The sequence below is a fragment of the Cyprinus carpio genome, chromosome A17, assembly GCF_018340385.1.
Source record: "Cyprinus carpio isolate SPL01 chromosome A17, ASM1834038v1, whole genome shotgun sequence".
NCBI lineage: Eukaryota > Metazoa > Chordata > Actinopteri > Cypriniformes > Cyprinidae > Cyprinus > Cyprinus carpio.
This window is the reverse complement of record NC_056588.1, coordinates 15033483-15098697: the sequence shown is the minus strand read 5'-3', so window position 1 is coordinate 15098697 and position 65215 is coordinate 15033483. Positions and strand designations below refer to the sequence as shown.

Below are 65215 nucleotides of genomic sequence, written 5' to 3'. Positions count from 1 at the left end.
GCAACTCACTTGTTGACTTTTTAAATGGTAGAGAAATGGGCATCACAATACTAGACTTTCAAGTCGTTCCGAACTCAACAAACTCACACAGAAACCCGCGCCTCATTGCTAGTAGATATATTGACAGATGAAAATAATATGTGTTATAAAATCAGCTAAAAATATCAAACATATTCAATATCCTGTGACTGGATGGATTTTTAGTCTGTCTATAGTCTGTGGCTAACATACACTATGCAGTTTTCTGTGAATTCTGTCAACTCGTGTAGACTGTAAATCTGGGCCAAAATTTTATGTACCATATTCCAGCCTTAAAGGGATAATTTACCCTAAAATGAAAATTTGCTAAATATTAACTCACATCACTTGCTCACTGATTGATTCTCTGCAGTGAATAGGTTTCATCAGAATGAGTTCAAACAACTGATGAAAGCGTCACAAAAATTTGTCCATTTTCATTTTTTTAGTGAACTATTGCTTTAACTGCAGCGTGAGCAGTTTGAACATAACTTTACAAAGAGGTTGAAGTTCAAGCCAGCAGGTGCTTTTTATTCCTGCCGTTTGAATATTTGGTTTTCATAACGATGCAAATGACTCAGGGAGCCACGTTTTAGCTGTAGGGACCACAGACCGGATGTGATTAATAGCAGAGAAACCATTTGCTCTATTAATAATCTTTTGAAGCACATTCATAATGGATAATGGCTTTGTAATAGGTGGATATGAACGGCTGACTGGCAGGAAGATAGTTCTGTTGTTCTGATGGATTAGGCTTCTGGTGATGATAAATGATTCTCTGGCATTGGAGGACACTATCATACATGCTTGAATGCTGAAACAACTTTTGTTTTCTTTATATTGTTAATGAATAGCCAAAATATTGTGTGATGTTTGCAGTGCAAATGTTTTGTTAGGCTGTATACAGAAGGATAGAAAACAATGCTATGCAAATGATAAAATGCAACTAACAACATAATTATGCAGGCAAATCAGGCAGATTAGTTGAGGAGAAGTTGCTTAACATGACCTCGTCCTCAAAAACCTTGAGCAAAACTATGGAAAACAACAAGTCCCAGACTATATGAAATACTGGTACATTTCCAATGAGATTAAACTTGGGTTTGTCGCACTATGCATTTTATTGCAGCAAATTATTGGCTACTGAGAGTATGAAACCATGGAAAAGACTTGTAGAAAACAATTATATTAAACTATTACTATTATTATTATTATTATTATTATTATTATTACTATTATTATTATTATTTTCAACAAGGATTGATTGAATTGATCAAAAGTGAGAGTAAAGACATTAATAGAGGAACAAAATATTTCTAATTCAAATAAATGCTCTTCTTTTTTAAATTTCTTTTCAGTAGTTTATTTATGTTGCTCAGAATCTGGTCATATTTGAGTTATTTTGCTCTCTAGAAATGACAGGTGGCATATTCTATTCTGTACCTGTACTAATCAGAATTTTCGATCATATAAACCCTTTATTCAGAATACCCACCATAACTTCCATTAAGTCTATGCATGAATGCAAACATACAGTATGATGTACATGTAAACATTGTCACTGTTTCAGAGCATCGTTTTTTTTTTTTTTTTTTTATGGATATTTCTAGATCTGATGAAATGTCTGAAATTATTTTTGAGGACTCTGAAGTTTGAGAGCTCAGTTTATTTCTGCCTAGAATAGTCATAAATTGATGTTGTTATGACACTTGGTGGTTGAAATGACCTTTAGGTTTATCCCAAGCAACCTCTTAAATGTCCTCTCTCATCGTTCCACTCTCCCTCCCTCCACTGCTTTACCCTTTCCTTCTTTGAATGCTAATAAGTAAACAGCATGCTTTCTTCGCATAAGGGGGAAAATACTCCACTTTCCTCTTTACCCATGCCTTCTCTCTTTCAGACGGTAAGAACACAGGCTCCAATAAGTCTATTTGAAAGCAGCTGCTGTGTAACTGAATTTGCTATTAGTTGAACTGTCAGTAAATTAAAAATTGATCTTGGGGAACAGATCTACAAAAAAAAAAAAAAAAAAAAGGGGGAAATACCACCCACCCTAAAGCTCATGCTTACTTGAGGAGCACTAGAAATAGTTAATGCTTAAAGGAATGTTCTGAGTCCAGTAAAAGTTAAGCTTGATGTTGATTTACCATAAAATCATTTTGATTCATCCTTCATTTTCTTAAAAAAAAAAGGCACTTAAAAATTAAGCCAATCTGTAAACACTAAAAAAACTAAAAACCACCTTCACACAATTTTTTTTTTTTTTACATTAGTGTGAATAAAATGTTTACTAACCCTAATCTGCTATGTAAAGTCATATCAAAATAATATTTTATATCTATTACTTTTAATAATTGTGTTATTTATTATCAGATATTTTCATAAGAATACATTTATAATGCAGTGATAATCGACATAGCCTCTATCACAGGACAGAATACTATAAAATTATATATTTTCTGCCTCATTCTATGATAAAAAGTCACATCGGATCACAAAATGAAGTTATTTCAAACACTCAACAAACTGAGTTTGAAGTAAAAAGGTGTCATTAAATGTTCTCTTTTGTTGGACAGTCTTAGTGTAACTGCACTGTAAAAAGATGATTCAAACAACTCACATTTCTGCTTTTACGCCCCTTTTTTCCTGTTAATGGTAATCATTATTATTCCACAAGTGCTGTCCACCAAACTTAACTTGAACTAGGAATATTCCTTTAAATGCCAAATCTTTGAAGCAGTCTGTCAGCATGAACATCTGGAGATATCCACACAAACACATGCACAAATACACAGATATTCACTGCTACTGGTGCCAGGAGGGTCACTTTTCTTTTAAATGTCAGTCACTGTGTCTCCAACCTGTGTCAGTAAATTTATTACACCACATGTGCACAGATTACCTGCTAATTAGCATCTTGCTTACCACCTGCCAGCAAACCGTTAAAGCACATTAAACTGCTTGTGGCCACTTAGCCATGAGGATGAGCCACATAATCTATACCAGCCTCTAGTCATGGTTTTTATAGAGCTCTTGCTCTGCCTTAAAATTTTATAACCTGTAAACTCTTTAGAGAAAATGACACTATGAGGGTTGACAGCACCGATGCCTTGTCATCTAATTAACCGCACCATGTTGTTCACCCAATAGACGGACATTAACATAATCTGCATAGCGTAATTAGGAATCACAAGAGCCTGCCGCCGCTAAAAACAGGCTGTAGTGCCTCCTGGAAGGGAATGTACTGACTGAGGCTGAAGTGATTTATGAGAGGGCTAAAATTCAAAAACAGCTCTCTCCTATTCCCAAAACAGTGCAGATCAGCTGAGCGAAAATGGCTTTCCTGGGTCCTTCTGTGGCCTGATGGGTAGAAAGGGTCTTGCATTCCTTCTCCCAAGGGTGCATGTCTTAGAACTATTTATAAGTTGCCTCACTACAAAAAGAAGCTTGGGAAGTTCAATGGGAAGATTTTCACGCTGGCATGCTCTACTCAAGTATAAAGTCTTTAATTCATGCAATTGAGTCCAGCAGGGTGGCTTAAAGCTCTTCATTTAAAATATATTTTTTTCTTTTTCATGGCAAGTTAGGCACTACAAGGTTTTAGGGGTGACAACAAGTTTATTCAAGTGTGCTCTTCCAAGTTTATCCAACTACAGTATGACCTCTTCTGAAAACCCCACAAATGTGAAAGGGTTCATTGGTCCCTGTTATGCTGATATGTTTTTCCTGTAAGCCTCCTGTGAGATTTCTGCTACTAAAAGGTCCTGGGTCAAAAGAAAATTGGTGTCACGCATCATGTTCCCTGTGTCATGTCTAGACTTGTTGAAGTGATGTTGAAGTGTTTCCTGTGCTATGTTTGTAGTCATTTTTTAGTTTTCCCCCTTGATTATGTCTCCCCATGTGTGTTTTTTTATCTTAATTCATGTTTTTAATATTCCCCTTTTTAAATCACAATTCTCTACTGCACATCCCTATTGTAGAGATCCATGACCATCATGAAGCTATAGCCTCTGAAGTCCTCCCCGCTGCTGAGGAACATCTGGAGCAGGACGTCCTCCAAACTCAGTATGTGAACACTCCAGTTGGTTCCACTAAAGATGACGACACAGAAGACAAGGTTACTGTTTAGCATTAAATCATTCTGGAATGTTTGCTGAAACTGTTGGATGTGGTATGGCCATAATTCTTTTTTTTTTTATTCACCAGCCACCACTGATTTTCAGTATTAAAATAAAATAAACAATTTACTTGTGTTTTTTTCATAAACTAAAAAGTGGGATAGAAGTATATAGCTAGTAAACTAGCAGTATGCCTATAACTTCACTTGCAATAAAGTTGTATAGCTGTACACTTAGTAAAACTTTACTAATGTTACACTTAAAGTACACATTAAATGTGTTTTATAAACTAAAACATGTGATTAAAATTTAGTCAAAAGAATTACTGAAATGGACACTTGTATGTATATACATATCGATACACTAATATGTATATTACTGCATTGATTTTAGCATATACTTACTACATAAAGTGTACTTGGGGTATACTTCACCCAAAAAAGAAAATTTTGTCATTAATCACTTACCTCCAGGTTTTCATCCAAAATATCTTAAATTGTGTTCCGAAGATGAACGGAGCTTTTACGGGTTTGGAACAACATGGGGGTAAGTGATTAATGACAAAATTTTCATTTTGAACATTACTTAATAAAACATTATTTAATGTTTACTTATTAAAACAACATTGAAGTATTCTTCTTTTGTGTAGGAGTAATCTTCAAAGTTATATTATTAGGTATCTTTCCAAATTGCTGACTTGCCTGTTGACCACAACAATCTCCTATTTAATGTAAATGTCAGTGTAATGGATGTTAAGGTCAACATACTGAATACAAATGTTACCTTTTAACTTGCATGGGAGAGTCTGGACTGCAAATGACAAAAAAATGTGTCAAGTTTGTTATTTAGTATCCTTTGGAAATTCTAGCATTGGTGTCAGTTCTAATATTGTGCATTCTCCATATTGGCAGATGTCCTGCAGTCATTACTTGAAGGACAATGGTGATGTTGACGAGGAAATTCCACCTAATTTGTAAGGTGCATTCATCCCATTCACTGCTCTGTTTCATGGTATGTTAAGCTTAGCTGGAATTAATCACTGTATAGGCAGTGGAGAATTAGTTCAGGTTTTTTTTTTCTATTCCAGTCCGGGATAAACTCCCCACATCCTAGTCTTATTCATTAGAGTAAAAACTGTGTATCATATCAGATCAGGGCACCTGCTGCCAACACCTTAAGATATAGAATCCTCAATGAAGTATTCTAGTCTTTACCTCTGGGTGGGTTTCTTTTAGACTAATGAGAGTGAAAAGATTAAGGTGAAATGATTTCTCAACACCTTTATTTTGTTGGGTTGAGTGATAAGGAGTGAGAACACACACACACACACACGCACACACACAAACACAAAAGATTGCATGTATTAAATGTGTGATTCTTTAGTTAGGGGAACTTTTCGGCTGCCTGGTATGCATTTTAAAGAAAAATGCTTTAAAGATCATTGTAGTTTTAAATTGTTTTGATTGTTGTGTCTTTAATTTAGCTTTCTTTATGTTTCTATTTATTATTTTTATGATTAATGTCCTAATCAGATTTTTTATTATGGTTAACCTTAAATGTATATTGATTTGTGTTTAATTTGTATATGTGTGTGTAAATATATACATATATGCATATTTAAAAAAATCAAGTAGCTACTCTATTATGTTTAATATAGTTGATTTTTTAGACTTTGTAGAACTTTGTTGATTAACTTTGTAGAAGTTAATTTACTGATTGTGTTAGCAAGTCCAAAGGTTATTAAACTTTTTCTCCAAAAACTGAAAAAAAGTCAGTACCATAACACATCACTACCATCACACTCTATATCAACAACACTATTTAACAAAATCATTTTGAAAGATGATCCCTGTCATGAACAAATCTTCAGAATGCTTGTGGCCACATCATGAGAATGTTTTCACATAGATGAGAAATCTTTTTTCAAGATTTAAAGTAGTGTCCTTATTTGTAAAAACATCATCCAATTTGTGTTCATGTATGTGTGCAGTATGTGTGTGTCTCCAGGTAAGGAGGTCTCTTGGTCTCATCAGGACCGAGGGAGAGCAGCTGGGTCATGCTGTAATAGATCAGGTAGAGTGGACCTATAGTACATGCCCGGCTCATACTTTATTTACCTTCCCCTATATGACCCACTCAACCAGGAGGCCAGGCAGATGGGGCTTCCCACAACCTGTGCTTACTGCCCTGAGAGATTCATTTGAAAAGAGACAGAGAGAAAAGGATTCAAATAGCTGTGGAGATGAAAAGAGAAGAAAGAGAAGAGAACATTTTACAGTAATAGAGAAAAACTTGTTTTCATAGTTTTGTATGTAAGGAGCAGTGTGCATGTCTATGAATTACCCAAGGCCTTGGCCTTTGGTTATGAATTCAGATGCTTTGAAACATTATTATAAGTGTACAGATTCTTTGGATTTGTATAGTGTAGAGTATTTGTACTTTAAAAATCCATTTGCCACACCAAGGTGGTTAAAAATAGGGTCCCACTTTATATTTAGTGTCCCTATTACCTTTGTACTTACATAGTAACTAGATGTGTACATAGTTTGTAACCACAGTGTACAGTAAGTACACATTGGTATATAGTATCTACAACTATAATGTTTGTGTAAATACACATATGTAACCACCCACTGAATGTTATTTGTAAGTACAAATGTGTAACATGACATTGGTAACAACAGGACTAACAGCACTTTTTGGTAAAGAAAGTGTCACACTTTATATAAGATTTATCATGTAATTACTCTGATGTTAAACAGCAGCGGCCAGTAAGTTAGGCTTTACATATAAATTGTGGTAAGTGTCCCGAATGTTACACTTTATATTAAGTGGACAATTCCTGAGGAGTTACCATGTAAGTACAGTGGTATTACAGTGGTGCACCAACTCGAGATCCAACTCCTCCCACTTTACATATCCCTAAACCTACCCATCTCCACCCCCTAGATCTCATTTCCACCCCTACCCATCTCCACCCCCTGGATCCCATTTTCCACCACTAAACATACCCATCTCCACCCCCTGGATCCCATTTCCACCCCTTAACCTACCCATCTCCACCCCCTGGATCCCATTTCCACCCCTTAACCTACCCATCTGATCCCCCTGGATCCCATTTCCACCCCTTAACCTACCCATCTCCACCCCCTGGATCCCATTTTCACCCCTTAACCTACCCATCTCCACCCACTGGATCCCATTCCCCACTGTTGTTACCAATGTCCTGTTACACATTTGTACTTACACAAACCATTGTGAAGAAATATTACAGTTGTAGATACTATGTATCAATGTGTACTTACACTGTGGTTACATACTATGTACATATTTAGTTATCATGTAAGTACACTGGTATTACAGTGGTGCACCAACTCCAACTCGAGATCCAACTCCTCCCACTTTACATATCCCTAAACCTACCCATCTCTACCCTCTGGAACCCATTTCAACAACAAACAATAACCACCCAAAGCATCCCAATCTCACCCCTAAAAATAAAAAAATCCACCAACTTTGATGGTTTAATAGGCCTTATAGGCAGACATACACAGAAGTTTGATGGTTTAATAGGCCTTATAGGCAGACATACACATTTATGAATCAGGGTGGAAGAGCACTTCAGTTTCTAGAATGCCATTACATGTATATGTTTCCCCCACACTTCTTGTCAGTCTGATAAAAGTGCAATTCAATTTCCTATGAGATGTGGTCACTTCATTTCAAATTCCTTCTAATGAATTGAAAGGGAGCCAGTTCTTAAATTCTGAATTTCTGAACTCCAGTGAACACATCATGTGGCATCTTCTTATGTACAAGGGTGATGTGTGTCATTTCACCTCTATTGGCATCTCCAAATGGAATAGCGGAAAAAAAATGCTGAAACCTTTAAACTCTCAAAGTGTTTTCAGTATGAGCTGAGCTCAGGTTGTAAAAGAGTTTCTGATGACAGCAGAACAGCAGTAACATCAGTAAATGAGCCATTCAGTGCAGCACCAGATGAGAGTAGTGTGAGCAGCAACTGGTTAGACCATCGTATCCAGTTCCTTGCAAATACTCAGACTCGCTGATATCAGAATTGGGTTTTCCTCAGCCTCTTTCCTCAGTCTATATTGCTTTCTCACAATCTCATCTTTCCCTGCCCTCTCCATCACTCTCTCCACTCACAGTCAGAAACCATTTTATTTTTCTTCATCTATAACAGAGATCCTCAAATCTGGCCCACGAGATCCACTTTGCTGAGTTTAGTTCTAACCCTAATCAAACACACCTGAGCATGCTAATCAATGTCTTTAGGATCATAAGAAAATAACAGGTAGATGAGTTTGATCAGGGTTGGAGCTGAACTCAGCAGCGCATTGGCCCTCCAGGGCAAGATTTGAGGAACCCTGATCTATAACATTCAATCTTTAGAGCATCCAAAAAAAATAAAAAAATATCGCTGCAGAAACCTAAAAGCCTCATTGAGAGAACAGAGAGCTATGATGTTTTCCTCATGTTCCTGCATTGACCTCCCTCTGGGGACTGCAGGCTGTTTGTGTTAAATGATGTTCGCAGGCCTGCTTGCCCTCTTTTAAAGCTCATACTTCTCTCTCTCTTTCTGCAAATGCATATCAGTGCAGTTGTAACCTGTCATGTCAGTAATAGTCCAAGGACTCGCTAGACACTTTTTACTAGGGCGAGAGCCCCAGTGAAATACCTCTGTGCCCTAGTAATATCTTACTGATAAACTGTTGTCTGAAAACAGGGATTACCATATACTGATCTGAGAATCATTTTGCCTGATAATATTTCATTTTGCGAAGTCCACCTGCTGTTTAGAATCAGCTAATAATGCCAGATTCATAAATAAATTACTCTTTTGATCGAATCTGATGAACCAGGTGGCAAAAAGGTCTGAATTTGTTCATGATTCAATTTGATTCATTTCGACAGTTAACTCATGCACTTCATCGCACAAATGTGGTACGCACAATTCATTCATCTGAAAAACATTTGTAATTCAAGATGAACTCAGCTCTGTTGACAGCTAACTTCAAAAGCCCACTTTGTGCCAATAATGATTTTTCAATTCACTCAAGACGATTAGTACTTCGTTGAATCAATGAGTGAGCAGCTCGGTTTTGAAAAAGCTCTCATGTTGGAATGTCAGTCAAGAATAAAACTACCTTTCTCTATTTTACTGGACAAGTAAGGATTACTCTTCACAAAGTCATTGTACATGTAGCGTATTCATTCGATATCCACATTCAGGTGGTGGTAATACAGTCCATATTGCTCGAAATAGAGACATGAACTCGTACTGCCACTTTTTAAACTTTCCCTTTTTGGAGTCGTTTAATGAAATGAATGGCATGAATTGTTCAGTGCTGTGATATAAATATGTGTTGTTTGATGAGTGCTGTGCTGGTCTGCACTGATAGTTCCACTCTACTGCTTTCAGCTCTTGCAGGCCAAAGTTGCAGCGCTGCTGTTGTGCTGAGATCCACTACAGAAGAGCTCAGGCAACATAATGCAGTTATCACAGACACTCTGAAAGCCCAGGAAAAACAAATCAGTCTCCAGGAACGAATCTGTCTTTCTCACTGTCATTGCATATCTGTTTTCATGATTTTTTTGTGATGTCTCTGAAGTACTTGTAAAGCATCAACAAATGCATTTGTTGTTTCTTTATTTATTTTACAGGATTAGGTTGTAATCTTCATAAATCCTTAATCTGTATGGCAACTGTTGTGTGTATGTGAGGCAAATGTCAGGCATTTAAAATATACAGAATGAATTTAGAGAATGTTTCATACAAATTAAGAGACTTATTTGAATAGCGCAATTTCCAGAAAATGTGCTTATAAAGTAGTCAAACGTCATTGGAATATATATATATATATATATTTTTTTTTTTTTTTTTTTTTTTTTTTTTGGTGTATTGGAATGAAGTGTGACATTAAAAACTCTGGAATCTGCAATTCAGAATTGAGGCAAACACTTTTAACACCAGCAAGTCAACACACTATAATATCAGAGTTGTGGCCTAATGGTTAGAGCGTTTGACTCCTAACCCTAAGGTTGTGGGTTTGAGACTTGGGCCGGCAATACCACGACTGAGGTTCCCTTGAGCAAGGCACTGAACCCCCAACTGCTCCCCGGGCGCTGCAGCATAAATGGCTGCCCACTGCTCTGGGTGTGTGTTCACTGCTGTGTGTGTGCAATTTGGATGGGTTAAAGCAGAGCACGAATTCAAAATATGGGTCACCATACTTGGCTGCACTTTCACTTTTTTTCATAATTGAATCAGGTAAGCATAAAAGGTTCATGGGTGTAGGCTACATAAATCTATAAACATTTGACATATTAAATAAATATCATTTAGTGTATATTTCAATGTGCAGCAGCTTTTTCCACATAGTCTAAGGTTATTTTCACGTAATTAATGTTCTCTAATCCAACCTGTTACAATTTCTTAATTAGGTTAATGAAATAAACATTTGACTTTTACTCAGCCAACGGCAAGAAGGCAGAGGCTCACAAAATTGTGGGAGCACCTGCACCAGCACCACTGACAGATGAAGGGGGGATAGCCACAGTTGAATATACAGGTGAATACAGGACCTCCTACTGATATATAACTCGATATCAGCTTGATTTTCAGAAGGTGCAATGATGGGAATATGCATGTTATCAGTACATCCAACCACATTGGAAATCCCAAAGGAAATTCTAATTATTGGGATACTTCCAGGCAGGAGCAGTGTAACAGGGGGAAGGAAAGGATGATTCCAAGGGCCCACGGTTTTTACAGAGAGGGAACCAAGTGAACATCATTTATCAGAATTAGCCTCACTTAAACCAATTTCTACCTGACAAACTCTTCTTTGTGCCCAGGTAACAATACAAACATTCTCATAAAGAGTGTGAGAGTGAGACACACTTTGCTTACCGCTCTGCATACAGCAGCCTTATTAATGTGTTCTGCATCTCCGATGTTATATAGAAAACTACCATTTAAAAATGGTACAGTTCAAATAAATATGTATGTGGATATGGCAAAAAAAGTACAAATAATAATAATAATAATAATTTATGCAGCCTCCTCATCTAAGGGTCCTATATACTGTACATGCCTTTTTTCAATTTAATGGTGTCTGCATAATGAAAATATGCAAAGGAATGAATGTTATCTGCACTGAAAAAAAAAAGTTTTCCGTTTACATGAAGATTATTTTTCTCACCCCATTGGCAGATCTTTTTACTTGTTTTAGGCAAAATGTAGTATTTTTTTCCTTAGGAAACAAGACTATCTTATGTAATTTTTCTTAAAGAAATACTGAAGTAAGAAAATCATTTTTGCACGGTGAATGAGCGAATGAGGCGCATGCCACTGTGGCTATGTTTCTCTGAACATGTCTTTTTGAATGCATTATTTAGCAAAGGTCTCAGCTGCTGACTGGCCTGGCAGATTGTCCTCTGTAGTGTTTTATTAGATGTCAGAATAGAGACTGTACTGGGGCTGGATATATTTAATTAGGGACTGGCACTCTGGCTAATGGTGCAGTGTTTCCTGCTTCCTCACTGCAAGAGATGCCAAACAATGAGTTTACAGAGACTTACTCATCTAGGGACACAGCTGCAGGAACAGACATCAAAGTAACCTGCACACAGGCGCTATTCACTGTAGATTACATCTGCTAGAAACACATAAATCTGTCCTGATTTTTTGTCTTGATGCCGTTTATGCATCTGACCTGAAGCAATTAGAGTCAGCAGGCCCAGGGAATAGAACGGTTTGTTTTGCCTTCTGAAATATCCATCTTAGGTCAACATGAACTTCAGTGCTGCTCCAGACTGGTGTATGCTGGACTGGTGCTGGTCTAGTTGGCGGTCCAGCATTAAGGGTGGGAATTTATCAATTCCGGTTCCTTAACGGTTTCAACAATGTAGTCATTTACTAAATAATAATAATAGTAAAAAAATCTTACAAACAGTGTGTTTTGACTGACTTTTAATGATGTTGAAATTTTTTAGAAGTGGCAAAAAAATAACTAGAATTTAATAAAAACAACAAAACCAAAAAAACAAAACAAAGAACTTCATAATATATTTTTTAAAAAAAATTATTTTTTTTAAATGATACTGACAAAATTCATAATGTGCATCTTTACACATCAGACAGTCATTTTGGGCAATTATTTTTATATTCTCATAGTCATACAATGTAAACAAACTACACTGGTTGCAGTGTCTGTTTCTGATTCACTAAAAGAGTCATTCATTCAGGAGACCGGCACTGTTCATATATATATATATACTTGTTAGAGACATATATTTCTGAATGATTTTTCTACTTTTGACATGTAGCAGATTCATGAGATTTCTCTAAGTAAATTTCTCTTGTAAGTCCTTAAACCCAATGTCCCATATGACATTCACACATTGGGGATGTAATTTTTACTGTGCAGATGATCAGCTCTATGGAGAGCTGAGACATAATGAAATTAAGTTGGCCTTTATAAGGAGAGTGATTACTAAGCTTTAGAAAATCCACATTCAATATGTTTTGAAAGCAGAACCATAGCTAGAGCCTTACAGGGGTTTACACCCTTAGGGATGCAGCCATCAATCTTTTGTGTTAACATTGAATTTTCCCATCTAATGGGAACAGGCTTTAGGTTATTTGTTCTTGTGGTTTCATGGCTCTAGGCCAGAGCTCTGGGAGTAAACCTGTTCATTTTGATCCCCACTGGCTATCCTTCATATACTGAAATCTGGCCCCTAATGTCCACTTATCGACCGCAAGAAGTGGCCAGGCCTCCGTTCACTCTAGTGAGTGATGGTAAAGAAAATGGACGGCTCCTTCCAACTTTCAGGTGGACATTTCTCAGCGTCTGTGCTTCAGAGCAAGATCTCCTGCTGAATGTAAAATATGAGTAAATGATGAATCAGTTTAATTATTTTGTTAATTTGCCACAAATTCTCACTTCTATGAGTTATTTCAAGCATACACAATAAAAAAAAACATAAAGTTAACATTTCACATGGCAGCTGTTTGTTTTTGTTTTTTGTTTTGTTTTGTTTTTTATTTTATTTTTCTTTAAAAAGTTTTTTTTTTATCTCCTTTCTAAAAAAAAATCATAATAAGAGTACTTCTATGGGTGTCCATGTTCACAATATGGAGGCATTTATCAACAAAGGAAAAATTAAGAAATGTCTTCTGATTTATTAACTGATTGATTTATTGATTGATTGATTGACTGATTGATTTGTTTGTTTGCATTTTTTGAAAAAATAACATTATAAACATTATAAATCTTTACTGTAACTTTTTATCAATTAAATGCAAAAAAAAAAAAAAAAAAAAAATATATATATATATATATATATATATATATATATATATATATATATATATATATAGCATTGCATTAAATTTGATACATTTAATGCAGTGCTAAATAAAATTAAATTCTTTAAAAGATCTTTCTGAACGGTATTATATTATATTATATTATATTAAATTATATTATATTATATTATATTATATTATATTATATTATATTATTCTCAATATGCATCTAGTTTAGTTTAGTTCTCCCTGTTAGGACAGCATCTTAATATTGACAGTACTATTTTGTATCTAACATTTTTAAACCACTGCCTATACTAACCAGATTGTTAATGCTTCTTATGATGGAGAACCTAGTTAACACCTGGTTAGTGCAGTCTCCATCTGAGACTCAGGTGGATGGATGAATTATAATATCAATCCACCTGAGTCCAAAATAATGATTTCTGGGTTAGTGTGTGCTGAGAGGGGGCTGATACCGTGGCTCTGCTCTGGAGGTCTTTTTGGATGAGTTTTGCAGCTGCTGGCTAGCAGAACTGGAAACCTCCATTTCAGTGAGCAGAGAGAGGACAATATCCAAGGAGCTGTGCTTTTTTCCCACCTGCAGATCTGTGCCATGCATTATTCATGCTTTATCCAGGCTTAGACATGCGCCCTGGGCCTTTAGACCGGTATGATCCCTTCAAGAAGTACAGCTAGAAAGTTTAGGTCGTTTCTTCTGTAAGTATTTGTGAGACCAATTCTAAAGCTCTAAATCAAACTGAAGTGTCCTGACCCCTGCCTTCTATTGCTTGTTGGGCATGACGGCGTGAAATTGTACAGGCTTTAATGTCTACAGAGACTTTCAGAGGCTATTACGGCTTTGAAAGCAAAAACCAAGCTGTTAGTGGCTTACTGTAAATAAAGACAGTTAGGGTCAGATGGGAGAACGGATGGCAGTATAAACACCAGTATTATGTTCCTCGCATTCTCACATGACCTTAACCTGTCATTTTTTTTCTCATTCTCTTCCATTGTGGTACAAGATAATAAAAGCACTGTGGTATTATAGTCTGAGACCAATATTATCACATTCTCCTCCTGACACAACAGGGCAAGTCTCATATGTGAGAACTGAGTTATTAGAAAGGCTCTGTTTAACTGCTCCTCTGATTCAACATTTCAGCCCATTAGTCGCTAGTGGCCTATTATGTCTCAGACACCCACATCCTCTCAGTGATTAACTGCCCTTACAAGAGATACAAAACTCTTGCACTCTCTTGTACTCTTTTTGGAGATATGCAAAGAGTGTTATTACAAAGAGAGATTTTAATTCATTTGTTTGCTTCGCTTTTCAATCAAAATTTGATATGCAAGTAAATTCGCCTACTTGGAAGAAAAAAAAATATTGCTTTAAAATATTGCTCTTAAAATTTTGTCAGCAGTCATGGGCGGGGCTTGAGCAATATGACATCATGCTGAGCATAAAATCAAAACGTCTCAGTTCACTAAGATCTCAGTGTTTCCTCTTTCCTGAGGACAACAGTTCTGCTACCCTTTCAAATCTTTAGGCAAATCATTGAAAGTTGCACTTTCCTGAGTAAACTGTATTTTACAGCTGCTAAGCTGCTCAATAATCACCCCAGTAATGTCACTGATGGCAGTTCCTCATATCTGCACAGCCAGTATTTCATTGTAAAACAGGAGAAAACAGGTTTCTCGCATTTAGACTAATCACAAAAAGCCGCATTCATATAGTGAAGGGATAATGCCTTCTTTCAGCTCTGATGGTGTATATACAGTAGATATATGGACAGGCCCACATGACACTGATGCAGAGTAAGCATTTTACAAGTGACTCTTGAACACAGTAAACTTAGGCTGTAATTTCCATTAAAGCTCATCAACCTTCTGTTGTCACAGAAGCTCTACAGGCCTTGTTAAGTCCACTGCTGAGTCTGAGTGTCCTCATAAACATTTGAAGGGTTGGGGGCACGAGCCCCAGCTGCTTACTTTTAAAGCCTGCTGAGCTCAAGTCCTCTATCATATATTAATGAGCTCTTAGGAAACCTTAAATTTTTAAAGCAGTGCGGGAAGGAGATAAAAATTTAGCTCAAACCGGTTGTCGACATGCCCATCCGGTTTTTGCTGACTCTCTCTCTCTCTCTTCTCTTGCAGTTGTAATTACTCCTAATGCAAAAGCTTAATTTATTAACGGAAGGTGCTTTGAGCCATTCGCTGTATAAATGCTCAACCTGTTCCTGTTGTGTGAGAGACTGTGTTTACTGTGCATTTCATTTATGCTGTTCCGTCTCGCTCTCTTTTTTATGCTGTTTTCTGTTTGCCCAATGTAGGGAAAATCACTGTGAGGCTGATCTTGGCTACACCTCATATAAGTGATTTCCCTCAGTATTCCAGACAGTCTGGGTTTCAACAGCCATGTCGACATGTTGTGAGGATGCTCCATTCTTTACAACTGCCCTTATCTTAGAGGGTTTCAAAATATGGCATATGGAATATTGTTAAAATGTATTTAATTAGTATTTTACATTAACTTTTGACAACACACATTATTATTATTATTTTTAATAAATAAGGTTTTTCCTCAAATTTGTTTGAAACTCTGTGGTTTATATTATATTGAGATGTTATTCTGGTCTACAGTTATTCGACAGTCTACAGTTATTATTCTGAGGTCACAAGAGCAAAGATGGACAATCTTTTACAGCTAAATCTTTCTTTTTAAAGGCCAGTGGTGAAATGTGGATTTTGTCGGACATGGGAGTCGCTCAAAGCATGAGCAACTATTGGGAAGATTACAGTCACTCCATATGCTATATAAGATTTATCCTCAGCACAAACCTCTCTGAAATGAGACCCAGTTATCTGCTCACTGGTAAAATAGTTTTCTAATTCACCATCACAATCTTCTACAGCCTTAGTGTTGTAATTTTGGCAGGAAAGCATAAGAATACTTCCATCAAAATGTGTCTGCATGCCTCAATTAAAGGAATAGATCACCCAAAAATGAAAATTTGCGGAAACTTTGGTCTCACTCATCCAAGATGCAAATGAGTTTGTTTCTTCATCAGAACAGATTTGGAGAAATGTAGAATTACATCACTTGCTCACAAATGAATCCTCTGCAGTGAATGGGTGCCGTCAGAATGAGAGTGCAAACAGATGATGAAAACAAAGAAATCCATCCAAAGTAATCCACACGACTCCAGTCCATTAATTAAAGTCTGTAAAGTGAAAACCTAAGTTGGTAATAAACAAAAGTTTCATTATAACATTTTTAAATTCAAAATGTTGCCTTTGGATAAAATTAATTTCCTTTATCCATAATATTGCTTACTCCTGTAAAGAAGTTGTCTCGTCTTAATCGAGAGGGAAATATGCACAGTTTAAGCACTGTTTACAAGTGCGAACAGTCCAACACAGTTCTAAACAAACATTTTGATGTGAGAGGACAACAGGGGACAGATTTTTTACTAGAGGAAGTCATTATGGATTAAAGTTAAAATGTCTTGATAGGTTTGTTTACTAAAAACACACAGCTTTTCACTTCACAAAACATTAATTAATGGACTGGAGTTGTGTGGATAACATGTTGATTATTGTGATGTTTTTATCAGCTGTTTGGACTCTCATTCTGATGGCACCCATTCACTGCAGAGAATCCATTGGTGATGAGCAAGTGATTTAATGCTTAATTTCTCAAGATCTTAACATCTTAAATGGCCTTTGGGTGAGTAGATTTTCAGAAAATGTTACTTTTTGGTTGATCTGTTGCTTTAAAGAAATATTAGTTAAATTAGTTATCTGTTCTTGTTGTAAATTGTTGCTGTTGCAAATCCTTTTTTGGGTTTCCCTGTACCAATGTGTTTTTCTTCTTAAACAAGACTTGTTTTTGAATTAGTTTGAAAAGATTGCAAGGAAGGACACAAAACTGCAATCAGTTTTCTTTGTCATTTTGGTCACGACTTCCACGTGCTTATCATCTTAAGTAGCAACTGTTATCAATATTAAAATAAGGCTGTCTGATCAGAGAATAAGTGCATGTAAAGTCTGGAGAGATTTGTTTGTGGTCATATCCCTACGATGGGTCAGCAGATTTATATTCCCATGTTTACATTAGTTACGTTTGCAGAAAGAGTTCAGAGGAATATTTCATCCCAAGACTCAAAATGACTGACAATATCTTGGCAGCAGGTGTTCTACTGGAGGCCGTCCAATCACAGAGCACGTCTGTAGAGTGTGCACCAAAGCTGAAGCCAATCAATTTTAGAGAGAAGAAGTGTTGCAACCAACTCATCCTCCAGCTGAGTCCGGTTCAAAGCACTATTCAATCATCTTCATGAACTGAGTATTATCACCGCAATCCACTTTGTAAGAACCCCAAAGCAACCCACACTCCTTTGGTCTGACACTTAAGAATGTTCACGGGAACAGGACAGTCGAGTCATAATATTTTGCATCAGTTTCTTTATTTTAAATGCACTGTGGGTAGAAATTGTATAAAATGTAATATTGCACAATATAAATCAATTGCACTTTTTTCAAGGTATAATGATGCATTTGTGTTATGCTACAAGAATATGCAGGTACTGTGCTCCAATTAAACAACAAGATACTGTGACCAGGGATTTTTTTGTTTGAACATATTATTACTTTTAAATATATAACCAATAGTTATCAAAAATGTCCTCCAAGTATGAAGGTTCTCGGGCTACCAGCTAAATACAGTGTTTGGCACTGTAGTGAATTTCTAACACAAAGACTGTTTAAAGCTAATAAAATGCGAAGCACAGTTTCTATATACATAGCCCTCTATATGTTACCTGCATTTTTACACTCCCCAATTTGTGTTGTGATTGTTTCATTACTTTGCTTTAGGTTGGTAAACAAGCACAATATTTCAGTGATTGACTGCCATCATTCAAATTGAATTGAGCAAATGACACGGCAGCTTGAACAGAGTGGTGTGTTTTATAGGATAGAGCCTATTTCTATTGTTTTGCATTCTGTATTTGTGCACTTTCCACCCTATAACACAAAACAATGACCATCTAAACAGATTTCAGGTGTTCTCATATTTTTTCACCATGGAACATATTGTCTGTAATCTCCAGCCAATTCTCAAGCATCTTTATGAGTCTGAAAAATATATTTACTGAAAAATGTACCTAGGTTTACATTATATTATATTATAAATACAGCGTCATATTCCCAAGAAAATACTTTCAGACCTGAACATCTGCAAATCGAAATTTTACTGTAAATGTTTTTCTTATTTCAGAAATATTGATTGCCCATTATTTGATGCAGAAATCCAAATTATTAGTATTATTTTACTTTTTTGAGAACACCAGTGTGTAAACCCTTTTTCGTTCATACATTTACAGCCTAACCATTTCTGACATACTAATTGTGCAACTTTTTTCAGAAAAAAAATATCTCTACAAAGTCATTTATTATTAGTGCATGCAGTCAGCTGATTCTGCATTTACACACTAATTTAATTTCATTAATTTAATTTATTCTGTTATAGAATGGTAATCAATTTTCATTTAAAATTGAAGAGGTGAGAGACTTTGAGAAAGAAAGAAAAAACGAAAGAAAGACTGGGAAAGAGACAGAGGCATATCTCAGCTATCAAATCTACTTTATAATTCCCAAAAGTGTGTGCTTTGCTGATTAGATGTCTTTGATGTACGGCTCCAAAGTAGCTTTGTGGCAAACTAGCATTTAGCTTTGAAGTTTCTTGTCGCCTCTGCAGGATCCCTAAATTAAAATGGGACAAATGTAGAAAGAAGAAAGAGAGATCTCAGAATTAGACACTGGAAAATATAAACACACACACACACAAAAAAACACACACAAAAAAAAAAAAAAAACAACGCATCTACAAACATCCCTGCTCTCTTACCTTGCTAACTTGACTAAACCTAAGGATCATTGCGTAATCCCATTGAAAAATGTGAGATCAGGTGAATTCAGCAGTTCCCAAACTCAGAGGGTTTATCAGAGGTTCATGATCAGAAAACAACTGTTATTCCTCATTAGAATCCAGCCACTCAGTGGATCCCATGTTCCAAAACGGTGGCTAGCAGTGAGCATTTCTCCATGTTTATCCGATTAGTCAAGCAAAATTCCACTAGAATTCACTCGTTGTGATGGTTTCAGGGATCCTGAATCCATATTAGAGGAACCAGAGTTTCCAACGCGCATGCTTCTTGGACTCAGTCTTGGACTTGCGTTTGGGGGTGGAGGTGAACACCTCGTGTGTGTAAGGCAGAGAAGGGTAGGACGGCTCTTCCAATGGACACAGTCTCTTCATTAATGGCTGCAGTTTGTCCTCTTGAAGTTTAAAATCTAGTTCCACACTAAAAAAGAAAAAGGGAACATTATAGGTGAGGATAACGTAGAGTAGAGATCATATCAAAGCAGATATGCACTTGTGTCTCGATAAGGATCTAAATGAGTCAAATTAAAGCCAGCAATAAATCAAATTTGACTCCATTTAGTTTTTCTTAAATTAATTTTCCATATCTTATTGTGTCTATTTTATCAGTAACATCCCAAAACTCTATTCCAAAGTGCATCAATATATTTTCTACATAATTTTTCATCAAGCAACCCTCTGAAACATCTTTCCTTTTCAGTCCTTTAGTCTGTTTTGATTTTATTTACAAATGTAATATATTTTTAAAATGGTAATTGTTTTATTATTGTTTTTATGAAAGAAATTAATACTTTATTTGGCAAGGATTGATTAAATAAATAAAGTGGCATTAAATGTTTACATTGTTAAAAAAAAAAAAATATATATATATATATATATATATATATATATATATATATATATATATATATATATATATATATATATATATATATATATATATATATATAAATTAACAAGTCTGACCCTGAACAATCAATTCCCAATGGATATAATCAATTTGTCTACTTCCTGTTGAAATCCTCTTTCACTCAGTAATAATTTGACAGTAAAATGAGTTGCAAATGCCATCTCATGTTCAAGTTTTGTCTGCCTTTGAAAATGTTATGAGCGTGTACCACCTCATTCCTGACCTCTAACATCATGACTAAGCTGTTTAGCTCCGTCTCAGCGTTTGTGTGTATGTGTGTGTTTGACTGTCCTCGCACAGCCACAGTCTGACCTAGTCTTCCCTCTAAAGTCATAATCCCATGACAATCAGATGATTCCTGATGACTGCAGTGGCTAAACTCCCAGATTAACCATCAGAGACAGCTTTAATCTGATCTAAATGAAATCATTCACAAAGCAGCGTCCGACTCGTCAGTGTAAAGAACAGAGAGACAGAACAATCAAAAACATATCAGTACCACTCACTTTCAACTGCCCCATTCCTCACACGCCCCCTTCTTTTTCACTTTCCTGCACTACAAATGAGCGTATTGGAAATCAATGTTGTTTGACTCATAAATTCCTCCATTCATAAAAGATTTGTGCAAAAAGAGAGCTCTCGAACCAAATTGCAGCATGGGAGTCAATTATGTTTATCTACGTCTTTACACTGAAGGTTTGTTTGGTTTGCGGTAAGGAATGCTTTATATACGACAATCGAGCCCTTTGGCTTTCATTCAAAGTTTTGTGTTGGATAACACACACATTTCGTTTGATTACAAGCTGCTATAGTGAAACGCAGACATTAATCGTTTATATAATTATGGAATTTTGCGCTGAATTTCAAATCCTTTAAAAATACAATAGTGGTTTATCACAATTCCACACATGCACACCCTAAACCAAGGACTTTTTCCCATCACATATGTATCAAGACAACAGAACGAACCAAAAACAGACTAACACCCATGGAGACAAAGTAATCTGCATCTCATTTTCAAGTCTGTCCTGGATTTTCACAAATGATCAGAAAAACTTCTCTGGCATGGTATATTTAGAAGCTGCAGTGTTTGGTTTGTCTATTCACAGAACTTGTGAAAGCTCAGCGATTCTCGGCAGACACTCTGGGGGTGAAAGAGAATGGAACAGCCGCGTATTCCTGCTCCGGGTTGGACTAAACTACACAATTAATCTCAGGAAAAATCCGAACAGTTACCTTGTGTACACTGCCAGCGGGGGGGGTGTAAAACATATGGGTTGCTGGTGAACAATGCACAGCAAACAATGGCAGGATCTGCAAACCTGCCTCAGAATGCAGACGATCTCCTAAGGATATCAAGTATCCTAAGAAATGTTCTTTATTTTCTGTTCTCTTATATGGAGTTTTGTAACAACAAATTCTGATTATCTGTTACAGCTGAATTCAATTTATACATCATTTTGTATTGTTAAAAGGAAAAAATCCTACTCTACAATGATATGAGTTATATATGACAGTACATGATTATACTTCCTGGACAGCTTCAAAATGGAAAATACTTTTAAGCATTTCTATGAATTATAAATGAGAAATTCTAATAATAATTATTAATTATTATTATTATTATTAATGCTTCTACTTTCTGTTAATCAAAGAATCCTGAAAAAATGTATCATGGTTTTCACAAAAATATTAGGCGGCACAACTGTTTTCAACACTGATAATAAGAAATCAAATCAGCATATTAGAATGATTTCTGAAGGAACATGTGACACTGAGGACTGTGGTATTGTCTGCTGAAAATTCAGCTTTGCCATTATGAGAATATATTACATTGTAAAATACATTATATTATATATAAAACAGTTATTTTGAATTGTAGTAATAATTCGTAATATTACTGTTTTTACTGTATTTTTGTTACAAAAAACAAAACAAAACAATTTAGCAATACTGAGCATAGGTAAAAAATATTAGTAAAAAATAATTTTAAAACTTGTACCCCAAACTTTTTATTATTTGTGTGTGTGTGTGTGTGTGTGAGAGAGAGAGTGTGCATGTGTGTGTGTGTGTTTGTGCCGGTCTATCCTTGCCTTGTGGGGACCGAATGCGCCCACAAGTATAGTAAAACCTTATGGGTCCTTTTTTTTTTCCCCCATGAGGAAAAAAGCTTTTTTGAAAATCTAAAAATGCAGTTTTGTTTGAGGGATAACAATTATGGTAAGGGAAAAGCAAATCCTTTAGCTTTCTTTTTACATGATTTTGATTTGAAATTGATTTATACAAGTGACCAAGGTTCTTGCTCAATTATTTGCTTCACTGCTTTGCTGTAATTCAGGAACATACACACACAAACATGCATACGGTCAAACCCGCAGGGGTTGTAGACATGGAGCTAAATATTTAATCACAGTAACACTGAATGTCATCCTTTATACAGGTATACAAACATTCAGCCGTGAGCTGCGGTCAATGACAAGGTACAAACCCGGCCCGTCAGATGCCACACATATTATGTTCAAACACTTTACCGCAGGGACAAACTGTAATATTTTCAGTCAATGAGAGGCTGTATTAAAAGAAAAGCTCAATCTTGGACACAACAATGTCAAATATTATGTTCCAGTACGAGTCAAGATAGCAATTGATTTTAGTAGGAGGCCTAAAGGTTTTTATCAGAGTGAGCGGAGGCTGATGCAAGAGATCAGCTGGATCATTTCTGAGGGTTTTACTGAAGTGAGTGGATTATTATCAAGTTCTGTCTGTAATTTCTGCTCAAGTGGCACTGCTGTCCATCCCTGCTGTGCACATTGCAAGGTATCTCTGCCACCTCTCATTCAAACTAACCACTTGACCTGACACGTGACCCGCTTGAGTCCATTTGTCTGGATTCATGTGGTGCCATGTGGACAGCACAGACTGAGGTGGAGCTGAAGGACGGGGCCCATCAGGTGACTAATGGCCACATTGTATTTGCCTTGAGAAGGCAGCCGCAGAGTGAACGTATCCAGTCCACTATGTCAACAACAGGCATCACAATCAACACATCCTCACTGGCCAGCTCAGGGCAGGAAATTAGATTTTTTTCACAATCAGACTTCCTCTTGTCTTCTTGTTCCTCTCTTCTGTTTGGTAGTGGAGAACTGGTCTGCTAATTAGTTTATTTCAAACTTTAAAAAGAATCCACATTTTTTAAGTATCATTATACATTTAAATCAATCAATCAATCAATCAATCAATCAATTAATCAACAGGAGAAGTTTTACCAATGCAAATATTACCTACTGAAGCCACAGCACAACTGCATCTCCAAGTAACACAATTTCTGACCTTCCCTGCAAATCCCTATCAAAAGCCACGCCTCCTCCAAAACACATGAACGTGCACAGGCCAACCAGAAACTAACCACTGACACGATAAGAGACAATGCTGATGGAGGGTTGAATGCAACGCTGTCATGTTACCTCATGTCTCATTCATCAGTGAGCAAATATTACAGTACAAAGCACATAATATTACAATAATAAAGCCTTCCATTCTCACTCGGTCTGCAATAGCGTACTGGAACACGCTGATTACGTACAATGTCTATGTGAACAGGGTGTGCAGAGGTATGCAAATGCCCTTGGGCCGAGGAATACGATTGGACAAACGTTTTATTGTCCTACACCTTCCACAGATTAAATAAATACAAATAAATACTGTACATTTAGACCACTTAACTTATTGATTGTTAGCGTGATGTGAAGAGACTTTCAACCAGTATAACAAAAAATGTCTTTGAGCCAAATCACCTACCCTGCCTTTAATTCCTAAATGAATCAGCCTTTGAACAAATCGAATGAATGAATGAATCAAGCTGCCTTTCCACTATCTCCGACGAATGACAAGCAACATTTCGAATGGAGAGTAGTGCGGGAGCTGCATGGAGTTCCGATCATATGCGTATGAGGAAAATTCGGATCCGATTTGAGCTTCGGATGCGTTAAAATATTTGAACTTCTGAGGGTAGACCGTATGCGATGTATTCTATTAAAAACTATGAACGTAAGGTTAGAATTACCAATATTTTGTTCAATTTAACATTATTCTTTAAACACTATTTCTGTAAAATAGTGCTTTAGAATAATTATGGCAGAAGTAATTATTTATGCATTTAGCAGACGCTTTTATCCAAAGCGACTTACAGTGCATTCAGGCTATCAATTTTTACCTATCATGTGTTCCCGGGGAATCGAACCCCCAACCTTGCACTTGTTAATGCAATGCTCAACCACTAAATCAACATTAATAATAATTTAACCTACTGTTTTTATTTTGGGGGTCATTTGATTTGTGACGATGCATTCATACATTAATTATATCCATTAAAATTTATTCATTTTACCATGGTGAATATGCTGTGGTAACCGTTGCTGCACGACCAGTGTGAAAGTTCTGTGCGACTGCCACTAGAGGGAGAAATGCGACAGTCGCGCCGAATGTCGTGTGCAGTGGAAAGGAGACTTAAGACATTTACTACCACCTACTGGCAGTTTTAGTTTCTTATTTAGGTTATCATTTAATTAAAAAACAATATCATATTTATATATTAATAAAAAATCTGAACATAAAAAACATATTAATAAAAAAAATTATTAAAGGGATAGTTAAAATGTCCCTTTAATTAGAAAAGAAAAAAGAAAAAAAGAAAATCAAAAAAGAAAAATTTCTTACTAAATCTACTTTTTGTAATATCCATTTCATGCTTTTTTATGTAACATAATAATGGTTTAGATCATCTTTTGTGGGTAATTTCTCAGCTAAATTTGATGTGTAATATGTGATTAATTAGATTAATAAATCGCCACACCATGTAATTAATTAGATCAAAAATTTTAATCGACGTAATTATTACGTTAATAAACCTCCTGCGGCCCCTTTGGAAGTTTGCTGATGTCCCCTATTGGACCCCGGTCCCATGGTTGAGAACTACTTCTCTATATCAATTGCGATTCATTTTTAACTTACAAAAGCTTCCAGGATGTCTTAATGCTCAAAGAAATGACATGATCATGTTGGGAAAACAACAGCACAAATATGAGTGTGAATTTGATGTTTTTTACTATGAATGATGTTTTCTGTGATTGGTTGATTTGTCTTATTTTAAACATTCCATCATGTTTGATTAAAATGCATAAATGACTATGATTTTATAAAAATGCATGGTTAAAAATATAAAAATTGACTTGGGAATACAGAAAATGCATTTGTGAGCCTTAAAAATTGATGTAAGCCAGTTTGAATATAAAATGCAGTTTCCAAACTATGTGTGAAGGCAGCCACATTTATCACTGCTCATCTGCTTCTGTTTGAACACAGCCATTGTGATTAAGCTGCATTTCTCTGAGTTGCACGGGTGTTAGGCTGAGAAAAATAGAGAGTGAGAACGGAGACACTTTCACACATTTTGAGAAATCATCTGGAGCCTGTGAAAAGCATACGATTTACCAAGTTTATTCCTGGTTCATAAATACTTAATGGAAACTGACTTGCTGCTTATAATGAGAAATACTGCAGCCTTTGAAAGTGAGAGGAGGATATCTGCATCACACCATCTCAGTAATTAATGCACGCAAGATACTTACAGTAATCCGCTTGAAAAAAAGAACAAAAAAAGAAATTTAAAATACCATTTACAGATCCAAATGGAGCAAATCGCAACTGTATTTGGCACCATTATTGTGCCTTTTTCATAAGCTCCTAGCAGGAAGGATATTGCCAAGCGTTTGTAGATACCCACTGGGCCACCGTGAGATGTGACACAAAATAAATTAAATTGGAAGGAAAAAGGTGCTAAATGCGAACTGTAGGAATACCACAGGGAGTTATCTTGGACACCGCGCAAGAAAAACTGATGGTTGCCACTATTTCAAAACTCTAATGGTTATTTTTTTCTTACTTCTGATGAATGAGTCATGCCTGTCTCTCATCAGCGCACCCTGAGGACAGAGGCTGCGGCAGGGTGGCCACAAGTCGGGCTGTTCGTTCAGTCGCTATCTGTTTCTCAGTATGTGTCCAACCACAGAGGCATCGCTGCAAAATCACACCATAGTGGCTTCAATATTTTGACATATGAGAATGTGAAAATATACAGAAGTGTATGTATGATGATGTACGTATACACAGGTGCAAATGTTTTGAGGCACATGGGCATGCTGGTACTATTTTGTCTTTATATGCACAGAAGTTTTGAAAAATTGTAAGTCAGCTGTTAGCATCACCATATGTTATGCAGCTGACCTATTTAGTTTATTATACATTCTTCTTTTATCTCCACATGACTGGGTTATTTATTAATTATTTGTCTTCCACAGAAAAGAGAAAGGTTTGGAACAACATGAGGGTGAGTAAATGATGCCAGAAGGTTTCCTATGATACTTCTAATAATGCTTTAGCAGTGACACCATTAACTGTCAGTGCAAGGCCTCATCCTGCAAAGTAGGCTTATTTTTTTAACCAATTAGTGCACAAAACTTTGGAATGAGTTTCCCCTGCCGATCAGGTCTGCCAAATCACTGTCCATCTTTAAGAAACTGCTGAAAGTACACCTAATGTTGGTAGCATACAATGATTAGTTGTGGTGTTTTATATGTCGATGTGGGATTTTATGTTGTTGATGTTTGTTTCCATTCTTGTACTTTTTATGTAAAGCACTTTGGTTCAACCTTGGTTGTGTTTTAAATGGTGCTATATAAATAAACAAGAACAAGAACATGCTCAGCTTTTGAGAACATATTCAGCAAGTCTTATGGTTCAGTGAGGAATTAAGTCCTTGGATTATAAAGCCGATGTTGTTTTTGCAATATGTTCTGGTGCACTGGGCATTTGATAAGAATCTTTGTACCCATGTTTTCTTTGATACGAGTGCCAAAAAAAGCACAAAGAATTTGAGCTTAGTTGAACTGATGCAAATGTGGAATGGGAATCAAGCATCAAGAATCCACTTAACGCTGTAAAGCCCACTGTTGCAGAATTACAACATCACTTTTAACAATTTAAAAACGACCACATACATAATTAATGGGTTCTATTGTTTGTCCTCACAATGCTATTGGATATAAGAAGTGTTTATAGGTCCGGTCATCTGGCCATGAGTTCACTCTACCTGCAAACTTTGCGTTGAGCTCATCTCCTTTTTTTGCATGACTCGATTTGTCAAGATTCAAGTAAGAAAAATTCCTTACATATTTTTTGTGTGTATTTATTACAATATCTAGAACACATACATATTTAGTTATTTTGGAAAACATTAATCAAATTTGATTTACAGCTTGTTAAGTCTATGTTGTAATTCTACAACGTTGGGCCAGATTGGTAGTCAAAATAGCCTGTGCTCCTTACACATTACATAAGGACACTGCACTTCTCACATGGTCACAAATTGAAATTTAAACTGTTAGATGATTCATTGTAACTAAGTTCTAAATATGCTTTTCTGTTAAATTTGTACTTAGTTTAGCTTAGACCATAATTAAACACAGGAATAAATTGTATGTGGTATTTGAAACTCCATCATCTAAAGCAGTATCTGAAACTCCCTATATCTTTGTAGTTTTTTTTTTTTGTTTGTTTGTTTTTTAACTTCTAAATGATCCTGAGATTTTTTATGAGTGTTGCCCAAGAAGCAGTTTATAGCATTAAGAGATAGAAAAACAGGCTCTGAATGTTCTGGATTTTTTGGGGGACAAGTCACACCCATGGGGATTCAAACTGTGGGTGAGAACTGGAATCTCTGGCATGCTGGGTGCCAACGGTGTGTAAATGGAATACGACAAGCCAAATCTGAACTTTGGACTGTCAGGTGATGTTGTGATGATGAGGTGATGAAGCTCGCCTCCACACTTCCAGAGGGTCAAAACTACAAGATCTACGCAGACAACTACTTCACCGGTGTCCCATTGGTAGTCAAGCTCCTTGAGCGTGGAATCCATTATGTGGGAACAGTGAAGCAGGTATGCCTACCCAACTGCAACCTTGAAGATGTGAAGAGCTTGAAGAAAAAGGGGAGAGGAAGCTTTGATGTCCAAGTGGAGGGGAACCACAACATCTGCACTGTCAAATGGTATGACAACAGAGCGGTCACACTTGAGTCATCCTTTGCTGGACCAGAACCTGTGCAGAAGATTCAGCGCTGGGACAAAGCCACCAAAACCATCACTTATGTTGAGAGACCTTACATTGTTAGTACCTATAACAAACACATGGGAGGTGTGGATTTGTTGGACTCATTTGCTGCCAAATACAAGTTCCCCATGAATTCCCACCACTGGTACATTTACATCTTCTGGCACACAATCATCCTTGCTGTGATTGACGCCTGGCTCCTCTACCAGCGGGACTGTAAAGCTCTGAAGATGACTAAGAAAGAGATACTGAACAGGAGACAGTTTTAGGCACAACTTGCAACCTCTCTCATCCTGGTGAACACACACAACACAACACCCAAGAGAGGGCGACCATCTTCAGGGAAGACGAACACATGCACACAGAAGGTGACATCAGGGAGCCCTTTAAATCCTAAAGAGAGATCATCCTCAACAGATGTGAGTCCCTCAGCCAAGAGGTCATCGGACCACCCCCCACTGGATGTACGCAAAGAAATGATTGCACATTTCCTAGTAAATACGAAGAGAGGACGCTGCAGACACTGCAATAATGGATACACAAACACACTGTGTAGCACGTGCAATGTTCGCCTGTGCTTCTCAGATGAAAATAACTGTCTTAGGGACTATCACTGCAAGTAAACACAGACTTCATTCAAACCACATTGAAAGTGATGGAAGAAAAAGTTTTAATAAATAATTTAATTTAAGTAAATGCTTATTCATAATAAAATATGATTGTTGTGTGATTATTACTCATGATATATACTGTTATGAGGCTAGGTAAGCAATCAACCCTGCAAATGCATGCTTAAATGCTCTGTATATCTGTTCAGACAAAGTGAGTACAAATACAGAAATTCTGCTCCTAACTAGGGCCAACGTTGCAATATTACAACATTTCCCTAAAAACTTACTAAAATGTAACAAATTTAAAAATCTTTCATTTCTACATCAGAGGCCTCCTAAAACAATATCTGAGATATAATTTTTTTCTATATTTGGGTATAACAGGGTTCAGAATTTTTTTTTTTTATATATATATATATATAAAAAATGACCACAATATATAGTTTGGTATTTCCTAATTGAGACTACACATAGATAAAAAAAAATCAGGTGCATTTTTTTTAATTTGCCCTTTTTTTGTGTGCATTTTACACAAAACTGCAGACGGCAGTGCTGACCTTTCCCCTAGAATAACTTTTTAATCAGATATATGAATCATTATTTTAAATTTTCTTAACAAGGTTGCACGGTTGGGCTCTCCATACGTTCTTATTAGCAGAAAGTGAATGAATCTAATGGTCTTTTCAATACATTTAACAGTGTATAAATTCAAAGATTAAGGCCAGTTGTCTAGCACATAGAAAATTTATGTAATTAAAATTGGGGGAAAAGTTTTTTATAAAATTAATATATAATAATATAATATTTTTATAATATAATATAATATAATATAATATAATATAATATTAAAAAAAATTATTCACTATTCAGTGTCTTAGTACTCAAAGACACCCAAAGCATTCACTTTTGCCAATGTTTGTAAGAGGAATACACATGAAATATTTGGGGTTGAAAGAAGGATGTGCCATTGTTTAAAACAACAGTGTGGCACAGTAGGCTGCAGCCTGCTAGTTGGTTGTTTGTTGGGAGCATGCTGCTTTCTTAGAGTGCCTCCTCTGCTCCTTTGAGAAAGTTGTGATGGAGGAACAGCGAGAGCTATCTTACACCATGCTGGCATCCATTTTAAACCCTGTATGGGTCATGTGGAGTACAGTGAATGAACAATGAACTTTGACCTTGTAGGCCTTCTTCTCTTGTCCATCTGGATTTTTGGGCAGTTGGACAGTGTACAGGAATGTCAAAAGTATTAACTTAACACTAAATTAAGACAAAAATGTATTATGTATTAAATATTAATGTATTAAATATTATAATGTATTAAATATTAAATTGCCATTAATAAATAAATAAATAAATGATGTTATATATTATTTTTGCTGTGAAATCACACTTAGCACAGAGACTGGTGAAATTTCACTGGTATTGGTATCAGCTACTAAAAGTGGTTCATTACAACCTTGCAGTGTAGAATGAAGTGTTTTGTTTGACCACACACACACACACACACACACACACACACACACATACACACACAGATTCATAGACTGCTCTGATTCACTAAACCCAACCAAAGCTAGGACCACCTTTCCCCTCTTCACCACCTCATCACTTTGGTAACTATGACAACTGCATCACTTTCACCCAATACATGTCTCTGTTTCTGCTCAGCATTCTTCTCATACTAATGTCACAGCGTGCCCTCTTCTGTAAGAACCTTCCAATAGTAGGTTATAGGGTAGGGTGACCAGACATCCCATTTTTCCCGGGACAGTTCCGTATTTCAGCTCTATTTTTAGAGTCCCAACTTATTTTGAAAAAATCATGTTTTGTCCCATATTTCCAAATTTCTTTACGACTGGGTGATCAGAGCAAGTAGTAGAAGTGTTCTGTCAAGCGAGAACAGCCTAATCAAAGGTAACTAAGCTTGTCGTTGGACAAAATTACCATCTAATCACAATTTGTTATCGATTGCGGTAAGTGAAAGTGGGATAGATCATGCTGAATGACACACAGAAACGCTCTCTCGGCCGCTCGCCCGCGCAATCCCAGTTCTGCGATCAGTTCCTTGTGCCTTTATTGTCAAAAACACACACAGCTGTCAAAATATCCATCATGTGGAGTATCTCACATAAATACAGTCGGTTATGGCTTAAGTGAACGTAAACATCCCCTACTATAGAGGATCTCTGTAAAAAGTATTGAACTGCAATTAAACACCACTATCTGCTCACCCGAACCCAGTCTTTCCACCGTGAACTGTTCCTAAGAACCAAAATCAATTATAGCTCTTACAAATTAGATCCTTCAATTTCATGGTTTACTTAACAGTCGGAAGCACCCCTGAGCAGAACGGATGAATATTCATGATAAACATACTAACAATCAGATAAACAGTCCTTTAACACAGATGTAAGCAACAATATCATATCTTACTAGTGCAAAATCTTAGATTTAATTTGATAAAGAATTTTTAATTGTTCTTTTCATGAAGTCTCTTTATCGTTTAACCCCAAATGAAAATTCTGGCATCATTTACTCACCTTTATGTCATTCCAAATTATAATATAATATAATATAATATAATATAATATAATATAATATAATATATATGTAAAAAAATATATTTACAGATTTCATTGTTGATTTAAAATTCCTTTAATCTACTAATTACACCTAAATAATCTACAGTAGCAATTACTATGCGTGCATTAGAATGTACTATTTTTTGTGAATGTGTTTTATCTCTTCTCTGTAATAGTGTAATTCTAGTCCTCTGGGCCAGTGTTCAAAGAGTGCTGACATGCTGATACAGTATGCATATCTGTGTGTATTTGACTTCACTCACTGTGCAAACTGAATTGCATATTTTTGATTTCTTTTCTGACCTAAGTAATATATTCCAGGGTCGTCTGGTAGGCGGTGAAATGCTGCATTTGTCTGATGATAGATGGCATGCCTTTATGTACATGTCACTGCATTTGATTTCAATGTGTAAATGAATTAATACAAAAATGCTTGAGAGGCAAAATGTTTATGTTTTGCTCCCACGTGCCAGCAAACTGTGTGTGTGTGTAATATAGGTGTGCTGCATTCTGGGTTTCAAAGCCATATGGGTTTGAATTGACATGGGGGAAATTATTGCTTTTACAACAAAATCAGCAAACCCATACATTTAAGAGGAATGGTTTCTGAAAATCATACAGTTACATTTGCTACTTAACCTGCATTCATATATAAAGAACAAACTTAAAAAAAAAAAAAACTCACGCCATCTCTGAGTGTATTTTTTAATTGGTCTGGTTGGTAAAAATGTATAAAATCAATATGTGGCATGCATCAAAGAAAGTCACTCAGTCATTATATTTTTCATTTTATCCTTGAACATTCTTATTGGTAGAAGAGCCCAGGCTAACAGTACAGATTTTACACTCTTTAGTTCTTCAAAGCTTTTCTACAACAGTGACAAATTTGCAGATATGATTGGACACTGTGGCTGCACACATGTGTGCCTTAGTATGCTCAGAATCTTTAAATCAAGGATTCATTTCTGGCCAAGCTGAAAGATTCAGATATAGCAGAGACTCACCTGTATATGATGCAGGCACTGTTACGACACGTGTCACAGTTGGCTGTATCCTGGCCAGTTCGATAAGACAGTCTGTGGAAATAACAGAATGTGATAAATGTAGCATCCAGAAACAATAGAATGCATAACTTAAAGGGATAGTTCAAACAAAAGTAAAAAATTATATAATCATCATTTACTTGTGCTTATTTTGTTCAAAACCTGTATGACTGTGGGGGAAAGTTATTTTAAAGAAAGAGGTTCAAACAACATTGGACCCTACTGACTTTTATTTTATGGACAAAAACACAGACATTTTTCAAAATATCTTCTATTGTATTTCGCAGAAGAAAAAAATCATACAGGTTTAGAACAACATGAGGGGAAAAAAAATCAGTTACCTTTTAGCAAGGATGCACTAAACTGATCAAGTGACAGTAAAGACTTTTAAGTTTTCATTGTTACAGAAATATTTATATTGCAAAAAAAAAATGCTGTTCCTTTGTATTAATCAAAGAATACTGGAAAAAAAACTAAATTACCATTTTCACAAAAATATTAATCAATACAACAGTTTTTGACATTGATAATAATAAGAAATGTTTCTTAAGCACCAAATCAGCATATTACAATCATGTGACACTGAAGACTGGAGTAATGATGCTGAAAATTCAGCTTTGCCATCACAGGAATAATTACATTTTAAAATATATTAAAATAGAAAACAGTTATTTTAAACATTTCACAATTCAACAGGTTTTATAGTTTTTTTTTTAAAATGCAGTTATGGTAAGCATACGATATATCATTATATTTAATTCAGTAAAATGTTTTCATTGATTTACAGCCTTAAATATTTCTTCTGCATTGGTGTATTTTATTAACATAGGGCCTCTTGCAGATTATTGCTTTATTCTGCCCTGTTCCCAGGATTTCTTTACATTATTTAATGATGGAAGACACCAGGATTGAATTCCTTGTATCTATCCGCTGTTCATTTGTGGCCCTTGGGCTTCAGCAGCATTAATGTATGTACAAGGGGATGATGGATCATGCACTAGCCTGGCATACTTGAAGTGGATATATTATTTGTGTGCTAATGTGACACATGCCTAGCATTTCTCCAAAGAAAATAACAGGGCTACACCCAGCAGCCATGCGGTTATGTATTTTCATTAAAGCTTAATGAAAGCCTAATTGGATCACTTTATCCCTCTGAGCACCCAAGTGTCAGAATGGTCACTGATATTCTGCATTCAGTTCGATCTGACATTGCTGAGGAGTTCACGGTGACAGTGGTTACACATTATGTCCAAACATAAAAGAGCGATGTTTTGCTGCAGCAATGCAGTCGGCTAGAGCAACACCTGAACTGAGCTTTTACTTTACTTGTTTATAGACTAGAATAAATGATATTTTTAGCATAATGATATTTTTCCCTGTCTGCTCAGAATCAGGGCACTACGTCATGGTAGGAGAGAACTGTACTTAAAAGGAAGAAAATCAGTTTTTCAGTATGATCTGGAATACATGGGAATGAGATGAGATTGAACCATTCATCATGGCAAAAGCACTGGAGAGTGTAAGTGTAAGAGTGTAAGAGTAATTATCCTAAAGGTCAGGAAGGGCAAGGAATTATTGGAAGTCAGGGTGACCCAAAGAATAGCCAATGTGATGATGAGGTTTGTTGGAGGTGTGTGCCAGTTGCTGTGTGTTTAGGCATTTACTCAAGCTCATTTCACTTTGAACCTGAATTATTTTTGTATTTTTTTTCTGTGGAACACAAATATATATATATATATATTTATAAAAAGTCAGTGGGGTCCACTGTAGGGGTGTGCGATATGTATTGTCTATGATAATACCTCAACTGTTGTTAACAATGTGTGAGCTGACAATATGGAGTATGTCGCTCACATTGTGAAAAGCTATGTTTCAGTACTGAATGAATCTGAATATTTTGAGTGAATCGTTTGAGTGAATTTTTTTAATAATTTAGTCATAAAGCTTTGTTTCTGAATGAATCAGCCATTTTGAATGAACAGTTTGAATTAATGATTCAATGACTTAAGACAGTGACTTGCCTCTACTTATTTGTGGCTTTCAATTTATATTTTAATATATATTTATGAATATATATAATTATATACACTTAAATATAAAATATAAAATTAATTTTTGCATTTAAAGCACTGTTTGAAATAAAAAAGAATTTGAAATAAAACTTCACACATAGACCTACATACTGTATAATAAGGTCAAAATTGCCACTGGAAATCAATTTAGAGGGGCAAATATCAACCCTTAATGAAAAAGCTGGTTTGTCATTGCTGTGAACTAACCACTGCACATAATTTAAAGAATACAAAAATCTTTGCTTATTTAAGATGGACCAGCTCATACAAATTAATAACCATCTTAGACCAGCTAGACACCATGTTCCAAAACAGCTATGGAATAATTTAAATTTGCTAGGTCCCTGTCTCCTCTGCGAATGTGTGAATGTTTGGAGCATACAGTAATATTATGTATATATTTCAGTTTTTTTTTAAATAAGTATTGATCAGACTGTGTGTGCGTGTCACTGAATCACACAAGTGCTTTGTGCTTTGTCCCTGCGAGCTGGCTCTCCGTTATTGCAGACATCAGCTCTGTTGAAAGGCATGCTCTGCCCTCTCTCGCTGGAGGTGTGCCCTGAGTGTGCAGGGAGGTGGCACAATGCTACGTTCCTGGAATAACCAGCGAAAATCTGACACTGGCAGCAGAAGCACGTCTACACACTGTGCAATAGAGTGCTAATGTTTCTTTCTAACATGAATACACAATGGTTCGGTATGCCGTTGAAATTCAGTGAATGCTGTTAGGACATACTCATATTTGCACACGCTAATGAAAATGATACGTGACAATGTCAGTAAGAGCGGCATCTGATGATACTCGTATTGAAGTCCTTTGACTTCAGACACAAAAATGCACAGGAAGCTGCTCATGGATAATTCATTTGTTGATCATCAAAGACAGAATATACAGAGAAGAACTAGATTTTTATATTATCTTAAAGAGATGTGAGTGATGGTTGCTTAGGATTGGAAACCAGGAACCGGTTGACGTTTGACTCCCGGTAACAGTTCTTGCATTTGCGGAGGGACAGAACACTATACTAAAATACTTGGACAGTTTCCAGCAATATTTATTCAACAGGGCTGCAACACAGATACAGGACCTTAGTGCAAGCACACAACATGACCAGTGTAGTCTGATTCCTGAACAAATGACTTGTATGTTCTTTGCAGTGAATCAAGACACAGCGCAACCAGTTTAGTTCGTTTAGAAAACAATGACTCTTTACGAGTTGGTTCCTTTTTAGTGAATCATAAACATATGGTGCAACCAGTGTAGTCCGATTCTTGAACTTACTGTAATTCTTATGAGCTAATTCTTTTTAATGTATTAAAAGCAGAGGGTGCTAACACTGTCTGTTTACAGAAACAGTGACTCTTATGAGCTGGTTTGTTTCGAGAACAAAACCTGCTATGACACTGTACTTTTTGGTGAATAATAAATATATGGTGCAACCAGTATAGTCCATTTACAGAACGTATGACTCTCATGAGCCAGTTCTTTTAAATGAATTAAATGAATTTTAATGAATTAAATGGCAGTAACATTGTAGTCCGTTTACAGAATGAGTGACTCTTAAGAGCCGGTTCTTTTTAGTGAGTAAAAGCATATACCACAACCAGTGTAGTCTATTTATATAATGAATGAATCTTATGATTTGGTTCTCTTAAGTGAATCAAAAGCACAATATGCAACCAGTTTCTAATGAGTCGGTTCCTTTTAGTGAATCAAACACATTTTTAGCGTACATCTAACAGATAAACCTGATCAGTTAGAGTTACATTTAAAAAATTTTATTAATGAAATCATTCCATTATTTAGCAATAAAACTGCATTTCTTTTTCCCAAATATATATTTCTGAAATATACTAAAACATGGATTGAAGTTACATCCGTTAAATTCTTTAGATTTTCAACCAGACACTGACAATCTGTTGCCGTCTGGATAGGCTGTAGAAGTCACTGACACATTAATGAGCCAGACATGATAATGATTAAAAAGCAGTTCAGGCGGCTGGATCTCAAATTGGATACATCACCCAGTGACTGTCCTTGGAAAGTACTGCATTAAAAAAAGCTGTTGACGTCTAATATAATGGTGAAATCAGCCTCGGCAAGTGGAACAAAATGTGTTAAAGTACTTGTGGAGAAAATGATACATTGTTGCTAATTTGAAGCCACAGCAAAGTTGAAGTTATTCCTCCTTGCCAATTATCTTGCAATTGCCTCCGTAAAAAAAAAAAGAAACTCATGCCAGCATTTTTTTTTTTATCTATAGTTGTACATATACAATAGGAGTGTATCAAAACAAACAAGACAATATTTGCTATTTACTATGGTTCATAAGTTTGGAGTCGGTGAGATATAGCAAAATGCAGCAATAAAACTGAAATACTGTGAAATATAGTTCAAATTTAAAATAACTTTTATCTATACACAATATCTAAAATAAAGTGTAATTAATTCCTGTGATGGCAAAGCTGGATTTTTAGATGTCATTACTCCAGTCTTCAGTTTCCCACACATAAATGTAATATAGCCTATATATATATTAAAAACTGTTATATCTGTTTTGATGACTCAGTGCAAAGATAATATGGTGCAGTCCTGTAGTATTTTCCTAATGCAAACTATGACCAGTGAAAGCTAAATAACTGGCTAAATTTTCAGGCTCAGCATGACTCTATCAGCACTAAAAGCTGGCTTAACACCTGAAGGCTCTACCCTGGTGTTCCAGATACATCCATGCCAGGGCTCATGAGTGCTTGGCATTTTAAGCTCTGCCCACCCTGGCTGTCAGCAGCATGCAGACGCTTTGTTTGCACTAAAAGCGCTGCACTCAGACAGAGAGGAACATCAAACCCTTGGCTCTGGCTGGGTTAACCCAGGGAGACTGGCTGGGCTTTCATATGCCCACACTGAGCCACTCATGGGTTCTGAGCTCAGCTGCTCTGATGACACCTAGCATGTGGGAGTGCAGGCACGGTCCTGCCTCTAATAATAGGGCCCACACTCATTGTGGAAGATGGGAGCTACACATACACACAAAACAGACACACTTTCTCCTTCGGCAGATGAAAGGGCTGCCTGATGAGGCGCTGCTAATTGAGGCTGTTTGAGTAGTGGTTTTGTGCTCTGAAAATACGGCCTGCTTTTCTCACTCCTGTTTTGGGATTAGAAAGAAGTCCAGCGCTCCTTAGAGGTGAGTTAGGCTTGAGGGCCATTACCTGCCCACAGCAATGCCTAAAGGAGACTGTGGGTTTTAGACCAGTTCTGTGGTGCCAATTTGACTAATTTCAGGGGATTTTGGGGTGAGATACTCTATACACACAATCAGCCATCTGCTGTTTACAAGATCCCTGCCATACTAAATGGGCAATAATATGGTAGACGTAAAGAGGCTACCTTTTTGAAATGGATCATAAATGACAACTCGCTGAGCCCAGCAATAAAAATATTATTGACCAATCTTACCTTAGAAACTGCTGTAATTTTCAAGAACTTTTGGTTTTATGTCACTCTATCTCTGTGTGTGAGGATCTCTGTGTTTGAATAGTTTCAAAGAGTAATTTAAAAGAAATTATCCATGGTCATATGTTATTGTCAGATCACTTACTGTACAATAAGCACAAGGTACCCAGAGAGGATTCAAACCTTATTTTTTATTATTGTGTTATTATTGTTATTATTATTATTATTATTTATCAGTTGAAATTGCTTTTGAGGCTTCAGACAAATTTAAGTTTATTTAAAAAAATAATGAATATAATGTTCTGAAAAAAATGAAGCAGAAATCTCTAGTTTATTCCTGGGATGTTCTGTAAAGGTTTTCTGAGTGAGTGAATGGATGAATGGTACTATAGTTTAGGGTATAATGACACTTTATGCCCTCACAACATGATCTCAATATTCTCACAACATAAGTGCTGAATGGGTTTTACATTTCAACACCTATCATGTTTGTGGTATCAGAATACTTAAGATATGATAATGCATCCTATTAGACTCTTTTGTTCACATAGGCTGAATTTATTTGATCAAAAATACAACAAAATAATTTTGACGTAAAATATTATTACAAATAAATATTACTGATTTCTATTTTAATATATTTTAAAATGTCATGTATTCCTGCAATGGCAAACATAACTTTTCAGCAGCCATGATCCTTCAGAATTCATTCTAATATGCTGATTTGGTGTTTAAGAAACATTTCTTAATATTATCAATGTTTAAAACAGTTTTGGTGTTTAACATTTTTGGAAGCTTTGATACATTTTTAAGATTCTTTAATGAATATAAGTCTCAAACAAACTGCATTTATTTGAAAAAGAAATCCTTTGTAAAGTTATTAATGTCTTTTCTGTCACTTTTGTGACACAATTTAATGCATCTTTGCTGAATAAAATAATTAATTTCTATCAAAAAAAAGTTTTACTGACCTCAAACCTTTGTACAGTAATGTCTATCATTGATCAAGAGATGCTAATATCTCCAGAACCCCCTCTCATCGACCTGTACTAAATAAACAGTCACATCCAGTCTGGCCAACAGCTGAGGCAAGCACTTCTAAGCTTCCAACATCCCAACCAGAAGAGACGTCCACTTAATGGAGGGGCATTATTAAACATGAGGAGCATTGATTGTATCGAGTTCTTTCCTCTCATCAGGCGGCAGAGAGAAAGTGAGGCTGGCTCTGTGTTTGTGGAGCATTGGGTATTAGTGAATGCAGGATGACATCTGACATTGAAATGTCCTCTTGTGGCTTTCAACAGGGTTTCAACAGGCACCGAAGCAGCTTTTCACCTCATTTGCTTCCCAGGTTCCAATTTCAACAGTCACCACAACCCATATAACCCTGAATTTCTGCCACTCACCATATATGCTGACATGGAAATGGAGCTGAAGTGCATTTAAAAGCTTTAAACAGTTGTTATAAATGGACCTGTTTGACCTTAAACCTGTTCGACACTAACACCATAAACGCAGTGAAATTAAAATATTCGAGCTGCTGAGTTGAATACATATTCCCTGCTGACTTCACACCTGCCTTTCATTCATAAATCAGGTATGACAGATCATTTTAGAAGTGCTTTATTGTTTATGAGTGACCTTACCTGCTAAATGAAGTATTGTGCAACAGAAGAGTAGCTCCAGCACATTTCGCAAACAAACATTATTCCTCTATCTTTGAAGAGTGACTACTACATGCAATGAATTGACAGTTCACTAAACCCCGCCCCCTTGTTTACTGTTGCTAACACAGACCAGCTCTACAATATCTCATAGGAAAAGAGCTGAAGATTTATGTGAACATATGATTGCCAATTAAATGTGCTCATAAAGTGTTAACAGTTGATTGGATATTATCTTTAAGTGGGTTGAAATGAATTTTGACAATGCATTTTCCTTTAAAAGTGTTAAACATCACAGTAATGTGATTAAAAACTGCAGAGACTGCAAATGGAAGCAAATGCTTCACAATCAACAGAAAAGCGTCATTTGAAAGCGATTACAAGTTACATTAGAGTAAGTGAACAGAACTGTTTCTAATGTTTCTACAACACATTCACTATAAAGGACATTAGTTATTATCAACACTTCAAAGAAATGAAACTATAAATAAAATTGTGTTACATTTCATTAATCTCAGAGAAAATGTTAGTGTTCCTCCGGATGTTCTACATTCAGGTAAGCAGGTGATAGTTTGATTAAAATCATACACTTGTCAAGGTTTATTTAATGATTTGGGTAAGGAAAGACGCTGCTTGTATTCTCTATGGTTATCTTGTGTCACTATTATGACTGAGCCATTTTTGGATAATTTTCAAAACTATTCAAATGCTCACGATGAAAAGCAATCGTATTGATCTTACTGTGAATAATTTATCCATGCATACATTCCTTTTTTTCATCATAATGTTTAATTGAAATGTCAAATCAAGATGATAATCAAAAAGCTTAATCTTCTGGTGAAATGTCAGACTTCTCTCTGGTGACATTTGTTGTACTTCTCCAATAATTCAATCTGCTCCCCAAATCAACATCCAATCAACAACAGATGAAGAAAAAAAAATCCACAATCCTACAGTTTTTCCTTTTTCAATAATCTGTTCAATTAGGATGTATATCACAGTATGGAAGAAAAGATCTGCTGATACTTCCATTACACCATGAAGGTTTTTTCTTTTTTTTTACTGTACCTGAGTTGTTGCTTTGTTTACAGTTAGATATGCACAGTAAATCAGTACCACACTGGTTATGGGCCAATATTAGAATTACTGCATATATTAGATACAAGTTGATATTGTATGTTTAATTGTGCCAGATCATTTTCATTATTTAAGTAACGTGTCTAAATGTAATCTTTATTGCTAAATGAATATCCATTTTTCAAATTGTACATTATAATGTTGTGATAACTAAATTCAATTGTAGTTTTTAGCATATTATTTTTATTTTAGAGAAAATAATATACAATATTTATAAATATTAAAAAAAATTGTATCAATATAAAATTAAAACTGGTGCATCCCTAGATACGGTTACACTTTTGATCCAGCGTGACAGATGTGTAGCAGATTCTCTAAACTCTGATGAAAAACAGGTTCAATAGCCTTAGAACTCCAGTATTTTTTTTTTTGTATTATCTTTTCTTTCTTACATTGAGAAAACAAGCCCAAAACACAAAAACTGCACAAATACAGTTGATGAATAGAAAATGTGTTACATAAAGACTATGACTCACCCCTCTCGCTGTGCTTCTCCTCTTTCTAGCTCCTGAATGACCCCCAGCAGCACTTTGATGGTTTCTTGACTGGAGTTGATCAGAGACTCCATGGCTTGAAGCCTGTCTTTCACATTCCCATCAGCCCCAGGGAGAGCAATCAGATGCCCCTGTGTGCCCTGCCGGGTCTCTGCGGTGCCCAAGTTTTGGCTACTGTGACAGTGGGCCTGTATGTGGGCCTGGGAAGCGCAACTCTCTGAATGATGCAAAGCTTGAGACTGCGCCTGCAATCCGTTAAGCTGCACCGTGTCTTTTTTGCGTTTACAGCTCCCTGAGGGACTCTCTGGGCATTCCACTTGTGTCAAGGATGTCCATGCAATAGGGCCAGAAATCTTTGAACAGTCACCCCTGACCTGCAGAGGTTGAGTCAGCTTGGTTGAGGAGGCACAGTTGGGCTGCTGGCCTGCCCCTGCCCTGCTTTCACTGGGTAATCCTTTGTGCTTGGCCCCACTCCCTGGGACGTTAGTGTCTCTCCTTGAGTCTGACTGATCTAAAACCATGTCTGACGGATCAGGGCAGAGTTTCCCATCCGAACAGTCTGGCCCAACACACAAGTCCTTAGCGTCACTGCACTGTGGTGTAGTGTGGAGCAACACTCGGGTCTGTTGCACCCTTCCGTCGCACCTTGTCCCACATTCCCCACCCTTCACATCACTCAAAATGCCATTGTTTTGATCTGGGTAGTTCTCCACTAGAGCGGTGTGTTTGATTATGTTTCCCTTTTTGCGCTCGAAGGGGAAAGTCTGGTAACGCTTTTTCAAGTCGGGCGAGGTTTGCACACCCGTGCTCTTGGTGACATTCGGGATGGAGCGGCGCGCCGGCATTGTCATGTACCTCTGGTGAATGACCTTGCAGGAAACAGAGCGGTCTCTGGCACCTCGGTGGGCAGCCTCATTCTGCGCCTCGCAGATGTCTTTAAAATGCACCTGCAGGGCTTTGTTTCGCTTGCGTACCACGTCTGCTCCGCTCCGCTCCAGCAAAGGACCGCCGGACTCCGAGTCAGACTCTGAGCTTGACAGAGTGCAGCAGCCTGCCTCCTTACTGACCATAACTCCTGCGGGAGAGAGCGAGAGAGAGAGGGGAGAAAGAATGAGGGACAGCGAGAACATGTACAGTTAATACATTTACATTTACATTTTACATTTAATCATTTAGCAGACGCTTTTATCCAAAGCGACTTACAAATGAGAACAGTAGAAACAATCAGATCAACGAGAGAACAACAACGGTATACAAGTGCTATGACAAGTCTCAGTTAGTCTAGTACAGAACACGTAGCCAGGGTTTTTTTTTTTTTTTTTTTTTTTTTTTTTTTTTTATTATGATAGACAAGAAAAAGAAAAGGTAAGTACTAGTATTAGTTGGTTAAGTGCAGGCAAAAAAGATGAGTCTTTAGATGTTTTTTTAAAAATGAGTAAAGACTCAGCTGTTCGAATTGAGATTGGGAGGTCATTCCACCAGCTGGGCGTAGTCCAGGAAAAAGTCCGTGAGAGTGATTTTGAACTTCTTTGGGATGGCACCACAAGACGTCGTTCACTTGCAGAGCGCAAACTTCTGGAGGGCGCATAAGACTGAACTAGTGAGTTTAGGTAATAAAATGGCAGTGATTGCAGCTCAAGCACAGATGGCCTAGTTTTGTCTTTTCCTCAGCGCACAACATCCTGGCAGTCAAAGCTTGGGGTTTTTTGTGTGCGCGTGTTTTGTTTAGCAGTGGAAGTCACAGCTGACACAGGTTGACCTGCATTCATGCTCTCTCATTACACTAAGGCTTCATCTCTCTAATGGGGCTCCCAGTACATGGGAGATGGGGGCTGAAGCACAGACTGCGAAAGAGACAGAACAGGGCCTTTGAGTCATCAGATATGAAATACAACTCAACACTTGATGGCAAATACATACACACAACGCCAAAATTAAGAGGAACAAAATGGTGTAAACATCAGCAATCAAAGATGTGTGTACAAGTGCATAAGAATGATTCATAAGAATTTTCGCTACTGACACTTTTTCGCAGTTTGGATTAGTTGTTAATATACAGAGAAATCTAATGGATGGTGTGTGCATGCTAAAAAAAAATGCTGCTTTACCAGTCAGTGGACCGTGAATAATTTGCCAATTTGCTTTCCATTTCAACTATGGTTGTGCAAAACTCACTGACAGTGCTTGGGTGAGTTGTTGCCAGAGCAATGCTATATGGTTGCAAAGGTGTTCTAAGTGGTTTTGATGCATTGCTGCATAGTTGCTATGGCGTTCTTGATGGCTTCTGGGGCATTTCTAGGTGGTTGCTAAGGTGTTATGTTTGGTTTCTTGATAGCCCATGTCAAATATATGCACTACTCAAAGTGATATTCAGTGCATCACAAGCGTACATGTTATTTAACTTGGCGTAAATGGCCACTAGGTTACAGCTTGCTCACTACTAAATATTTGAAAGCTGTGCCATTAAACTTTGAAAGGAAAAAATTGAAGTATAACCCTACGTATACAATAAATACTAAATCCTACAACCTGGAGTTACATTTGAAATAAAATGGCAGACCAACTGGATCACATGAATAAGCTCATGTTTTCCAGGACAGATATAGCCTATACAGTATAGTTATTTAGAAGTTGGCTGAATAGCTACTATAATTACTTAAAAGTTAGATGAATTTGTTTTTCTCACAGAACATGATGGGCAGCAAATGGTGGAGAGAATCCTAGAACAGGTGCAATTCATTAAACAGGTGTTTGCTCCCGCAGCTTATATGTTTACAGATATTCTCTCTGGAGAAAACTACGTAACTGTTTCCTCACTTCAGCACATGTTAGCACACCTGGAAGATGAAGTCAGAGCAGGATGCCAAACTCACAGGCGACCTGAAGTGCGTCATGGAAGCAGATGGAAGGCAAAAATGGCCAAGATGCCACCCAGAGGATGATTTGCAAAGCAACCTTGCTTGACCCAAGATACAGATGAGATCACATAAAGCTACCCGAGCTAAGTGTTACAAAAACTGAACTGGTAGCAGAGATGGCGGCAGCAGCAACACCCGCAAGTCCAGTCCCACACAAGTGAGAGAAGTGGAAGAGGAATCAGTGCTGGCACCTCACCTAAGGAGAAAAGGGTTTATCGGGCAGCCTTCTTGGGAAAAGAGCAGTACAGCAGCCATGCTCACTGCTGATCAAAAAGGTGAAGCACAGATGTCGATGTACCTACAGGAAATGTCTATTGATGGTCTCACTAACTTGGTGGAAAGCTAACCAAGGATGGTTCCCTCTCATGGCCAATATCACACGTAAATATTTGTGCATATGTGCTACCAGTGCTCCGGCTGAGCATGTATTCATCACAGCAGGTATTGCTGTTACTCCACTTCACAGTTTATTAAAGCCAGAAAAGTGTTTATATATTATTTCTTGCCAGAAGCCTTGATATTTAAACTAGTTTTTTTGTTCTAACCACTGTCTGCCATGGTAAAACCATGAAGAAGGCATATTTGGTGTAGCCTATTTAATCTAATTTCATTTAAATAATTTTGAATTGTGTTGCTGTTTTTGTATGCTTTGTTTACAGTTCATGTAAAACATCTAATAGCCTATAATTCACTTTCCATTTTTGCACAGAATCTTTCCTGTTTAAATTGTGTTCATTGAACTGTTTTGAATGTAATTTGTATTGTGATCGGGAGCAACTTCATTATGTTATTACCTAATCAGAAAATAAATAAATAAATATTTGTAGTAACTGCATGGAAATTGAAAGCATGCATTGGACTGGGTGATACAGTGTGATTAATTAAGATGTTTTTTTGTGGGTTGCGGGGTGGGAGGGGGGAGGGGGGGATTCACGATGCCGGTTCAACATCTTGAAGTCTGTAAGCCATCGGCGATGGACGATGACATTGTCCCAGCCCAAACCCTAATGTCCTATTAGTTTAATATTAAGGATTACGAGTTTGTTCAAACACCACATATGAGCAATAATAGCAAAGCACCACTAATTATGGTTGAAATTACTGCTCAAGTTTAAGGATTTATTTTGTTGGGCAAATAAATGCCATGTTCACACAATTTGTAACATGCAATGGACAGGCTATACAATGTAAAATAAATGTTTCAGCCTGTAGATAAATATAGTGCCAAGACAGTTTTCATTCTGTATCATATTCATTTCACTCAGCTGTGGTCCATCATTTACTATTAGTCATTGCAATGTCGGACAGGCTCAGTAACAGGGAAGAATACAAATGGACACCTTGTCATCTGTCAGGCAGCAGCAGTGTCTTTCAGTGTCTGATTTTCACTCCGTAAATTTATCTGACTCGACAGAGATAACACTCATCCTCCTTGAGTCATTGAACTGCCCCCTCTAACGATTCAATCAGCATCTCAATATAATGAGCCCGGTGATTTGTCAATTTTTAGAGATAATATGGCAGGGACTTTTAGCCAGGCTGCAGAATAGTTTATCATGGCAGTAATTCCGCAACTAGGCTTAAATGAACCCCAGTCTGCTTCAGTCTGAAAGGAAGCTACTTGGAAAGTCTGGATTTTTCAATCCACAGTATTTTTTTTTTTTTTTTAGTTTAAAAGTTTAGCATTATGTAACAGGGTTACTATCGTTAATAAAAAACTAAAACTATTAAAAACATTTTGTTCATTTTTGGTAACTGAGATAAAAAATAAATTAAACCTAAATAGTAATAGTTAAAATCTATATAAAAAAGACAAAATTACAAAAATAAACTAAAATTTAAAATATAAAAATAAAAGATATTTCAAATTAACACAAATGTTATTACTAAAATTAATACCAAGACTGTTACACTATAATGTATATTTTAAAATATGAATGACAATGCTAAATATCTAGTGAATTCAAAAAGCAAACATTCCTGGTTTGGCATCAGTAGTTTTGTGCATGTCTGTGAAGCCATTTGTCTGTTTAGAGGTCACATGCTCCTCGATGGACTTTTGTAGAGCCTGCAGAGGTTTGGACTTCGTGCTGGACTATTACTCAGCAGGCCATGTGGCAAGCCGAGAGAAGTGATGCAGGTGCCATTTGGTACAGGGCCAAAAAAGGTTTTTGTAACACTATGTATTTTGTGCTTTTTCAGATGAACGCTTCCTACAATCACTTGTCAGAATTGTACTGTCTTGCACATGCCAAAATCTTGAGATCTCTCATAGCATCTGCACTCCCACCACCTCTGATTTATAGCACCATCTGTCCTTAAACAGATGGCAGTGGCTGATTGATTCATTGATTCTGTAATTTAATTAAATCCACATGGTAGTGGCTCACCTGCGTGTCTCGTAAATGCCAACAGAATCACGATTAGGATTGAAAACAATCTTTGGGTCATTTGTGACTACTCACTGTGGTATAAAAGGAAATGTTTTTGCAATGTCCTTGGAAGGCATTCAAAGCCGTGTAAAGGCAATTATTAAAACTGTAAAAGTGGACACTTGTGCAACTAATTCTGTTTATTCTTGTGAAGGGTATTAATGGTCAGTACCAGAAGCCCAGCAACACTCCTATGCTGTAATAGCATTTCTTGATGATAGCAATTATTGTCATCATTACTGTCATCATCAATAATTTGCAGTGAATAATTCCCCTCCCAAAGGGCACTCGGCAAAAATACCTTGAAATTATACAGATAGAGACTGGACTTTTAAAGGGCTAGTTCACCTGAAAATGAACAATGTCTTATAATTTACTCACCCTCACTCTGGTTGTTCTTTCCAGGCAATTACAATGAATGAAAAAGCCCAAAAGCACCATCAAATTATCATAAAAGTAGTCCGTATGGACATGTGTAAATTCGAGTAATGATATCCAATTTAGGAAATAATTATTATTTTAAATCATTTTGGTTGAATCAGTTCACAAAAGCAGATTAATTGATTCATTCACAAACTAGACTGATTTGATTCTTAAGTTCAACTTACTGACATCATTCAACATGTTGAAGAGAAAATGAACAGTGAAAATCTTAAATATCAGTCTAACTGTCACGCAAAGCTATCGTATGACTTAAGAAAGGGTGATTATATTGTGTAAAAGTTGTGTAGAGCACTTTTATGGTGTTTTTTACATTCCTTTTAGAGGATAAATAGTGTAAAAGGGTTAAAGGGCTTGGTTACCATTTGCTTTGTGATTGTAAAAGAGCGACCAATACAATTCTTCAAACTTTTCATTTTTGGGTGTTTTTATCCTGTAAACCAAATGCCTCTTCTCACTCTCTCTCTGTTTCAGGCACACACACAGAGGTCCCCCTTCGACCCTGACAGTTTGGCCACCGTCAAACCCCAGGATTACGAGTAATGCATTGAATCTAAAATTGCAAAAGTAATCCTCTTAACTCTCCTCATGCACTTTAGCAGCATGTCATTTCAAACAGGCCCACTGCTCCTATTGAAAACGGCTGTGAAAAAGAAGCAGACTTTAACTCTATAGCTAGGTGCATTTTTAATACGCTTCTCAACACATTTATTTATTAATTTAACCCACATTCTCGTCCAGCTGTGTCTATGGATGGCTATCGCCAGCAGCAGGTACTGTAGATATGCACTGTAAAGCTTTCATTGCTTTTCCTTTGGCAAGGGAGACAAAGTCCCAAACAATGTGTTGTTCAAAACATCATTTTACATCCCTATTCAATGCCATCATATTCTCAGATATTTCTTTATGTTTCAGATTTCATTTATACCAGCTTCAGTTTTTTAAATCCTATTAACTTGGAGCACAACCTGATATTCTGCATTGAAGGAGACCGCAGATTTAGGGGTCAGTTCCACTAGGGACTTCATATCAAAAATCTGTCCTAATCTCACGATTTTGGGGGGATAATAGGATTGGCTGTGGATTTGTGAGCTGATATGACTTTTATACCACAGAGATATAATTAGTATTCCTTTTACATCACAGTGATATAACAGCACTAGCTGGTTTTATTGTTGTGCGTGCATCGGGAGCTTTATTGCATGCTATCGTACTCAGCTTTTGTGTAAAACCTACAAATATTATTCATGTTATGTAATGCACTGTAACATTTAGCAGGGGAATTGTGGTAATGCTTAAAGACAACATGGAGCATTTGTCTATAAAATATGTGTCATATAGAAAATCAAGGCTTGTATGGAGTTATAGGCTCAGCCTTTAAAATACAATGTGAAACTAAATGTTATGTATTAAAATATAATGTATATTATACAATGGTTGTGTTTTGTTATAATGGTTTTCTAGCCACAATTCATTCTATCAGACTGCTAAATGTGTTGTGAATGTATAATGGTGGAGAATGCAGGCATATTTTTGGTATTCCTAATATCATGTCTGGTTCAAACCATCAGATTGAACTGAGCTGATTTGATGGCTTGATTTTCTGTCTTCCTTTTTATTTTTATGATAGCGCCTTTGAAAAAACTGTGAGTGAAGCAATCAACCAACTCCCAGCAAGCTTTCAAACCACCAAGAAGTCTATGGAAGATTCAAGAGAGAGCGGATAGGTGCAATACTGCCTCTGCCAAAGATAAAACAGCACCTGACTGACTGTCCTTCTACATCATGCTAAGGTCTTGAGCTGTCCCTGTCTGCTGCTCTTTTGATAACACACTAAACTGACATATTTCATTACTTCCCTCTGAAAAAGTGTTGACTACTTTGTAATCCAGTATTGTTCGAAATGTCACAGACGTCACAATTTGACATACTACTGTTGATTAGCATTGGGTTTCACATTAAAAATGAAGGCTGACCTGTCTCTGTATTGGTTTGTCAGATCTTACCTTTGACATATTCAAACAATTCAGCATTAAAAAATAACACAAAAATGAATCATTAACTTCAGTCCCTGGAAAAGAACCTGTAAACCTGTCTCCTTTGGAAAACATTGGTGCGTTTGCAATTTATAAACACATTGCATTTTACAAAAGCACACAGTATAACACAATATCCCCAGCCAGTCCAATGTTTCCCTTTTTATCCTCTCCCCCTCCTCCTTTTATCATAAACATATCCCAAGCTGCATGTGGTGCAAACAGTCATTAACATTGGGAGAGCTGTAATCTCTGTATTTTATTCTGCAAAGGGCATTGAGCCCTGCTTGTAGCACCAAACCTCAATGTGAAAAACAATCTAAAGATTTTCACGAGCTGCCTTTGCCTTCCATTGTCACCACATGACTGCTGCACAGTCTGAATCCCGAAAGCACTGACACTGCGGTACAGTCAAAAGTTATGAGTCACTGGAAGGTTGCACGCTGGGAGGCCAAAGTCCTCACACTGCTGTCTAGCATATATGCTACTTTCCACAAACAGCTTACAAATTAGGCATGACACTTCAGTGAAAAGGAGATGTTTAACCTTCATAAATGTTGAAGCTCAGGAGGCCAGCATAAATGTTAAATAAAAAAAGTAAAATTTAATTGTAAAAAAAAAAAAAAAAAAAAAAAAAACTACTTGAGCTGCAACGCTGCAAGTAACAAGTTGGCAAACCCAGTCTAAATTAAGCTGTCAATCTGTACGGGCTAGTTTGCCTGGGACTAAATGTAGGTTATCAGTAAATTTATATTTTTTGTAAATATATTAGTTTATATATGTATATATGTGGGCAGGGCTGCATTAAGACCTCACTGGGCCCCGGGGCTATGACTTACTGCAGGGCCCCCCATAACAATAATGATATATTTAGCTTTAAAAAGGATTTTTATCCTTTCAAAATTTTTGATGCACTGAAATTTTATAATTCTTTTTACCAATTTCATATCACAAAAAAAAATAATACTAGCCTAAGTAAAAACAAGCTTACTGAAGACAAGTAAACAGTCACAAATTACAAAAGAACAAAGATACATGAGAAATCGACCTACTTGTCCTAAACATACAAATAGACTGAATAATCTTCACTGTATAAATTCAATATACATTCATTCTTATTTATTTTACAAAAGTGATTCAGTCAAGGACAGTGATTGATTTTCTTTCAGATGTTGGTAACACTTTAAAATAAGGTTCCATTAGTTAATGTTTTAACTAACATGAACAAACAATGAACAATACATTTATAACTATATTTATTCATATTTGATAATGATAGTTAATGAAAATACAGTCGTTCATTGTTAGTTCATGTTAAATCACAGTGCATTAACTAATGTTAACAAGTACAGCTTTTGATTTTAATAATGCATTAATAAATGTTGTACTAATAACATTAATGTTGCATTAATAAATGCAGTAGAACTGTTGTTCATGCTTAGTTCATGTTAACTAAAGTAGTTAACTAATATTAACCTCATTGATCAAGTGTTAACCTAATGTTTGATTTACATTATTGATACAAATGGCAACAGCATCTATTGGGCTACTTCATAGTTACCATATGGAATAGTTATGGAAAAAATGTAATTCTGTTGTTGTTCTAAACCTGCATAAGTTTCCTTCAGCTGTTAAATGCAAAATAATTTATTTGGAACAATACTGGTAACCAACCAGTTTCAGGGCCTCAATGACTTGCACAGTATGAAAAAATAAAAATATAATAAATAAATAAATAACATACGCTGTTGGAGCCAATGGGGACCAGAAACTTTCTGGTTACGAACATTCTTCAAAATATCTTCTTGTATGTTGAGGAGAACAAATACATTCATACAGGTTTAGAACAACTTGAGGCTGAGTAAATGACAGTATTTTAATTTTTGGGTGGACTATCCCTTCAAGAAATCATCATAATGCCAGGATGTAGCCGACTACTATACACAAGTTTTATCTTTTAACTATTATTGTTCATTTAAGACACAAATGACTGTTTACGAAGGATACTCGCAAAGACACATAACTATGTGTATTTGAACGTTTAAGTACAAGGTGCAAAAAATAACTTAAGTTTAGTCAGGCGCTGTATAAGCAGGTGCGCGTCACACGTATCCGTCTTAACGCGCATTCTGCCCCGCTGCTTAATGTCCCTAAACGGTTTTAAATTTGTTTTTAAACCACGATGCTTAGAACGCGTTTAAATGATAAGCTTACATCATGATGCACAAAACGATTGACATATTTCTACCGGGTTATGTCCCAACTCTTAAGCGAATCTAGATTATTCAAACATACAAAAAAAGCAATTTAGGCTGCATCCATCAAGTTAATAATCAAACTAACCTAAAATCTGTGTGGACAATGAAACTGTGTTTTTATCTGCTCCATGTGCCCGGTCTACTTGTTTTTCCACAACTTCCACTCCATCATCAGCTTTAGTAAAACAACCTATAGCTGGGGCTAAATCAGTGGTTCCCAACACTGGTCCTGGAGGCACCCCAACACTGCACATTTTGCATGTCTCCTTTCTCTGACATACCAATTTCAGGTCTTGAAGTCTCTACTAATGAGATGATCACCTGAATCAGGTGTGTTTAATTTAGGAGACATGCAAAACGTACTGTGTTGGGGTGTCTGCAGGACCAGGGTTGGGAACCACTGGGCTAAATTATGTTTTATCTGCTGTTTTTTGATCTCCTCTCTCGCATAAATGCATTTGATTGGTTAATTCAATAGGGTATTGAATAGGTCATTGTCTCTCTGTGTTGGGTCAGGCTTTACTAAACATCATATTGCCTTTGGTCTCTGGATGGTACAGAGAAGGTGCACTAGTTTGTAACACTGGTGTACAGACTTATCAGCAAGCCATGTAAGGAGTACAGTAGGATCAAATGACTGCTACGAGAAATGTGGTGCTAATCCTACTAACAAGCTAAAGTATTAAGTGACTGAAAATGGAGAAATCCCCTTTTGGATTTATGATGTACACTGGGGTGTCATTAAACCACTGTAAGTAAGTGGTGGATGGAGAAAGGAAGAAAAATGTAATCCTTTGGTGCATGAATCATTTTTATTCAACATGATATACAGTGGGATTCAAAAACTGAATGCAAAAATGCTTCTATTTAGTATTTTTTTAATTTAATACTTTTTCACATGATCAGTCAAAAATGTGCTTATTTGATTAATGACCTGGAAATAGGGCAGAATTTTTTAAAACTGTAAAAAAAAAAAAAAAAAAAAAAAAAAGGAAAAATTTACCCAGTTTTTGACACATATGTCCAACTAGAGTGGACATCATCTGAAAGGGTTTAAAGGAAGAAAGCAAAAGAAAGGTGGGTGTTTAATATATTCTACATGTTGCCATGAAAATCATAATGGAGATTTGGTGTGCTGAGCAAAACAAGTGAAATATTATAATTTATCATTTTAATGATCTTTCCTTTATTCATACATTTCCCGAATTTAAACACAAAAGCTAATTTCAATGGGCCATCATCAGTCATGATGTGAACAAAAACTGAAGAAAAATATAAGGAAAGAGAGTAAAGACTCTTGGGAGCGTGACTAAACGCATTCATCCTTTGTTCAAATAGAGGCCTAAGACCACAGGACTGAGGTATACAGTGGACGAAAATGGTACTAAAATGAGATGGAAGGATGTAATGCCTCACTCAGCCTGGTTTCCTGAAATCAAAAGGTAAATCTGTATTAAATAAAAGAGCATCTAATCTTCCCACAAGGAAAAGATAATGAAAGAATGATGGAAACATTTCACTCGAAATAAGTGAAAAGTAAAACGCTGGAGATTTTTCCATTCTGGCTTGTGTGCAAATGGCAAAAAGTTCATATCTGAAGAAAATTAGATTCTGAATCACAGTGACGATAGAAAGTGTCATTCCATCATACAGGGTGGTCCGTGACAGAGTGGAAATCTCTCTTTCTCTCTCTCTCTCACACACACACACACACACACACACACACAATGTAGCACAATATCATATGGCAGGGATCCCATCATTCAAATACACATCCTCTCATGTTTTTCTGACAGGTTTATACCTTACATAAAAGTTCTCTAAATGATTTTTTGTCACGTCTACAATATAGCTTCCAATAAATGCTTATTTAACTCCCCATAATAGTGACTAACAGGTTTTAAACAAGTCTGCACCATAAACCATACAGAACTTTAACTAAAAACCTTGCAACTTATGCATATGAAAAAATCACAGCATTCAAATCGCAAACATTGTGCTGAGCCTGAGCCTGCTGAGGCGTGGGAGAAAAAGCCCTCATCCACGAAGGACACAATCCCACGTTCATCAAATTGCATTTACACCCACAAATATTGTTTTTGCAGCTTTCACATGAAGTATTGTGAAATGGCTTTAAACACAATATTTCAGGTTGTAGAAAGCCTGGACTAAACATCAGACTGTTGAATGACAGAACCAACTATATAAAATAGCTCAAAACACGGCAATGGCAAACCCCCTAAGCTCCAGCCTTCCCAAAGGACAGAAAAAAGTGAAATGAATTATCACATTCCAGTCTGTGTCACAGACATAGATGAAGTGTAATTGAAACCAAGCTCACTCACTCACTCAGCCTCAGTACAGTAAGTAATCGTCAACCAGCCGTATGTCAACGAATGAGCACATTGCAGTGCACTAACAGACCTTCCAGCTCCAGCACTTGATGTGAAAACGGACGGCTGGACGGAGGGCACACTCACCCTGAGAGGACCATTAGCGGAGGAGAGGAAGACAGTGAAGGCGTCAGTCTCCCGTGGCACTGGGGCATATCCGCTTCTTTAGGAGCCATGTGAGGCGGCCGGCTGCAGACGAGTTGTTCCACATTGGCTGAAGTGCAGCAGTGAGAGGGCTTGCCCGACACCGGAGCTGCAGCGAGCGGACACGCTCACGTGCACACACGCGCGCACTCACACACATGCAGGGAGAGTGTGTGAGAGCGAAGACGCGCGCTACGTTTAGTGCATCAAATTGAAATCCCACCACAAGGAGGCTTAAGAGATGTGTCCCTCTTGATTTCTCACATCACCGAGAGAGGCTCATGTGTGCGCGCACTGCACACTCACATACTCAAGCACACAGACAGTTGGCAGGAGCGCGCGCGCCAACGACGTTCCTCACCGGCCGCTGCAGACCCTGTATGTTTGATAAGAAAAGAGGGAGAGATAAAGGATGAAGGAGGAGAGGGAGAGTTTGGAAAGCGAAAGAGAGAGAGAGCGGAAGAGAAATGAGGTGAGGAAAGTCCTGTTTGAGTTCAGTTTAGTTGGTCATCTCACACAGACAACCGTTATCTCTTATCTAAGCTTATACTAACTCACGAAGCTTATGTAATCAGAGGTGGGTGGGTGTTAGTGAGGTTTCGGAAGCTGAGAAGTAATAATACTGACGCATTTTAATTGGCTGGCCCGTGTATTGTCACACTGATTACACCTCGTTACTAGATGACATGATTTAAATGAGAAAGAGATGGAGAGATTGGAAGATTACAATGTGGGTGAAAAGAAAAAACAAATGTAAGGAAGCGTAATTGGATTGTTAATTAACGCGAGTCATCTCTGTGTTTTATAATTACCAGAATTCTTCTGGGGATAAATCAGCCTTGTTGTTGCTGCTTCAAACGCACACACGACTGTCCCGATCATCCATGCACACTAATAATGCTACTGTCAGAAATGAATCTTAGATCACGTAAATCATGTTGAAAGAACAGCATATGCTTGCTTGATTGATTTAGTGTTTTGTTTACTTGCTATTCTGAAGCTCTAACCAAGTACAGCACAGAACAAAAGAAATGCACCTTGCTTTAACATTAGGATAAGTCAGAGGCGTCATGCCCCTTCAAAGTGAGGCACGTGCCCCCTCAGATTTCTGAGACAAGTGGATTTTGAATGCAACTTCCAAAAGACAAAAAATAGCCGAATAATATATTTTATATTTGATACAATCACACCGGCGTGATTAGAACCTTCATCACCAGCTGCTAAATTCAAATCTGCGTTCACTGGCTGTCACAGAGCCAGAGACATAGGCGTTTTTACAGTGCTGCGCATTATAACCAATCACACACAATTCTGTTGAGCTTATGAATGCAATGACCAATCAGAGGCGTTCAGATGAGTCATCCCTGAAACGCGGTGTTTTGTTCACTTGCTCGCTGACTGAATGCGAATTCTCTCATCAGAAACAAAGTGCAGATGTGCATACAAATGTAAATAAGATATTTATTTTACACTGTAGCTCAGTGATTTTAATGGGAGTTCTTGAGAGTGCCTGAACTCTGGCTAGACTGAATGAAAATGTTATTTGATAATGTAGGCTAAATGTTCTTTGCTCTCTGTAAAATGAAAGTGTTTTAATTAGTAACTTACAATATTGTTATTAAATTCACATTAAATACAAAGTCAGTCATATTAAAAAAATATATTTTATGGCATTACACCCATATCTGGTAGCTACTTAAGTAAAATGACGAGTTTTTATGTGTAGTTAATAGATTACAATATTTGTCTACTTTGCCCATCACCCATAGATCAACTAACAATATCTATAAAGGTGCAAAACACATTTACTTTCGAATAAAAAGGAAAAATAAAAAATAAACATAAGCCTATATCAGTTAAACAGTGGCTGTGTATGATCAACATTGTTAGTCAAGTCAAGTCTGCTTTATTGTCAATTCTTCCACATGTACAGCACATACATACAGAGAATTGAATTTGCGTTACTCTCAGACCCTTGGTGCAAACAGATAACACTAACAGTAGAGCCTAAAAATACAGATAGGTACAGATTAAATATAAAATACACTATACAAATAAGGGCAAGTTAAAAATTTAAATAAAGTTAAATAAAGCAACACAAGGCACGGTCGACATGATTTTGCCAAGTAAGACATGTTCCTGGATCAACATTTTTTGATGATCCTGGATCAACATTACTGTCCAAAAATATAGACTTAACCCAATCCCTACCCCTAAACCTAACCCTACCCATAAATTATTCCTAAAATCAGTGGGAAATGACAGCTGATTAACAATGGTGTAGAAGCACCTAACCCTGATTGTAAGCCTAAAACAGATATTTCCTCAAAAGTTATATCTCAATTCTGATTGGTTGATTGGAATGTTGTTCCAGGACCAACAAGGATGTTGATCCAGGAACATGTTGTACTTGGTGAAATCACGCTCGCCCACAAGGCACATGGCAGATAGAGTGCAAACCAGTGAAGTAAACAAACAGTGCAGATAAAAGATTGTAGTGCTAAAGAGCTTATTCAGTCTGATTAAAGTGACGAAGAGCTCAGAGAGCAGTTCTTTATTTAACTGACTGAAGAGGTAGTTGAATGAGGTCAGTTCTATGCTGAATGATGTAGTGAGCAGACCAATGCTGCACAAACTGTCTGGTGCAGGTCACAGTTTGTTAGTGGGAGGGGGTAATGGAAGGACCAGGGGATGTGGGAGCTGTGGGGGGGGGCAAAATAGAGGAGGGGGTTCAGAGTTCAGTGGTGCCTGGGGCAAAAGAGGGGAGGGTGGGCAAGGTCAGGAGGGAGTTAAATGAAACTGTCCTTCTGTCTGTTGGTCCTGGCCTGGAGACTCAGAGTCTCCTCCCTGATGGCAGCAGACTGAAGAAGCTGTGTATCGAGTGGGATCACCTGCAATGCAGAGGGCTTTGCAAGTGAGACGGGTTCCGTAAATGTCCTGGAGGGAGGGGAGAGAGACACCAACGATCTTCTCAGCTGCTCTCACTATGCGTTGAAGGGTATCCTGACAGGACGCTTTGCAGGCGCCATACCACACAGTGATGCAGCTCGTCAGAATGCTCTCAACGGTGCCTCTGTAGAAGGTGCACATGTTGATCCTATTAATGTTGAATAAATTATGGGTAGGGTTAGGTTTAGGGGTAGGGATGGGTTAAGTCTATATTTTTGGGCAGTTATGTTGATCCTGGATCAACAAAAGATGTTGATACAGTAACATGTCTTACTTGTCAAAATCACGGCGACCTGTATAGGACAATGACAAGCATGACAAACCAACACCCCCCCCCCCCCCACACACACAGCCAACTTGACATTTTATGTTAAGATATTTAAAAAAAAAAATGTCCTTGCTGCATTAATGTGTCAGAAGCCTTTTATTGTATCTGCACTGGAATACAGCACAGCCACTGTAATGTTGATGAGGATCATAATAAAGGAACTCCTTTTTGACCTTGATGGTCAGTTTGTCAAACCTGTTTTAATTCCACCATATGACATATTTTCAAGTAAAACAGAAAAAAAAAATCAAGGTTTCTCCAAAAAGCAGAACAATTGTTTTCAACATTGATAATAATAAGAAATGATTCTTGAGCACTAAATCAGCATTAGAATGATTTCTGAAGGATCATTTGTGACCCTGGACCACAAAACCAGTCTTAAGTGTACATTTTTTGAAATTGAGATTTATACATCATCTAAAAGCTGAATAAATAAGCTTTCCACTGATGTATGGTTTGTTAGGATAGGACAATATTTCGCCGTGATACAACTATTTAAACATATTGAATCTGAGGGTGCAAAAAAATCAAAAAACTGAGAAAATCGCATTTGAAGTTGTACAAGTGAATTCTTAACAATGTATATTACTAATCAAAAATAATTCTCCACATACCTACTTTATTAAAATCACAAAAAATCTTCATAAAAAATTATCTTTACTTAATATCCTAATGATTTTTGGCATAAAAGAAAACTTCTTTTAAAACACACATACACACAAAAATCTAACTGACACTTTTTTTGTTGAAAAAAGTGGGAAAAATTGGACTGAATACCATTTTTAATTGACTTTTAAATTTGCATCTAACTTTTATTCTTATGTACTTGCCAGACCATTTGGACCGATAGTTTTTGTACAACCTGTTCCAATTTTCCTCCAAAAAAAGCTTGATTGCTTTACAAATTCAGCTTACTCTGCAGCAGCTAGAAGTGTTCCTACATCCGTAAATGTGCTCATATCATATTCATGAACTTCAGAGAAAAAATATTCTGCATGCATATTCTGCAATTAAAACAGCAAAAAAGGCTGTTCTCATTAAAGGGTGAGAATAGTGAGTTCACACACAGTGTTTCTCTTAGCCACAAAATGTTAGTCTCTGTAGGTGTCTGTGAAATGGAACTTCTCTCCCCTGTGCCTCAGGCCATCGGTTGTCATTAAGCAGAAAGTGAAATAAAAATGTTCCCTCCACCAATTACTGAAGGAGAATAATCTTCATAATTCAACAGGAATGCAGACTCCATCTGCTAGCCCAGCTAAAATAGTTTGATAACACACACACAAAAAAAATAACATTTGTAAAACATACTTTCAGGGATGCACCACTGACAAGATGTTAAGAATGGGAAGTATGTTGAGCTGACATTTCCCAGAATGCCCTAAGTGGTAATATGTGCAAATTATACAGTGACTTTCAGCGAGGTCAAATATTTTAAATGGAATTTCGTGTTTCAGGACGCACTCTGTCTCGTGCAATTCAATTTTCTTTTGGTGCCGCCAGCACAGACAGCTACATATCAGCTCTTTTTAAAGGGATGATGAAATCAGAATGGGCCCACTGGCACATGAGACACGCCCGTGGTGTGGAGTTGCAGATCCCATGCGAGGCCTTCCTCATAGCATTATGAGCAAGGTAGGCTATATTATGGTTCAATTTGTCTGTCAAGAGTGATTTTTCTCTGCATAGAAGCCAACATCTAATTCAAAGGTGTCAACAACAGGCAATAGAACATAAGGAAATCATTTTCTCTTCTGGTTGTTTTAACACTGATCTGAACATGCCCTGAGGTGTGAGTCTGGACATGAAGAAAAGAAACATTGAGAGAGACAGCTAAGATGTTTGCTGAGATGCACCACTGAGCTCTAGCCTATATTACTGAGCAGGGCTAATCAGAGGAGTGAAAGGAGAGAGAAGAAAATCCTCTCTCTGTGCTCCCCATCTTGACGCTGTGAACACATCCTCCTGCTTTCTTCTCATGCCGCAGCTAAGAGTCATTTTCACTGCTTGATCCCCATTGGATCAGCTCTCACTGAAGGCCGCTGGGCTTCCTCTTATTGTTACAGGAACAGATCACCTTCTGCTCATTAATTTCATAATGTTCATGCATAATCCCTCAAGACTTCAACTATTTATACTGTATGAGCCACTGCATATATATTCTGTCTGAATAATAACAAAGCAATCTCCAAGAATTTTCTCACCATCCTTTCGGTCACCACATTTCCATCCTTATAGTACAAATAGGTGTAAAAAGCAATGTGCATTATAATTAAAATCACACAATATTTCTTCTTTTATGTATTATCTACCAATGAAGCCACAATCTAAGCTTTTTTTTCATTTAATACAAATTTCTTTCCATTACAAATTGTGCTTTCCATTACAAAGAATGCAAACAGGTTAAAATATAAAATATAACTTTTGCTGTAGTGTTATAGATTTTAAGCATTAGAATTTGGTGAAAAAAAATGGCCTAAAATTAAAAAAAGCTGAACATTTGTTTATTTACATGTTTAAATTATACAGTATTTTGAATCTGTATTTCAGAAGTTACAGAAAATTTTCAACAAATTTTCAGTTGTCTTAGAAATAGTGCACAATCTGAGATAGTTTTTTAGAGTGTAGTTTAAACTATTCAATGTGGTTTCACACTTCAGGGCTCCTCTTTATTTATGCAAATACAGTGTATGGCTGCACCTACATATGATGGAAATAAGAGATTTCTCCAGAGCACACTGTCAGGATGAAAGGATGTTTCCACAAATCATTTAGTAATTCTACATTTTAAGGAAGATTGAGCAAAGGTTGCTGTTATAGAGTAGAGTGAGGAGTACTGTGTTCATCTCATGAGTGCTATATAGAGGGGTGTTGGCAGATGTTACGGGTGCCGAGGGACTGAGGACACTGGATGTTCTTCAGGCTTTGTGAAGCGTGGTGCACAGGAGATAGACTGTGATTAACAGCATCAGTGGTGGTTGTTTAAACCTTTTCTCAGGCTTTATGGTGTCAGCACAGCTCTCTTGGCAGCATGTGTGCAGGTATCTGTGTGTGTGTGTGTGTGTGTGTGTGTGTGTAGTGGTGAGTATAAAAACAAAGCAGATGTCTTGCTCAGATTTGGACTGTTTACATCTACTGAAGCGTTGCTGCCCCCTACCTTCAGTAATCTCAGTTTACCTAGTGTGTTTAAACACACACACTGATTTTTCACAATGATAACAGAGATTGCATGCCTAGTTAGACACAGAGAGTGACTGCTAAATTGACCACACTTTAATCGTTAACCTTCTCTTGTTATCACCGCAATGCATTATTCCTTGGAGGCATCCAGGGAAGAATCCATATGTAAAGGGGAGATCTACTGTCCTCAACTAACCAGCATATTTGCATTTACCAAATCAGCCCAAGTAATCTTTGCTAAAGACATGTTCCAGAAACAAAAAGGGATCTGTCTGTCAGGTCTGTAGTTTTAGTAGTATAATGTTTCTAGTCTTGTTAATTAAATTCACTGGCATGCACCATATAATTGCAAGTCACTTTGAGATGTTCTCAAGTCCTAAATTTCATTGTTAACAAGGGATTATACTCGATCCTCACAGTCCTTTCTCTGTATGGTTAAAAAGTACTCATATAATAGCAGTAATGGAAGCATAGCTGAGATATTTACACTCTAGGGACTCATTTACACTTGGTAAAGGCTTGCAGCTGAACTGTGTGGTACGAGCAATGTTATATGTGTGTTTTTTCTCTCTCCTTTATTAACCCAGTCTCCTTGGATAAATGTTGTCTTTTTAATTGTACTGATTTGTAGGGCTTGGGTATATATATAAAGATTTTCTGATTTTATTCCAATTCACAAACTCTCGATTAAGTGTGAAAAGATTCTGATTCATTTGAACATATTTTAGCTATGTCTATTTTGCTCACATATGAAAGAAACTTTCTCAGCTAATGCTCTAAATTATACTGGGAATTTTCGAACATGAGGCAATTACAAAAACATTAATTGTTAAAACTTTCAACCGTGTCCAAACTCATGAACAGCTTCCGTTATAAACTCATTTGAAAGAGTACAGAAAGTTTGTGAGTCATTTTGAAAGATTCATGAATCGGAGTGCACTGCATGGTCACACTGTCTGTTTTTCATTAAATAAAAAGAATCGTTTAAAATAATCATTTGTTTGACTGCACTGGACATACTGTATGTTGTTGATTCACTAACAAAAATTGTTTTGAAAGAATTACTTGTTTATGTGTATATTGAAATGTACTGTTCACACTGTATGTTTCTGATTCACTAAAAAGAATCATTTTAAAGAACCGATTGTTTGTGAATCTGACTACGCTAGTCGAACTGTGACATCTTGACTCACCAAAAAGATTTTTTCTAAAAAAATGATTCGTTCGTAAATCATACTAAACGGGTTGCACTGTATGTTTTTATTCACTAAGAAGAATCAGTTTAAAAGAATTGTTTATTTATAAACCAGCCTGCACTGGTTGCGGCTCTGTGTTATTGTATGCCGCTTGTAAGGACAAATGCAAAGAGATATGCTTTTTTGCCATTATTTCATGGTTATCTTATGCTGTAGATTCATCATCGAAGGTGCAGAAACACTAGCACAGAGGTAAAGATTTGTCATGAGATTTTAAGAATGCCCAAATGAAAATCTAAATTTATAACCAGTCCCTACTAACTTGTTCTTTTGTTGAATTATCCACAGCACCTCAGAGTTAAGTGTCTTGTTCAAGGGCAGAGAGACATTTGAATGTACAATCTTTTGACTAAACCAGATCTTTAAGCTTCACCATCCTCCTATCAAACCTGAGCTGTCAATCACTCAGATTTATCTGAAATGACAAATAATGGATTCAAGTAATTGCGTGCAAATACCACCGAAAGAAGTGGGGTCGAGTTAAAATGTATCTTATCTGTGCAGAACTGAGTCTCTGATTAGAGGCTATGTCTGGATTTAGCTGACTGACTTTTACCAAGTAAGTCATTAAACAGTAAAAACTCTATGTTTAATACAGTGAGAGTGACAAAAGCCACTGACTCTGTCACGCTGAAGCTGATTTTAAAAAGTAGGGACTGACCTTCCTCTATCAAAAGTAATTACAATCACATTTAATAGTACAGTAGGGACCTTCTCCAATGTGTCTTAATGCCAAACAAAATCATCATGGTTAATGTCAAGAATGTCTTTCGAGCTGGAAACCTGCTTTTTTTCTTTACCTTGAATAACAGAACATCTTACAGTTAAAAACACTTTGATTCAGAACATTGGTATCTTTCTTAAAGCTGTATTTGTTGCAAATTTATCTGTTTGATTCTGTCGCCATCAAGATTAATGTCAAGCAATCAAGTAATTAAATATTGCCTCCTTAATTTTTTTTAATTTAGTTAGCTACTTTTTGTTTGTAGCTAAAAAAGTAACATGACTGACATTTAACTACTGATAAATGATAGCTAGCTTGTAGTTTGACATTTCACAGTTTTAAAGCAGCTTTCCAACAATGCCACTAAATAGTTCTGTCAGAGCATCCACAGAACAGAAGCGACGGGAACCGTGTCAACCTTGCCATAAAGTATGTATCAACTATACATCTGTTTAACATAACACTCTCTGTTCTGTGGGTTGTTACTCTTTGCTTGGAGCAGATACAAACACAAGCACTGAGGCGTGTTGGCAAGACATGACAGCTTTGCCATCTAACAGATCTCACCACATGAGGAGGCTTTGCTGTAAAAGCAGGAGTCCTGGAGAGAGTTTCAATGCTGTCAAATGCCCTTTTGTCACCACATGCAGCAAATCAGAGGAAAATGTAAATGTTGTGCTGTTTGTAATGCAGTGGTTGAGTGTTTGTCCTTTCTGACAGTGCATGACAATAGATGTAATGGCTTGTTCCCAGTGGCTACTTTGGAGTTTTATATTGCCCGTGCAGTTTAGTTTTTTGTTTTTGATATGGAGTAGTTTAAGTCATTTGTGGTAAATTATAATAAATAATGTATAGCCATTTTCACTTTCATTCTTTACTTAATTGCTTAAGAGAAAAGTTTGTTTCTTTCCTGTTGAAGTCAAATTATAGCCTGAGGCACAAACAAACTATTTAACATTTGTAAAAAAAAAAAAAAAAATCATGAGAAACATATAACGAGACATTCATTAGATTCTTACTGTGGATCTGTTGTTTCATAATGCCATAGCAAAAAAACAGTTAGGTAGACACATAAAATATGCAATAGGACAGCATTTGGCTGCAAGGATAACATGGTCACATTAGTATTTGTGTGGTTCTGTCACGCATGCATTTTTGCACAGACACTGACATTGAACAGTATCAACATTCTGGCAACACTTAAACATAAATGCTTTTGTACTTGTGAAACTTAAATGTTTATGAATCCTTTTAGTTTCATATATAATTGAATTTATGGAATTGATTTTTATAGCAATTGAGGTTAGTTAACGCCACATTTATTTAATGCAATAAATACCTCATCTGATATAATAACGGTTTCATTCTGTTCTGTGTGGCTTCTTAAGAACACACACAGACTAATTTCCATATTCGTTGAGCTTTGATGATAATTAAATCATCCGCATAACAAATACAAATTATTTTGCATTGCTCACATCTTTATTTATTTTAAAAATTGCCATTTAAAAGGTATTTTTCCTTTGGGGACAACACTTTTCTGTCATTTAATAATAAACAAGAGGCCTGCTGTGAAATTGTGTCAGAGTAACTTGTCATCTGTGACGATCATCTCACAAAGGTTACAGCAATTTCAGTTCTAACCAGTCATCAGATTAGTAAACATCTACAGTGGTGGCCAAAATTATTAGAACACTAGTGTTTTCACCAGCAGTCAGTTCTATCTTTTGCTGTACTGTGTCAGTAGGAAATATCAGTTTACATTTCCAAATATTCATTTTGCCATTAATTGTAATAATCAGTAAGATTTTTGTTTGCACAAGGAGTCTGACAGCAGCCAGTGCTCCACACAGAGTTCTGATCTCACCATCATCCAGTCTGTCTGGAATAACATGAAGAAACAGAACAAACTGAGACAGACTGAATCCAGAAGAACTCCAATGTCTTCCAAGATGCTTCAAGAAGCCTACCTGCAAAGCTACAGTACTTCTATTAACTAAATGAAATCAACATTTGGTGTGACCATCCTTTGCGTTTAAAGCAGCTTTTGCCCTCGGTGCACTTGACCATAGTTTTTCAGCTTTGCAGGAAGGTCTCGAACCATCTTGGAGACGTTGCCAGTTCTGCTGGATTTAGTCTGTCTCAGTGGATGATGGTGAGATCAGATCTCTGTGTGGAGCACTGGCTGTTGTCAGACTCCTTGTGCTAATAAAATCTCACTGGATTATTACAATTAATGGCAAACACTGGAAATGTAAACTGATGTTTCCTACTGACACACTACAGCAAAAGATAGACATAACTGACTTAAAACCATTTTTAGCTGGTGAAATAAAAATTTTGGCCACCACTTTATACATCTCTAAAAGTATTTACATCTTAAACCCTGGCAATGCGTTGACATTGTACAAAATGTGCAAATGCCTTTGAAAATGAATGAAATCCCCTGAAAAGGAGGCCATATCCCTGAATACACACACACACACACATTTATAATAGTCCAATAAGAACCTGCATCAATATTGACAGACCAATTGGGTCTCTATACCATTTGTATAAAGTTTAGTCATCTCATTTCTCATCTAAATTCTCTTGTGTTT

General features: G+C 36.7%; 1 protein-coding gene across 2 annotated transcripts; it reads right to left on the bottom strand.

Moving 5' to 3' along the window:
- Nucleotides 1-17290: 17290 nt before the first annotated feature.
- On the bottom strand, nucleotides 17291-54892 carry LOC109107710 (inhibitory synaptic factor 2A-like). 2 transcript variants are annotated; one of them, XM_042774635.1, is made up of 5 exons: nucleotides 51730-51878; nucleotides 41542-42634; nucleotides 32694-32765; nucleotides 19385-19841; nucleotides 17291-19239 (listed from the first exon to the last, which is right to left on the bottom strand). In XM_042774635.1, the coding sequence occupies exons 2-4, from the start codon at nucleotides 42627-42629 to the stop codon at nucleotides 19658-19660; spliced, it is 1344 nt and encodes a 447-aa protein (XP_042630569.1). In that variant the 5' UTR covers nucleotides 42630-42634; nucleotides 51730-51878; the 3' UTR covers nucleotides 17291-19239; nucleotides 19385-19657. The 2 variants fall into 2 exon arrangements, with proteins under 2 accessions (XP_042630569.1, XP_042630568.1); XM_042774634.1 differs by lacking the exon at nucleotides 51730-51878 and adding an exon at nucleotides 54125-54892 and having other exon boundaries at nucleotides 17293-19239.
- Between the last annotated feature and the right edge of the window lie 10323 nt (nucleotides 54893-65215).

Bases quoted from the DNA above. Each gene is read 5' to 3' on its own strand.
- LOC109107710 (XM_042774634.1), bottom strand. From the start codon at position 42,629: ATGGTCAGTAAGGAGGCAGGCTGCTGCACTCTGTCAAGCTCAGAGTCT. The intron at 32,766-41,541 runs GTGAGTCATAGT...TTATTTCCACAG, and splicing joins GGAGAAGCACAGCGAGAGGG to ACTGTCTTATCGAACTGGCC. The intron at 19,842-32,693 runs GTGAGTCTCTGC...TTTCTTTTTTAG, and splicing joins AGTGCCTGCATCATATACAG to TGTGGAACTAGATTTTAAAC.